This window comes from Dermacentor andersoni, chromosome 1 (assembly GCF_023375885.2).
Source record: "Dermacentor andersoni chromosome 1, qqDerAnde1_hic_scaffold, whole genome shotgun sequence".
Taxonomy (NCBI): domain Eukaryota; kingdom Metazoa; phylum Arthropoda; class Arachnida; order Ixodida; family Ixodidae; genus Dermacentor; species Dermacentor andersoni.
The window spans coordinates 322,672,471-322,744,559 of NC_092814.1; the positions used below are offsets into that span (position 1 = coordinate 322,672,471).

A 72,089-nucleotide genomic window follows, 5' to 3' on the forward strand; every position below is an offset into this window, starting at 1 on the left:
GAAACGGCCTTTCCTTGCGCAGGACTTTTGCAATTCAAGCAACATTGCCTCGTGGATGAGGATGCAAATTGACGGCAGCGCCTCTCGTACTAGAACAAGGAAATCCGGGCAGCCATAACCCATATTACTTTCTTGAGCGAAAACGGTGACCACTGTAACGGGGTGCCAGCTGGTCACATGTGCAGTAGGAACTACACGGTGGTTGTTGTATATGAAATCTTTTATTAAATTGGAACGTCGCTTGTCAGTTATCGCTTACGTTCGGTAAATATTTTTCATTCCAGGGTGGCAAGATGGGGGGATCTGTGGTGTCTGAGCCGCATGACTGCAAATGGCCTCAAGGCGCTCACGCTTATGTTCCTCGAACATGGTTGGGTGGAAAAGACTTTTGGGATGAGGCATTTTCGCAAGAAACCGTCCTGTCGGATTACGTGAAGGCTCTAGCTACAACCCAAAGCATACTGAAGCGAGCAGGAGCAATCCTGTGCTAACAGAGAGCACTGACGTCACTTATACGTGCCTCGGATATCTAAAGTCAATTCTCGCTCGAATAGTTACACGCCCAGGGATAAAGCCAATGTTGTCTTCACATTTACCGGTGCAATTTGGCCTAAAATATTGGTAAAAACACTTTCTAGGAACGTCCTGTTGGCTTTGGCTCATTCTATGTATCCATTACTTGCGCCACGACTGCCAATATCTCCCGGGGAAGCCTTAGCACTTCTCCTCATAGAAAGAAACATCATATAACACACGTTAACACCTACAGTTCTTGGCTGGGCTAGGGCATTACTTAAACTTGCTTTTATGAATCGGTGTCAGTTCAGCACGGGTCACTGGGGCGTTTCTTTTAGTGTTCGAATATTAGCACTTTATCGTCGACGCCTAGTGGCGCACTCTATGGTCTCTTTTTTCCAGATGGGTTTTACGATTTCATTCGAGTTGCCCAAATGCCCGACGTTTTACTGGTTCTTTCATCCTCAGCACACACTGCGCATGCGTGATCACTCAGCAATGTTCTGTCTCAGAAAGACGCTAGTGCTCCGGAGCGTCCTCACCAGGCATGACTGAACAAAGAAGCGTTGGACACACGCCTCCCGCGTTTGCCTTCATCGAAGAAGCGACACCGGGTACAAGCTGTGAAGGCGGCGAGGGAGCCTCAGGCACTTGCGACGATTACCCTGCGTGAGTATTCCCGCTTGTGAAAGTTTAGTTGGATATTGTCAGCCGCAGAAACAACCTGGAATACAGACTTTAACAGTTATACATTTATTTCCACATTGAAGTGGGCGTTGTTGAGGACGACTTAGGTTCAGCGTGGCTGCGGCTGTTTATGACCACGGTGAAGAGAAGTGCCTCCTGTTTTTCGATCACAGTATACATATATATATTGTTACGCCAACTTGGGGTCTGTTCTGTTTGAGCTACGATAGGGGACCAGACATTTCGAAGTCAATTTGCTGTGCTTGCACGTAGAACGCATGACATTATTTTAGGAATTGATTTCTTGCGTGAGTGGGGGGCAACTTTGGATTATTTCTCTTTGCCGCGACGTGGGAACTTTAATCACAGATAACACCAGTGATGCCGCCGACGTTCTCTCCATGTCGAAAGATGTGTTTGCCCCCTCAGACGACAATGTTTGTACCTGTCAATACTTCTCGCCCTCGTACAGGTTGTTGTTGTGGTTTAACCGAGCCCGATTATAACAATGCGATCAAGAAAAATGTGATAGTACCTCGCGCCCTCGTTGCCACCATTGATGGTTGTGCTCGTTTGTGGACAGTGAACGTTTCAACCCAATCCATAACATTGCCGCTAGGACTTAAAATGACAAGTTTTGCCGAACAAGCCATTGTCAGCGTCGGACTGGTCGAAATGTAAACTGCCGAAAAGAAATCCCAACGCGATTCCAACCCTGATAATTTTGCTGGCTTTAAGCGCATGATTAACAAGTCGCTGTCTTCTAGTGAGCAGTGTCTGCTTGAAGGAGCGCTCGCTCGCTACGCAATAGTGTTTGATTTGCTCAAAGCCAACGAGCGTTGCATACACCACCGGCGTCTCGTATGCAACACCGCTTGCCTACAGGGCAAGCGACGCCAATTCGTCAGAAGCCCTATCGCGTTTCAACTTCAGAGAGAAACGTCACTGCCGAGCAGCTCGACGAAATGTTAGACAGGAATGATCCCGGAATCATGTAGCCCTTGGGCTGCTCCTGTGATCCTAGTCAAGAAAAAAAGACAACTCATCGATATTCTGTGCGGACTATCGCCGCCTAAACACCGTCACAAAAAAGACTTGTACCCCCTACCACGAATAGACGACGCCGTCGACTGCGTCCACTCCGCGTCGTACTTCTTTTGTTGATTTACGTTCAGGATATTGGCAAATTCCAATGCACCCCTCAGACAAGAAGACAGCCTTCGTGACACCTGACGGTCTCTGAGTTCAACATTATGCCCTTTGGCTTATGCAAAACTCCAGCGACATTCGAGCGATTTATGAATAGCGTGCTCCGCTTACTCAAAAGAGAAATTTGCATGTTCTATTTAGATGATGTCATTATCTACGGCCCGACATTTCACGAGAACAATCAGCGCCTGTGGGTCGTTCTTGACTGTAACCCGCAATCTGGCCTTATTTTAAATACGAAGAAATGTCATTTTGGTGAGCGTCAAGCCCTCGTACTAGGCTTTCTGGTCGACAAATACGGCATACCACCAGACCCTGAAAAGATAGCAGCGGTTCGCGACTTCCAACAGCCACACACGGTGAAAGATCTGCGAAGCTTTTTGGTCCTTTGCTCATATTTCCGGTGCTTTATGAAGAATTTCGCACAGCTTCCCTCTCTTCTCACGTCAATCCTTCGCAAAGACCCCCCCATACTTGTGGAGTGCTGACTGCGAGTCAGTGTTTCATCAGCTGAAATTTTTGTTGACTTCTGGACCGGTTCTACGGCATTTTGATGCGGATGTGTCAACTTAGCTGCATACTGACGCCAGCGGTGAGAGTGTTGGCGCTGTGCTTGTCCAGCTCTGCGGTGGTCGTGAGTATTTGATTGCCTACGCTAGTCGGCCACTTACAAAAGCGGAGACAAACTACACCATTACTGAACTCGAGTGTCTAGGAGACGTCTTCGCCATTCAGAAGTTCCGTCCGTATCTACATGGCCGCGCATTCAATATAGTGACTGACCATCATTCACTCTGTTGGCTTGTTGGGCTGCGTGACCCGTCAGGCCGGTTGGCCCGCTGGGCTTTGCGCCTTCAAGAGTACAGCTTTACCGTTAACTACAAGAGCGGACGCTGTCGCACGGATGCTGACTGCTTATCTCGTCTCCCTTTGTCGCACACTAAAGCTGAGGATGATGACTTCGATGACTACCTAGTTTCCATCTCTTCCAACTTTCCAGACCTGAGTACCTTCGAGAGCGAGCAACGTTGTGACCCCACCTTGAGACACCTACGGGCAGCTGCACATTAGGCAGCAGGAACAACACCGTTTACTTTTCGTAATGGTTGGCTGCACAAAAAAAACTTACTTGGCTGATGGTGCTCCATTGCTTGTACTTGTCCCCGAAAACCTCCGCCCTGCTGTCCTTCCCTCCATGCATGACGATATCACGTCCGGGGACCTTGGCTTTGAACGCACACTACACCGACTCCGACACATTTTTCTGGCCCAAGCTCTGGAAAACAAGGAAACGGTATGTCGCCATGCGGAAATGTTTGCCAGCTCCACAAGCAAACGACGGCTCCAGCAGGCTATTTGTAACCAAATGGCCACCGACGTTATTGTTTGAAAAAGTTGGCATTGACTTGCTTGGCCCACTCTCAAAGACGTCATCTGGCTGCCGCTGGATTAGAGTATGCATAGATTACCTTACTCGCTACACGGAAACGGCAGCACTTCCATCTGCCAGTGCAACAGATGTCTCTTCATTTTTGTCTCATCACGTCATACTCCGTCACGGCGCTCCCCGGGTTGTCATCAGTGACTGTGGAAGGCAATTCACCGCCGACGTCGTTGAAGAACTTTTACGGCTTTGAGGTTCATCATATCGTCATTCCACTCCTTACCACCCGCAAAGAAATGGCCTCACGGAGCGGTCTAATTGAACCTTTACCAACATGTTATCAATGTATGTCGCTGCTCACCACAAGAACTGGGACGCACGCGTACAATAGTGCCAAGCACGAAGTTACTGGATATGCGCCGTTCGTTTTGCTGTACGGACGCGCTCCCCAGATCTTTCTGGACACTATTCTACCTTTATCGTGCCAAGAAGGTCCTTCCATCGCCGAAACTCTGTGTCGTGCTGAGGAAGCACGTCGACTGGCGCATCGTAGGACGTTGTCCTTACAAGGCAACATCAAGATTCGCTATGATGCGCTGCATATCCCCGTCAGCTTTACTTCTGGTGGTTGTTTGGTTGTGTACACCCGTTCGCAAAAAGGGATTGTACCGCAAGTTTCTCGCCACTTACACCGGACCATTCATTATACTCATCCGCTTGAGTGATGTGAACTATATCGTCGCCAAAGTGACTGCATGTAATCTGCGTTCACGGGCGGCGTAAGATGTTCACGTGGCCAGACTCAAGCAGTACCATCACAGGTCCCATTAACTCGCTCAGCGAGCTTCGTCCCCCCCCGGGCAAAATGTCGCAGCGCTGCGCGACTAAAGCAAAGAAAGATGTTGGGTGTGCGCACGTGATCTCGGGGTACTCTGGGCTTCGCCTGTGGCTTCCTCCTGGACCTCGTTGCACCCTGTAAATACACATCATTCGTAACAATATATATATATATATATATATATATATATATAACGTAGCTTGCGTTTGATCACGGCATCGCACACTTGTAGCAGTAGCCCATTGGCTGGAATGTTGAGCTGCTTAGCTCGCCATCACGGGTAATATTCCAGGCGCAGTGGCATTTCACCAGTCATTGTCAAACGCAATTCCGTGATCTGTCCAAGTGTTCGTCATAGCGAGATTAGGCTTTTGAAACGGAAAGACAAGGATAAAAATAAATAAAACAGTACGTCCGACTTGCATTGGCGTTCGAGTGAGCACACTCCAGGAGCCTCACGAAATATCACACAATAGTACCATTTGCTAAACACGCAAGAGATGCGTGACCAAGTGAGAACACTACTGAAGTTTTTGCTGTTACTTGTTTTTCAGGAAATATACAAGGTGCGCCTGAAGAAGAACGCCGAATGTCTTTGAAGTGAACGCTGTGTTCATTTTTACGGCATGTTCGGGTAAATCGGAAAGCACTACCGGGAGGCCGCGACGGCCACGTCATTTTGGCGCGACTGCGAACGGCCGCGTCGGCAGAGCGTGCGAACGTAATCCTGAAATGGCGAGAACAGTTGCCGACTGAAAATCTTAAAATGCGTGGTCGCACGCTGGCACGGACGTGGCTTGCGGATGTGGCTGGCCGACTTATTCGGCCGACTGGAACGGCCCTTGTACGACACCTAACCTAACCTAACCTAACCTAACCTAACATAACCTTGCGTTACCCAAAGCATAATTTTAAGCTCTCGCCCACCATTTCCGCACGCTACTGAAGGTGCTGCCATCCTGTCACAATGTGTATGAATAGCGCTTTCCAGTTGGCTCGCATGACGTCGTAGAGCTATACGCACGTAGCCTAAAATGGGCGCCTTGGATGGGATGGCCCTACATAATTCTATCGCAATCATGCAACTTAGCATGTTCCTAACTTGGTTCTAGCACCATTCGTTGTTTTCTTGTATTTCACGCTTCATGTCATGACTTCAGAAATTACGAAATTTAAGAGTGCGCCATTCACCTATGCCAGCCAGCAAGTTATACTTTTGATAAAATGATACATTACAGGCTTTACGTTAATCAACAAAGAAGCCCTTCGCTTGTTCCAAATTCTGTTTGGCAAAAACACTATTCAGGTATATTCTGCCGTAACTAGAAGCACTAAGCCAAAGCCAATATGTATGTCTCATTTCAGGTATATTGACGAGTACATCAATGACGCGTTGAAGGCGTTGAACCGCCAGACCGATGCCACTGACGTCAATGGTACGTGCGGCATGGCCTTTAACCATCGACACCACTCGCGGACATGCTTAAAAAAGCCCAGAGGAGGCAGCATTTCCATCGATCATGACGGCGGTGCATTTATTGCATACCGACACCATACTAGCGTCACCATGTCGGTTGCTGTTTGTGCAGTCATCGTGACATTCATGCAGATGAATTGAGTGCTAACAGACAAAACTACGCATATTCCACGTGCCTCAAGTTTCGAACGAATTCATTTTCAACGCAATGAATTCATTCGTAAAGGCAATGAACACTTCTCGATATGTTTTGGATGTCGTGTTGAAATGGGGACAGAGTAACGAGCTTACCAATGCATAGGAAGCCAACCGCGTGCTTTATTCTTCATGCTAAATGCTTGCTAGAGGATTTTGTCATTGAAGAGCCTCTTACCGGGCGCCATTGCAAATTTAAATTATACGCTGGAAATTGCCAATGCGCCGTCAAGGGAGTGTTTCGGTAATGCAATTATTCAAGTGCATTCGTTATGCGAGAGGGTAGATGACATCGAGCTGTCGTGCTACTGTGCAATCAGCAAGCTAGTGTTACTGCTTCCAGACAATCTCTCTCCCTCCCTCGAATGGCGTCCTCAAGCGGCGTTGCTTCCTTGCCTTCTCCGCAAAGGGCCTACGTCATGTTAACGTACCGAGCCCCTGCTCTATTATTCCGATACTTTTTTGTCGTACGGTACATATGTTTGTGGGCATTCCGTCATTGGATGATGAATCAAATTCCCGTGCAGTAGTCGGTGTTGTTGCAAGCAGTTCGCATTGCACAGGTACATTTGTCAGCGGGATCTTGACCGGCTCTCTCGAACGCGGCTCCTTCAAATTGAAAAAAAAATTATGGGGTTTTACGTGCCAAAACCACTTTCTGATTATGACCCACGCCGTAGTGGAGCACTCCGGAAATTTCGACCACCTGGGCTTCTTTAACGTGAACCTAAATCTATGTACACGGGTGTTTTCGCATTTCGCCCCCACTGGAATGCGGCCGCCGTGGCCGGGATTCGATCCCGCGACCTCGTGCTCAGAACCTTCCAGATTAAGGGCACGGGGCCTACTGTTGAAAATTGCAACGGTTTCCTGCCACGGAGCCGCTTATGCGTTTCACACGCGGTAGCCACCACTTAATTTACGAGCCGTGCTTTTGTATTTACAACAGCCAAACCTGGTGAGAGGACCTTTAAAACAGCTGTCTACGTTACGAAAAACCATCCATACCTTATTAGTATTCTGGAAAAGACACGGTCCTTATGCTTACAGGAGTGTGGCGAGATTGCTTCTGTTACTTTATCCAACGATACTGCCCTGCCAACTTGTAATTCTGCAAGTTTTTTCCCATCGCATCAGATTCCCGCAACACGACCCTCACATATTTGCATTGGGTGGCCTATTTTAATCAGTGTGAAAGGTCTCGAAGGCTTGCAGTGGATCACAGCCATTTTTGTTTATAATTTGTTGATAAACATGCACTGCTAACTGCAAATGCATTCTTAGGAACTACAGCTACAGACGTACGTAAATATATGCATGGGATAGCCAGGCTCTTGAAGAATAGTTCACTGTCGGTTTAAGCTTGCATTTATGTCATCATGACATTAGTTTCCTGGCTATTCAAGCTTCAATGCCGTTTTTACGCTTGTTCTGTCACCTTTTACTTCGTCCAGGACCCGATCAGGCTGTCTTCTGCTAACAATGAATAGGTGATATGCAGAACCTGTAGGTGCACTTTTGCATACAACCCGTTGACATGTACGTTAGTGGATATCGGGGTACAATAGTAATGAAAGTGTCAAAATTCTAAAACAAGAATAGCAGTCCTGTGAACCGCAAGATATAGAATATCTACAGCGGCCGAGTTTGATTTATGAAGTTACAATTTACAGAAACGACAAATGTTTCCGGGCATTTTTCAAAAGTCCTCGCTATAACATTGTGGTCAAGTTCAGACCGCTGCATATCATTTTTTTTCAATTTACGGGTATTAGTCAATGTACTTTCCAGAATTATGCAGTTGCAAGCTTGATATTCTTTTTTTTTACAAATTTTGGCGCATTCAATACTTTTTATAAAGACACTCACCATCTCAACAATAGGTTAGTTTATGGCAGTTACAAGATTTCAACATTTCTTCTCGCATTCGATAGCCTGCATCAAATCTGGTGCAGGCGTGACCGAGAAAAATAATATCCCTGCTCCAACGTATTTGGACAGAAGCCTCCGCGCTGAAGTTTCCTTTTGCGCGTTGCTAACTAAGCAGCTTTGCAATAACGAGAACGCGTCCTTTATGGTAAAGGCAAGTTTGGCGTGTGCAAATCCCGCTTATTGAATTTAATATACGTTTTTGCGACCCTAATGAAGCATGGAACACACCTCTTGATTGAAATTGGATACATAGGTTTGACCTTTGTAGTGCACTAAAAGAATACGACCTGTAGTCTTTCGCTTAGCAAATGGTCGTGTTCTAATCTGCTGTATTGTTTGCAGCGTACTTATTTTTAGCAAAATCAACATTCCATTAATTTCAACGTGATTGTATCTTACGTCAATGTAAATGTTTTTGGTGCACTGAGCTCCGAATTCTAGAATTCCGGAAAGAAAAAGCGCACTGCACACGCCAACACAGCAGCCAGCCTTCCCTATCCCTAAAGCCCAACTAAAACGTTTTGCATGCCACCATTTATTTTTCATGCTCTTTGAATGGCCTCTTCGCAGCGACGAGTAAACACCTCTGCTGTTTTTTGGGCGGTGCAGATGCCACAGACAGCGGAAGCACCAACTACGCACCTGTGGTGTCCACCGCTAGTGCTGATCACGCCTGGCCCAGAACGAGCCACGCTGGCATCGAGAAACTATCGTCCACTACGAAAGACACCGTGAGGTGAGCGAACATTTCGAAACATTTCTTGACACAAAGCAACCCAGCCATTGGGCGAACTGCGACGGCGACCGGGTCTCTCACTCCCGATTTTATGCCACATAGAAAATAAAAAATAATTAATGTAAAAGCAAAAGGAAACGACTACTTCAAAGACGCGGGAAGAGGTTTCAAAGACGCGGGAAGAGGTTTCAAAGACGCGGGAAGAGGTTTCAAAGACGCGGGAAGAGGTTTCAAAGACGCGGGAAGAGGTTTCAAAGACGCGGGAAGAGGTTTCAAAGACGCCTGAAGAGGTTTCAAAGACGCCTGAAGAGGTTTCAAAGACGCCTGAAGAGGTTTCAAAGACGCCTGAAGAGGTTTCAAAGACGCCTGAAGAGGTTTCAAAGACGCGTGAAGAGGTTTCAAAGACGCGTGAAGAGGTTTCAAAGACGCGTGAAAACATTTCAAAGACGCGTCAATGCGCTTCAAGGACGCAAGAAGACGCGCCTCATTTCTCCATACCATAGGGTATGCTGATGCGGTGTATAAAGGGACAGTGCCGCCTCAGCCTTGCCCACGAAGAATGTGGCCAGTGTTGGGCAACTAGGCCCTTCGGCGGGTGCAGCCAGCGCTGCTCCGCCATCCAAGAAAACCTCATCAACTTCTAGGTTTGTGGCATTTAAAGATACGGTCACTCCAGGCGAGGCGTTACCAAACCACCGCTTCCACGAAGGGCGCTGAACGCCATTACTAGTCTAACGGCACCACCATTTCCCTTCGAGCCGTATAATCCCCAGTAACCCTGCGTCATATGGAACCAAAGGACTCTGTAAACTAAGTGAGCTGTTTTATATTAGACACGCAGCACAAATGTATTCTGCAATATGTGCGCACTAATATTGCAGAGGAATGTGAGGAGACTTCTACACAATTTAGGTGATGTCAAACAACCTATTTAGAAACTTAGTGCAAACGTGCTGCGAACTGCTGTTGTTGCTTAGAGGCTATGGTGTTCGGCTGCTAAGCACGAGATCGCGGGATTAATTTCCTACCACGGCGGTTGCATTTTGATGATGGTGAAATGAGAAAACATTCGTGTGCTCAGATTTAGGTGCACGTTAAGGAGCCCCTGGTAGACCAAATAATTCCCGAGTTCCCCACTACGGCGTGCCTCATAATCAAATCGTGTCTATGGCACGTAAAACCCCATGATTTATCAATCTTAAAAAGCTCTGCAACTTCAGCAAACGCACGTAATATCTACAAACACACTTTCCTAGGCAATGTCATTTTTAAGAGACCCCGACGATGATCGCACTTCTTCGGTTTGTGTGGCTATAATAGTAAATAAACTTCCTGCCATCAATTACAACTCCGAACGACCTTTGAAACTGTTGCTGTTCGAACACTGCTGCTTGACAGGCTAGAAAAATCACTTCCATTTGCATACCTCCTAAACACCAAATTCGCGAAACAGTTTCAGAGCCTTATGAATGAACTTCCGGAAAACCACATAGTATTTCGAGATGAAAATGCACATAGCCCCCTTTGGGGAGATTCTCGCTGTAGTTTTCTCTTGTGGATGCCTCTTTATTGATAACGAGCCGAAATTGTTCAGCTTGAGATAAAGCACTCTCCTCGAAAGACATCAGCATAGCATCATATACACTCATGCCCTACCTAGAGTGGAATGTCCTAAATAACTCGTGAAAAGTCTGCTCCGTCAACTGATCAGACTACGTACGCAATAATAAAATACATTCACGCTCATACGCATATTTCTCTCGCCAGTTTTGAACACCATGTGGGCAACAATATAAATTTCAATAGCACTGAAAAAGGTTGTCTCCATCTTTAATCAGGGCTAGGATACATCTTTTATGCTAAGTTAGTGGCCTATCGCGTCATGAAACTGCTCGTTTAATCTACTACAAAAGATGATTAATCGTGGTCTGTTACTTTCTAGAACGAAACAAACTACTTGACGTTTATGAACGATGCTTTAAAGACAGCCGATCCACAACTGACCACCTCGTGCGGATTATGCCTTACATCCGTAAAGCTTTTGCTTAAAAACAGTTCTTTCGGTGATTGTTTCTTAATATGAAAAACGATTGACGCCCCACCAGGCCCTACGGAAGTTTGCGACATCTCTCGGAAATGGCATTTCGAGGCAACATGCTTAATGTAGTAGAAAGTTATTTATCGAACCTAACGTACCATAATAGTGCTGGCAATATTCCGTCCAGGTCATTCATCCAGAATACTGGGTTACCAGGGTGTAGGCGACTTATTTGTATCATTGTTGTGAAAAATGAATCTAGCACGTTCATTTATTCCACAACGTATGCTTTAATCCATGTGTGTTGATGACTTGCCGATTGGATTTAACTCGCGTGACCTTGCATTCTACGCAAGACACGATGAAATTGGCTTGACCAAAGCGTCGACATCAGCACAGAATTGATTTAAGCCACATTTCTTGAGAAGCCCCTCCTTCTTTTTTTCAAGAAATAGAGGCGTCGTTCCGGTCTCCCATATTGATCTGCATGAGCAACACTTCCCTGCGAACAAAGAGCAGTAAATTTTAGGGCAGCATTTTAGGCCGAAGTTGACCTTTATTCTACGCCTACGAAAGAGATAGGGTAAATGATAGGCATGGAGGTTACCCAACAATGAGCCCCATTGGCTACCCTGCACTTGCGGAAGGAAAAGGGGGGGGGGGGGCGGCAAGATTAAGAGCAGAGAAAATCTACTGTGGATATCGTCGACGCCGCAACAGTTTTCTGCTCTATATCACAGTTGGTCACTCAGTCCTAAAGAATCTTAAGAAGAAATGAAAAAAAAAACATGAATATTCTTAAAATTCTGTCGCAAACAGCGTGAGGTAGTGACAGGAAGTCACCCAAACTTTTACAAATGTATAAGTCGAACACACCTAGATTGTGGGGTCATAGCGTATCAATCGGCTACGTATAGTGCGTCGATGATGCGGATCCTGTCCATCACCTAGGCATCCGGCTGACCCGCCGTATGTGCTGAGACCGATGCATTGGAAGTAGTGCGTTTACCGAACAAAACTTTGGTTTCTCGGAACTTGTTCTTAATAAAATATAATTTCAACCTTTTGTCACAGATGAAAGTATCTCATACAAATACTTTTAATTTGCAGCAGTTCTGACGACGCCTGACGTTACCAGTTGAACACGCAGCGCAGGCCGACAACCGACCAGACTTACAACCTCGAAGGTACGTAGGCGATGGTCATTCGCCTTTACAACACATATTGGAAAGATGCTCCACGTCGACCGTGGCAGTGGCGCATTTATTGCGCATGAAGGCGCGCTTCACTAATGCCGCCAAGTCGGCTTCCGCAGGAACCGCCTTATCACTCTCCTTAGTAAGAAATTTGTGCAGATGCGTGCAAATTCATACACAACCTATGTTTAAATGAATTTATTCTCACATCAGTGAAGTGCAAAGGCACGCTCCCAGGAAATCGAGGCAGAAGCCCAGCCTGTACATTTTACGCAGTCATCAATTCAGTAGCAATTAAAATCGACGCTTCACCATTGATCTCAATTTTTATTTGTCAAGCAGAATCTGTGTTCGTCGTGCTGGCAGCATAATATTTCTCTTAAGCCCGTTGAACTTTGTTGACAAAGATATTGCTTAGATACCAACCGTGGTTGCTTAGTGGCTTTCCCATTGCGCGACTAAGCACAGCGTGAATGGGTAAAGTGGTTGTTGCAGCGGCTGCATTTCGATCGCGTCCAAATACAAAAAGACCTGTGTACAGTACATTGGGCGCACGTTGACGAGCTCCAGGTGACCAGAGTACTCCTAAGATTTTGGCCCATAATTTCCCAGAATTGCAGTTTAATGATATTTTGACACGAATGCAGAGTAAGGCGTGCACTTAGGGCGGTGTTTCAGATGGCTATACCGGAGGAGCAGAACGATACTACACGGAAGAATCGCTCAAGTGTAGCATGCTACAAGCAACCGACGTATCCCGCTACGGCTGACTGCGAAAATTGCGGCATATGATTTGGATATGATGCGGCATATGATTTGCATATGCCCAAAAATATTTATATTGAAGCTCTAGGTTCTAACAGGCCGAGCAACAACGGCATATACAATATTATAATTTAAATGGAAATGTCGCGAAATGGGATACAAAATTGTGGGCAAGTTACTTAAGCTCTGAGGCCATGAATCTACCCAAACTAACCCAACTATAGACTTCGGAAACTTTAACAACCTCTAACCCTATGCCCATATTAACAAGAACAGTACTCAGCGGCCTCTTATAAGTGTACCACTACCTCGAAATTGTAGCGCTTTGGTATCAAGAAAGTCCACGACATGAAGACACCACTGCTTCCCAAACTAAATACGTTCTTTTTTGTAAGGTGATTAGCACTGTTTGCTTACTTCAAGCATTTTTTGTTCTCCCAGTACCTGTGCGACCTCCTTCACTGATCTGACTTATACTAGTGGCGATTTTAACGGTGCTACTCATACAAGTACAAACGTTCGAAAATGAATTTGCCTTAAATATTCCCGTAAGCAACAACACCATAGATTTAATTCAGAGATGCTAAAACTGAAATCATTAGTACCGGAGGTTGGCAAGCCGCGTTCATTTAAATTTGCTTTATGGTATGCGAAGACGCAATTAGCGTTCTTACTAGACTTTCCCTCCCTTTCACATTGTAAATGAACGTGCATTTAGTTTTGCGGTCTGTCCCTACATTGGCTTAATGCTAAGTGTCCTATCATCGTTGCTCGTCCTGAGGAAGCTTCCGCCGTAATTATTGCTACTAAATCTCGCGCTTCCCTTTTAATTTCACGCAGTTTCTGGGAAGTTAAGAAAGATGTGTCCCTAGCTAGAACATTTGCATACCAAACTATACTGTCCCCACTTTTAACGTACACTTATGCTCTCTGTTGCACAGTTAAGTGTCATTGCCTCGCAAATTATCACTTCTTCATTGCTTTCCAAGCTAATATGAGGACTGCAACACGACTCTTACATATGAGCATTGACTAACCTTTTAAATGCAAAGCATTTTTGGTCAAACTTTGCTACTCTGTCTGTCTGTCTTTCTGTCTGTCTGTGCGTGTGTCTGTCTGTCTGTCTGTCTGTCTGTCTGTCTGTCTGTCTGTCTGTCTGTCTGTCTGTGCGCGTGTCTGTCTGTGCGCGTGTCTGTCTGTGCGCGTGTCTGTCTGTGCGTGTGTCTGTCTGTGCGTGTGTCTGTCTGTGCGTGTGTCTGTCTGTGCGTGTGTCTGTCTGTGCGTGTGTCTGTCTGTGCGTGTGTCTGTCTGTGCGCGTGTCTGTCTGTGCGCGTGTCTGTCTGTGCGCGTGTCTGTCTGTGCGCGTGTCTGTCTGTGCGCGTGTCTGTCTGTGCGCGTGTCTGTCTGTGCGCGTGTCTGTCTGTGCGCGTGTCTGTCTGTGCGCGTGTCTGTCTGTGCGCGTGTCTGTCTGTGTCTGTCTGTGTCTGTCTGTGTCTGTCTGTCTGTGTGTCTGTCTGTGTGTCTGTCTGTGTGTCTGTCTGTGTGTCTGTCTGTGTGTCTGTCTGTGTGTCTGTCTGTGTGTCTGTCTGTGTGTCTGTCTGTCTGTGTGTCTGTCTGTCTGTGTGTCTGTCTGTCTGTGTGTCTGTCTGTCTGTGTGTCTGTCTGTCTGTGTGTCTGTCTGTGTGTGTGTCTGTCTGTGTGTGTGTCTGTCTGTGTGTGTGTCTGTCTGTGTGTGTGTCTGTCTGTGTGTGTGTCTGTCTGTGTGTCTGTGTGTGTGTCTGTGTGTGTGTCTGTGTGTGTGTCTGTCTGTCTGTCTGTCTGTCTGTCTGTCTGTCTGTCTCCTTGAAGGTCTCACGGTCGTTTCGTTAACTAAAAATACGCATAGTATGAAAGAGTGTATGACCAACATAAATAATCGGTCGTGACATGAATATCACGGCATGCATCTAACGTAAGTCATCACACAGCCGCCTACGTCATAGTGCTCTCATGGTCGTTTCGTTAACTTGGTAGACACAAAAATTGGCAATATATGACTAGAACGTATCAACATCAATGATAGGGCATAATTCGGATATCATGACACTAGTGTCATGTAGGTCATGAAACAGCCTCCATCTTGGTGCTCTCATGGTCGTTTCGTTCATTTGGTATCTACAATTGGCATAGTATGTCAAGACTGTATCACGAACAGAAATGACAGGTCATGACAGGAAATTGATGATTTGCCTGTCATGTACGTCATGAAACAGCCGCCTACGTCTTGGTATGTACCAAAATTGGTATAGTATAAGAGTGTATGACGAACATAAAAACTCGGTGCCCTTCCAATCTGTGAAGAAGGATGACCAAAGAGACTGTGTATGTGGGCCCCTTAATGGCGAACTGCACTGCTGGAGCGGGTTGACCCAGCATTGCAGCATCTTTGGGATCGGCCCACGTATGGATAGTCCTTAACGCCTGCTTAACCTCCGCTGCGGGTCTTCGGGATTTTGTTTCCATTCGGACACGATCCTGGGGGAACTAGCGCTTAACAGCTCTCCTGTAATTGATTGGTCATGTCATGAGAGAAATTCATGACATGCGTGCCATGTAGGTCATCAAACATCCGCCTACATCTTGGGGCTCTCACAGTCGCTTCATCAACTTTGTAAGCTATGCGCACACTGCTTCGCATAACATCGACTCCCACACGGCGTGGGATCTGCCAGATTTTAATGTTGTCGTATAGTCTATCGATGGCCTACACAGGGATCTAGGGAATGACAGCCGCTTGAAGCATGAAATACACGTAGCCCCGCAGGGGCGTCTGCGTCAGCAGGCGTTTGGTGCGTTGCGACACCGCGTACCCGAGCAACGAGGCTTGGCCCCTGCCGCCTTCTCCTTTCCTCTCCATCTTTTTCTACACACACACCCACACGCACGCACGCGCACACACGCACACACGCACACAATACACGCAGCTCCCGTTTTTGGCAACCTTCTGGAGACGTTCAGCAAAACTCTGGAGCCGTTATCCAGGAAATCGAGACGTAATCGAGACATGACCGCAATACATAGACTAGTTACTGCGCGAAGAAGTTAAAAATATATTTCTTCCGATTCCAACGGTAGCGAGCAGGAGTCCCAGGTGAAAGGGGTACACATGTCAGTGTCGAGCCACTGGGCGCTATGGGAAGTCGCCCTTCTCAGCCACGACCTCGCCGATCACCTTTGGGGCGTCCGGCACACCGAGGATACCATCCGTTTCAAACGTCTCGGGCCGTCACCTAGATTTGGCTGGTTATAGCTCCACTCCGCAAAATTCGCCGAACATCTTGAATAATGTTTTCAATCACTCACACCTATTTCTTACTCTTGCCTGCTTACAACATCACTCAAGCTGCAATTTCTTGTATGCTGAAGTTTACTTGGTCAGTTCGAATAGCGACGTTGAAAACAGAAATACAGCACCCCACACAATTACCTCATTTTCAGCGCCGAAACATGGTTACTTGTGTTTTCAAAGGCAGAGGCCCGTGAGTTACGCGGCGCGGCTTTTGCGCCGCCTCCAAAAGATGGCGCGACGCTGCGTGCCCAGGCCAGCAGCGTCGGGCGACCCACGCATGGTTATGAGTGTTAAAATGGTAGAGTAAACGTCGTAATTACTTCAACCAGGATTCTATTCTGTAAGCCATTTCATACTTGCATATACTCCAGATTCCAGAAGCATGGGAAATTTCTTTTTCGTAATGAGCTCATAAAAATACATCGCTTGTAGCCTGCATTTCCTTAAGAACTTCATCTAGAGGAGTCCTCAAATGTGATTCGGATACCGGCTTCTGATATGCGAGTACGTCGTTAACAGAGGCATGTATGAATCATAGCAGGTCAACAAATTCTGCAGAGGTTGCACAAGTTTCGAAGAAAAATTTGTCGTACCTCGTCTGAAATACATCCTCTCATTTCTTTCTTTGTCTTCGACTACAACGGACTATGTCAGCTGATCGTAATAGATGAAAAAGAGCAAGAACATTGTGAAGCATCTGATGCGCATATTATTCGATGATGCAGCAAATATATTGGGTCAAGGTTCACGCTGAAGAAACGAACATGCTCATTTTCCCTTCGAACAATATGTTGTTCCGCCCGAGGTATGTAATGGAGCGTAATAATCTTCCGAATAGGCCAACATTGCAGGATCTTGTGTGGTCAGCTACCTTATGGCCACGAAGCCTTGCATGCATTCATTACCGCGTTTCATAAAGAAAATTGCACCGCATATGCAAGCACTGCAATATGATTCCTCTAACACTAAATGCTTCTGGCTCGACGATAAAAAATTCCTTTCTTATGAATTGGCCTTGCAGAGCTGGGAATTACCACTTTCTACGTACTTTGATAACATACAGGTGTCTATGCCAGCGGTATCCCTAGTCACCTGCACCTGGGGCCCACAAGCAGCATCGATCACAAAGCCCAGCACAAGCCGCGCTGGAATGGTGGAGGCATCAGCAAGTTTACAATACAGAGCCAGGTAAGGCGACATTAAGAAAAGTTTCATTGCTAAACAACGCCGAGACTACAGGGAATGCTTACCGGAGTTCAACTGTGCCTGCCCCCTCTAAATGTTCAAGGGGAGCGCTAGCTCTGATGTTTGAAACAGGAACTGCATCAGCAGTTTTGAGCATTTGGCAGGTGGAGCTGGCCTAACATACTTCCTTGTTGCAAGAGAACGACTCGACATGGACAGAGCAGAAAGCATAGGGTTTCCTACAGTATACTTGAGAGTACTCGGACACATCAGTCATTGAGCCATCATCGGAATGATGGGAAGTACATAGATTTGTCTGATTATTCACACGTTGTTGTGGAACCGTTTATTAAGCTTTGTCTGCCTTCATTATCGTAAATATCAGAGCAATCTCTGCACATCGAAGTGAGGAAGACGGTGCAAATACGTACAATGGGTAGTAATAGAAACGACTGAGCTTGTCGAGGTTGCCAAATCGAAATGCGCCAAGCGTCTCAAGGCACTGGCTTGTCCGCAATAATTATATAAAGGCGTTTCACATTGCTTGTCGATACATGCGTCCGCGGTGTAATAGTTTCAATATTGGACCCATGTGCTTAGATGTCCTGTGTTCGAATCCTGCCGTCAGACAATTTTAATGTTATTTATTCATTTATTCATTACGTAGGACAATGTTGAAAATAACCAGTTTACAAAGTCATTATGCCGTTTGAAGCCAGAAGGGGTAAGTTAAGGCAAATCCATGTACCTCCCATAATTCCCATTCTCCCGCAGAAACTTGCTCCAGAGGCGCTAGTTTCTACGGGAGCATGGCGTGTTTCTAAGTGTTTCTACGGGAGCATTAAGCGTGTTTTCGCACAAATGCAACATTAAGTGTTCCATTAATGAGCAAGTCGTTGTTCAAGTATAGAATGTCTGTAATACCATGATACTGACTTTATTTATTGATCTTATACCTTGGCATAGGTGTAATAGCTTGGCCCTTTGTCTTGCCAAATAACTTTTTTGTTCAAACTGATCTCGTAGCTAGCAGTATATTGTATCAGATCAAGGCATCTGTGTAGTTTATGGTTGCAGGGCGCAAACGTTTCAAGAAGGGGACTTGTGCTCATGAGTTGCATCAACTTGCCGAAACGTTGGCCTCGGAAAAAACCTTTGTTACGCCACTGTTAATCACCTCAGGCCTTACTGTTCGTTTCTTTGCTGTTCTAGAAATCCTCAGACCACGTGGGTTCACCAAAGCAACACGCAGTACTACCCGACTACAGGCACATCCACCATCGAGGGTACGTGTGGGAAGGTTTTTAGACGTTGGTCTACCACGCCTCGTCTTGCTGGTGATTGAGGAAGCTGATGTCTGGCATCGCACACGATACATTTAAACAGCATCCCCGCTTGCTCTAAGAGGCACGGTTCTGCTCATGTAAATCCGAGCAGAACATTCTAAATTGAACTGTCGTTCCATGAAATTCGGTTCCCCTGCGACAAGATCGAACAGACTATTCGCTGCGTTGATCAAGCTGCACGCACGTGTGCGATTCTGTTCTAATCGCTAGGATAGTTTGTAGATTATACTTTTGGAATTCCTGATGCCCATTTACCAGACTTATGGTAGCTATATGTGCATTTATAATGTTTAGCGTTCCCAATTAAAGAGGCGGAATGCAACATGCGCTATACGACGCAACCTGGCCATGTGAGATAGATTTGTCGCAACTACGAGACAGGTTGTCCCGGTTTGCTCTTCAAGATATCATGTCCACGTCGAGACGAATGAAATCAGTGGTAATGCTCCTCAAGCCTTGCATTAGTAGCAATGCTTGTTTTTGGAGCTCTTTATAAAAGTGCATAATCGCCGGATGAGTTCAACTCGGCTGCGTATCTAGTTACCTTAGACTTGAAGAAAAAAAAATCCTACAGAATAGTCTTAATAATTGGATAGAATGTAGAAACACCAGACGCAGACGAAGACAACTGTGCATTATTGTATAACAATTTCGACAATTTCTTCTACAGATAAAAAAGGCTTTAAAAAGCTGAGGCTACGCTGGATCCATCCTCGACATGACCACGTGTCCGAAGCTAAGCTCAATTTCTTGAACGAATGAATTGTTGTGCACACGCGTACGCCATAGATGTACGGGAAAACTATGCGGGTTTCGGAGAATGAGAGCTTTGCAGTTTACAAAAGAAATTTTTTTTAACAGCATGTCGGATGAGGAAAAATCTTTCTTGGCCTGGTGGATGAGTTTTCTCTTTCATGAACCTTTCCTTGCATTTCGAGATAAAGACATAGGCAAAAGATGGAGAGTTTATGTTCGGGTTCGCCTAAGCCAAAGCCTTTGATCTTACAAAAAGCTTTCCCATTTAGTGAGTTAAACTAAAGATAAGCAGCCAATACGAGTGCAATAAATTACTATAGAATCATGCGGCTTTCTTGTGTTTAAATTTTTAAATAACAGCAGAACACCAGTATGTAGCCATTGGTCTATACATGCATGTTCAATCGTATTGTATGACAAGCCCAACGATGGTTAATGCCCAGTAGCCTATCGCGAAGTTAATGCATTATCCAAACACCAGATGCAACCAAACCAAAATCAGGCTTTGTAAGATCAACCATGCTCTAGTCTAGGCATCAAAGGCCAACGAATAAAACAATAAATAACTCCCAATGCGCATACTTGTCTTTTTCGTAGCGCCACGTTGGGCCTTCCAGCTTTTGTTGCTTGCATTTAGAGAAGCATTCTAGACGGAAGCACTGCTGTTAGGATTTATTAGCATCAAGACTCTTACGAAAACTTATTGGTCCCCTCGCGTTCCTAGCAGGGAATGTGACACAGTGTGGATCCAACACCTCTGGTTTCAGGGTATGCACGCAACAGAGAAACCGGAAGCACCAGTTTCACACTTCCATTCTACAGCAGCAATGGCGGTGGCAAATACGCAGTGGCCAGTACAAGCCACGCGGGCACGGAGGAAGCATCAGGCATTCTGGGAAATGATGCTAGGTAAGCCAAACGTCTGTAGCAATTCCTTTCAATGGAGCAACTAATTTAGACGTCATGGAACGCGGTATATGGCACAGTTATGCTTGAATTGACGAACTTGTGCGATGGCATGAAGTTCTGATGCATGAAGCTTCAAGTATCAGCTCTTATTTTCACAATATGGTGCTGGCTTAAACAGGAAGCTTTATCTGGGGATCTGCTACCTAGGGCGTAAATGCGAGAGAATGAATCGTCTTACTCCGCAACCACCGCAACAACATTAGTAAACCTTGTGTCGTATTAAAAATATCATAATATTGTAGTTAAAGGAATTTTATTTTTAATTTGTTAAAAACATTGAAACTCAAGTATGGAAATTACAACTTAATTAGGCTTTGAAAAATGTGATGATGATTTAAACTGCCCTACTATCACATCTGGAGTGCCCGAAATTGAAGTATTGCGCAGCACTCAAAAATAAACTATTTTATGCGTAGATACTTTGGAAATGCTCGCATAAATGCCAACTATTTTACGCGCCTATTTTAGGATTGGTGATTTCAGAACTTTTTCAAGTTGGAAACCAAAACCAAAATTTTGATTCAGGCCATTCTTGAAATTTAACTGCGTCCATAAATGCAATATATTTCAACGGAATTCACACGGAAGATAATAAAGAACATTGTTCCTTTGCCTTGACGGGTTCTCATTATTCATTTTCCCACGAAGTTCTAACCTTATCAGGACATAAGCCAGTCTAGAGGCCGGCAAAGTTGACAGGATTTACAATGTAAACCACAAGAGGTCTGCAGGACCATAAAATTTCATTAGCCATGTGAACAACAATAGCAATATATATAGGTATACAAATAGCCCATTACCCACACAATAGCAAAGAATGTTCACCTAAAGCTTAGCGCAGATATTTCAAAAGAGGAAGAGACACTAAAGCATACATGCACAGGGCGCGCGTGAATCTGCTCCCGAGCAACACGCCTCTGCGCCTTGAGGATTCTGCAAGCAAACGCCTCTTTGAAAGGGCACTGATCCTCATGAGCTCCGCCCCCTTGTCGAAACATTGGCTTCCGCTAAAATCTTCAGCTACCTTTGTTTACCATCGCAGGCCGCACTGTTTATGTGCGCATCTTTCTTGCATTTTAGAATTCCTGACACCACCAGCGCTGAGCCATGGAGTACGCAGTACTACGCAGCTCTTGGCACAACTGCAGTCTCCGGTAGGTGTGGGAACACTTTCAGCCGCTGGTATACAACGCCTCATCTTGCACGTGGCTCAGCAATCTGTCTGCAGTCGTTTACGACACATTTCTAGAACATCACCGCTGGCTCATGGGGGCGCGGTTCTGCACCTGTCAATCTGTGCTCTATATTCTGCATAGATACTAATACAAGAAATGTAATTGTTGCCTCGTGAACTTAGGCTCACGGTTGAGATGATGTGATGGGCGAATCGCTGTGGCGATAACGCTACTCGCGTCTGTACGGCACTGTACTCCTGCTGAGGACAGTACTAGTAAGCCAGTAATTAAGACAGTAAGCAGGGATTCCCAGTTTGCTATCGTGTCGACGTCGCTGAAAAACAGCAGCAAGGCTCCTTCAGCTTTGTCATTAGAAGAAGCGTTTCATTTCTAGGGGCTGCTTATTGTTGATTGAACTGTTTAATTGCATGATGAATTAAACTGTGCTGCGCTTCTTGTTCTTACCTAGTACTTCCCAGCAGTGCCGCAATGTAGTCTCAAATATTACTGAAAGTGGACGTAGAGGAGCCCGAGGCAATCTTCTTTCCTCCTCGTCCTATGTTCCTTTATATGCTTTATGTTACTTTATCCGAACCAATGAATGAATGAACGAACTTGCCTGCTCCCAAGTACTCTGAAATCTGTCTTCCGGGTCCTTAACAACAGCGGAGTGCAGCAACGCTAGAAATCCATGAAGAGCGCTTTGTACAGTTGAAGCACGGAACACTTCGGCGGTCTCCATGTTTTCCATCCATTGCTTTTAAACGGTGACTTAGGTTTCATGGTGTCCACAAGAGGTCGCGGTCAACGATGATTTCTAAACATTGATGGCTTCTCTTCTGCATGATAGGCTGGTCATTAGTAGCCACCGGGTATCCGGCCATTTATTTTCGCATTAAGGTGACTAATGCGCATTTTGCTGTTAAGATGCCGAGGCGCTGTCTCTTAACCTCAGCATACGTCAGCGTTGCATACTTTTGTAATCTTTCGTGAACCTGCGGAGCAGCTACTCCTGAAGCCCAGATGCAAACGTCATCTGCAGAAATTGATAGTCTGACCGAGTATGGCAAGGAGTCCGCTAGCCAAATCAGAGCTACGTTGAACAATATTTCGTGTAGTGCCGGTAATTTCATCATCCTCGGTGAATACAAAAAAAAAACCTCATTCGGATCAGTTGCTCCCAATTCAGCGAATAGCTTGACCTCCGATTTGAACGGACACGAGCGCGTCAACGATGGCTTCACGTAAAACGTTACCATAAGCGCCAGTCACGTCTTACGATAGCGCTAAGGAGAGGCGTTTGGGTGTATGCTGTTGAACACGCAAAATGAATGACGTTGTCGACCGAAGAAAGGCCACTTCAAAAGCCGGTCATCGAGTCTGCATAAACATTGCAATGCTCAAAAAACAACTCGAGGCGCGTGGGGAACATCCTTTCAATTAACTTGCCAACAAAGCTGGCGAGAGCAAGAGGCAGATATGATTTGAGTTCAAGGAACCCTTTCCGTCACGCCAAGAAACGTTGGGATGACACAGCAGGACCTCTCGCTCTTCATGTTCAAGAAGGCGTGCAGCAGCGTGCGCTATATTATCTAGTCAGGGGCGAAGAGGAACGCCTGCAAATGGCTAGAGCTGACTCGAATTCTTCCATGTAGAAAGGTTCGTCCGTTATAGAAGCTTGCGTGAAGGGAACTTCGTACAATTAAAGATCCTTTCGTAACACTGTCACCTGCAATTCTCTCACAAAATCCTTCTCCAACATTGACTTCTCGAGAGCCTTGGTGGAGAGCCTGTGCCTTAAGGTGGTTGCGTTGCCGAGCAGAAACGCGTACGCCCTAGGATTAAGCCTTACGCGAGACAGTGCTTTGCGGTTGTCCACCTAGCTACAGAATGAATTCCATTGTTCGTTGTCTAATTGGTCCATGTGGCAATGTATTTTCTTCTGCGTCCGCCTGGGCGTCCTTAGGTATAGAATCGACTTGGTGCGTCTATATCCGTTTTCAGCGTGTCCACGTACTGCACGAAACCTACGCTCGAAATAATATTTAAGGAATACAACGCTGCGCCAAAAGGAAAATAAAGACTTAGGAGGGAGAGTAAGAAGCGACAGGTCGAGCGCTGAGAGTTTTGATAGCGGTCGAGAGTAGTTTCTTACTCTCCCTCCAAAGCTTTTATGTTCCTTTTGGCGCATCAATGTATTCGTTAGATCTCAACCAACTCGCCCAGCAACAAGTTCTGCTGGAAATAAGGCATCGCGGGACCAAAGTGAGATACAGCCAGCTTCTGTACGACGACCCTCTCAAGAATGTCTGGCTGCCTTCGTTCAAGAGGCAGAAGTCATGGCCCGAAGCAAAAGGTACAAGAGTCTTGGCTCCTAAATTCTTAGGAAGAGAGAGAGAGCAAAAATAGTAAAGGCACGCAGGTCAACCAGACGAGCTTCCGGTTTGCTACCCTACACTCAGTGTAATGAAAAAAGGGGGAAGGGAAAGACTAACGAGGAGCAAAAATGCCCCTTCATAGTAGGAGCTGCGTAGCTGTTGAAGCAATCGAAATTTACGGGCACCTGTAAGAAATCGATTTCAGGTTCAAACAATCCACGAATCGCCTCCAAATTGTCTCTCCATTCATTGAAGTGCACAGTAGCAGGAACTTTTGTTGGGCGCGCATTTTTCTTTCGTAAAGTGCTGAAAGCGTGCTTCAGTGACCTATCCTACTCTTTTAGTTCAACCGATAAAGAAGAGGCGCAATAAACCGTACACGTCTGGTGTATAACCAGCACAGGCAATGCAATAAACTCTGCCTCATTCGCTTAAGCGCACTTTTCAATTTTAATGCATAAGCATTCCCTGTTAAGTACCCCCGCAAAATCGGTAATTATCAGGAAAAGTATTTTGTCTCCAAAAACATTTTGCCTGCAAAATAAATGCATAATTGGTGAAGTTAGCACAACCTACTGTTAAAATTGGGTAAATGTACATGATTGGTCGCTTTAGAATAAAGAAGCAATGCAAAACGACAAAAAAAAAAGGAAACCCGTTATTGTCGTCCTCTTGAAAGCTTACTTTTGTGCATTAGAGATGCGCATGCCAAGAAGCCTGCTTTGGGGTGCGGAGTATGAATAATCATACAATGGCTGGTTGGGAAATGCGATAATAGTGTAATTATAGATGATTGACAGCCTAAAAAATTTTTCTCCTCTGAAATTTCTCTACGTCGCGCCTTCAAGAATAACCAGCTTGGAAGGTATCTCACAAATGCCAAGGATGTCTTCACATTTCATCCCACAAAGATAAGCGCATTGACCGAATTCTCGTTTCTGAAACGCAACGCTTAAACAAAGTGAGACTTCAGACCATGTACAGTGAGGCTAACCAGTGCATAGCTGCGGCCAAAGCAAAAGGTTAGTTGTCGCTGGTTTCCTCCAACATCGAATCTCGTAGTGCTCACTCTACAGACATGTATCTATCAAAGTAACCAACCAAGTATTGGCTATTTCCGAAATGTGGCTAGCTGAACCAGTTCCAATCCGATAGTTTCACTGTGTAGCATGATGCGGTATATGCAGGACACACATGATAAAGAATACAAAATGCTACCAACATTCATAGAATTGTCTACTAATGAGCAAGCATTTTTAGACATCAGAAACGCGATCGGTAGGTAGACATGCATAAAGTACGTGAAGCAAGAAAACAAAAGCGAACTAACCGCAGAGACAAAGAACGGCTACCCTTTACGAAACAATAGTCAGAATTTCTGCATCATTTTGTACATTCCATATTTCATGAAAGTGCGTGCAAGAGAATTTTTTTCGTACTCGTGATGCAGGCAGCACGTCATTTTTTTAGATCACAGTTCCATGTTGCGACTGTGAAAAAAGTTTACGACAGTGAGGCCATCCCTGGAAAGAACTCCAAGTGGGCCGCAGGGTCCTGGACCTGGCATCTGTTCTCCATTCGCATCTTATGACATGCCTGAACAAAGAATCGGTGCATCCACGTGTCAGGCATCCAGTAGAAGTGATAGAACACCAATGAAAGCCACGTAGGCTTCACGGCTCTTCCAATATTTCCAGCATCTTCCAATATTACAAGCATCTTCCAATATTTCCAGAAAAAAAGAAAAAATGCACTCAAGCTGTCGATGGTCACCACGTGGTCACAGAATCAACAGACAAAAATACACGCCCGCTGTCCACGCAAGAAGGGTGGAAGAAGAGCTCGTCAACACCAACATCGAGAAAGCCCGACCTCCCTACCCTCGACCCTTCATAGACGGGGGACAAACTGCGTCCGCTTTACGAGATAGTTATGCAAATGAAATTGTTTCCATTATATATATATATAAATATTCCAGAATTGCTTACCGTGGACCAATTTTCCCCAGGAAGTCGTAGCACTTCACTTAGAGAAGAAAAAGTAAGACTGGTCACTTTAGCATACTGTAAAGAGGATGAAGGCGAAAGCCTGCGCGCTCGCAAGAAATTCCTTAAATTACTTTGACATTGTCATTCCAATGCGTTGTTACTTTCTATTATTACTTCCTTTCGCTTAACTCGTTTTTCTCTTGCGCTCTTTTTCGGTCGCATATGCATCGCCACTGTTTCTGCGGGGTTAAAGGCCCGCTATACCGGCCGTGGCATGTCTATGAAGACCACTGGGAGACACACGCTGGTCCCCTGAATGATTTTTAGTGCTTAATTCGACGAAGGTAGCTACAGGGGCTTTTATATATTCTCTTAGCACAGAATGAGAGGGACACGGAAAGGCAAATTAGGCAAACAGACAGCGCTAACTTTCAACGACAGATGCATTTCCAGTTCACGCAGACCTACTGATACTGCTCAAAACGTCATAAGACACGTACGTGTACGTTGCTCGCCAGGCAGGAACAAAACCGGAGAAACCGAACGCACACACTTTTGTGGACATACTGCTTATTTTGAAGGGTGTCCGTTCAACGCGAGGAAATGTGATCGAACTCTTCTCGTTTTTATTGGTAAAGAAATACTGGCGCATGCGCTTGAATTTCGATGCCATAAGGCCGGACGGTCAAATTTTCGACCCATGAAACGCTTTCCCCTTAGAGACATTTCAACACTTAACTCGGAGAGGGGGTTACACGGTTTTGATCATTTGGTGGCAAGACAGCGCGAGTTAGTAGAACGCCTCTTTTACCGTTAAAACATTAGCATTTTAGCGTCGAGATAGTGGCGCCACTCTATCGTCTTTCTTTTTTTTTTTCACTTGAGCTCTCTCTATGGCTGCCTTCTAGTTTCCAAAGCGCCAATCGTTTCGTTTGTTCCCTTTACTCATCGGCACTGACTGCGCATGCGCTATGATTCCGCCTGCTTTTTTCACGAAACAGACGCTAATGCTCCAGAGGCGCCGAAGCAGCCATGGCTGAAGAAAGTAACAGTGGAGACAGGCCTTCTGCGTTTACCTTCCGCGAAGAAGTAACTCCGAACACAATCCAGGAATTCTTCGAGGGCGCTTCGGGCACCCCCGACTGTAGCTCTACGTGAGTCTTGCCGCTCGACGAATATTGTTCGACGAATATTGTTCCCGTAGGTATTTCCCGGAACGCAGGCGTTGATAGCTATAGATTTGTTCTTACTTCAAAGCGGGCCTTTGACAGACAACTTCAGCCTGCGTACGTTGGCGACATTAACGTTTTTAGCGCGTCGATGCACGGGTGATGCCAAAATATCTTCACGGGAAGCATAGCTGCGGCTATTTATCGTTAAGGTCCAAAGTTATGTCACTGCGGGAAGCAAATGCTTCTATGGAAGAACATGTTCGTCGCTCGTGTTTGGTCACCGCGTCGCACACCTGTTCCGGTGGCACAGTGGCTACGGGATTGGCCTGCCGAGTTCGAGCTCACCCCTGGAACAACGGCCTATCATCGCTGAAGGTGAAATGCAAAAACTCTCCGGTCCACGTGCCTCTTATAGAAACCCAGGTGGTGAAGCACCATTTCGTTCGTGTCAGGCTTTTCGAATACTGCTCGCCGCGACCTTACAAAAGCATATTTTTCTAATGGTCCTTTTTGAGCTAAATAAACGTCCTTGAGAAAAATATGTGCAAAATATCGGTAGGCGGGAGCCGCGGAGCCAGCGAAACCGAAGCAAACCAGGTGCGTCCGACGTATCTTTCGATTCGGGGATTCGCGTACGTCCGATATAGCTTTAGAAACCGCGATCACCACATGGCCCGTCAGTGCCCACTACTTCACCTGATTTACCGCGCCGGCAGCTAGTGTCGGAGCATAAACAAGCTAGTACGCGGGCATAGCCAGCACGCGACCTCGTTCCGCAATGCCGGCACTGCAACGACAAATCCATACAAAACGAGCAAAGAAATCACTCCTCCGCAGTACCTAGGCTAAGTCAGATATTCAACGAGCAAAAGCCCCCATATTTTCCCTCTCGCACCCGCTTTTACTCGCGCCTGCGCATAAACGTCGGGCGATTCCTGAATTGCCATCTCGTGATGCGTGATTATCACGGCCGACCAATGCGCCCGCTATACGAGAGTTTGTATAACACCTAACCTAAAAACACTCCCGAACCGTTCACACGTGCCGCTCGTCATCGTGCGGCTGTCACCTTGGTGATGTCTTGCTTCGTTAGCTGAAGCGAATGTTATAAGTATATTTATTTCTAAAGCAGGTTTCAAAGAGTACACCTTCGACAACTTTTTTTACTGCCACGGTAAAGAAGTCGCAAGTTAGAATTATTTGCGGTTTACAACTATAGATGCACGTCCCTTCATTTACGTTTTCTTTCTGAGGCTTATGTCCGCAGTTGCGCCTTGTTCATACCCTGTAACTCAACTTAATTTTTCGGAAAGGCAGCTGCACGGGTCACACGTGAAGCAGACTGGCAAAAACAGATTTTGTCACATATGCTTAACTTCAACTGACTGCGTCCTTTTCTTCTCAAGTCTTCAAACTGAGTCTTCCCTAAGAGGCAACTGTTGGTTCTCTATTACTCTGAGGAAGCCATGTTGCTCGTAATTTTAATTATTTATAACATAGATTCCTCATGGCACGGATCCATGTTTGGTCATTCATTTAAATTGCTGTGAAAATCCTAATACAAGCACGGCGATTTCGAATCCAATCTGACGCGGAAGGAGCATCTCTTTTTATTACAGCGCTGCTTTGAATCATAGCACGCAAGGAGTTCACGCAGCTTCTTCTTTTGAGCCTCTCCCTATTTTATAGAACAATTAGATAAAAAAAATTTCCGGTGTGCCTATTCGGAAATTATCATGCGATTCTCCTCCACGAGTCGACGCCACGACAATTTGAAAACCGAACACCTATACATAACTACAAGGCACTAATCACAAAAGCAGTAAGTGAACAAAATCTCAAGTTCTGCACTAAAGTAAACTAAACTTGGCTTGCATGTTCGTGCAAGTCAAAGAGGCGTTCCCCACTAAACGTATTACACAGGGTAGCCCTTGCGCCAGCCAGCAAGTGAGCATTTGGGTAAAATGAAACATTACGTGTATCCCGTTCATTAACAAAATAGCAGTTAGCTTGTTCCAAATTTTGCTTTTACAAAAGCTTCATCACATATTTCCCGCCTTACCTGGAAGCAAAGAGTCCGATACAAATACATATGTCTAATTCTAGGATTTGTGACGACGCCTTCGAAGACCTGTGGAACGCGTTTAACAGCCACAACGGTGCCAGTGACATCACCGGTATGTACGGCTTGGCCTTCGACCATAGATACCACTCGCGAGGACCCTTAACAAGCCTCAACGGAAATTCAAGTAGTAACTTAGCGCGATAAAAACATGGAAACAACAAAGGTCGACAAGGACAAACGGAAAGAACACTTACATAGGCCACGATATCGTTGCAGTTACTGCACAAGAGGACACACTTTATGAGCGTCACCATGTCGGTTTCTGTATGAGCAGCCCCAATTCGAAATAACAGGATAGCTGATTGGGAAAGTTGGTGCGTGAAAGTCATACAGCGCGATAGCCATACTTGGACGACACAACTCACAAGGACAAAGTTTACAGCTTTGTTGCTCTGCCCCCCGCCCACCCACCCCGCAACGAAGAAACAGATATCACAGCTCTTTAAAGCTGCATGTGCTAGAGCACCTGAGGTGGCCAACATTGGTTCATTAATTATTAACTTACAAACATTTTGACTGTTTACGAAAGTTTTGCAAAAGTCCTACATAAAACATAGTATCATATTTCAGAGCGCCGCATATTATATCGTTTTGACCACTTTAGAGGTAATACTGGATGTATCCAAAACTACGTTATCCTTTTTATTTCCCTATTAGATTTGAAAGCTTCATATTGCTCATATTATAGTAATTGTTCCATATTGAAAAAAATTTATAGAAACATTCACAGCCCAAACAAAACTTTGTTTGGTCCAATCACTACATTTGAACTGATTCTCTTAAGTGCAACAGATCTCGGTAAACTTAGTGCAATGGTTACCGCGACCTTCTATGTTTAGACAGAATCGCCAGAGCTAAACATTACTTTTCTTTGCTACTAAGGAGCTTTACTTTAATGAGAACGCGGCCTTTACGGTTAAGGCAAGTTAGATTTGTACAAAAGCTAGCTTACAAAATTTCGCATATTTTCCATCGCCACCTTAGTAAAGCCTGAAATATTGCTACGGAACAATATGTGCGATCACGAAAAGGCGAGCAGTGTGAAGACGACGAGGATCAGAAGCTAGCGCGGGCTTTTGCCTCTTGGCCAAGCGCAGCGCATTTGCTTGTAAATATACTTGTACATAGCTTTTCGTCTGCGTCTTCCTACGTAACATATCTGGTGGAGGTGGACGTTCCCTGTACCTCGTCACGGAGCTTCGCAGTGGATGGTACGTCGAGCCTTCCTTCATGGCTCCCGGCGACGACAACCCGACTCCGCCGGCTCCGACACCTGCTGCCACTTCGACGACCTACATCACTCTCCCCGCTACCCGTGATCCTGGCGTATTCTCGGGCAAAGATGGGGAAGACATCGATGACTGGATTAGCCTGTATGAACACGTCAGCCGCAATAACCGGTGGGACCCTACTATTATGCTCGCCAACGTAGTCTTTTACCTCGCTGGCACACCTCGAGTTTGGTATCGCACACACGAAGATGAGCTCACCAGGTGGGATTCACTTAAGACACAGCTTCCAGACTTGTTCGGCAACCCCTACGGTCACCAACTTCCCGCGCAGAAGGCGCTTTCCGGCCGTGTGCAGACGTCAACAGAGCCCTATGTCACGTACATTCAGGACGTCTTGGCTCTGTGCCACAAAGTAGACACCCACATGACTGAGTCAGACAAGGTTGCACACATCCTCAAAGGCATTGCCGATGACTCCTTCAACTTGCTCGTTTGTAACAACGTAGCGACGGTGGATGCTGTTATAAAAGAGTGCCGCCGCCTGAAACTCGCTAAAAGCCGACGTGTTGACCAGCAGTTTGCCCGTCTGCCCAACACGCCAGCGATATCTTCCTGTGCCGACACTCCTCGTCCCAACAACACTGCCGATGTTACCAGGATCGTCCGGCGTGAGATAGAGGCCGCCTATCCGGCTGCCTTCGACTCCAGTCCCACCAACACATCTGCAGTCACGGTCTCGCTGATCCAGGCAGTTGTCCGCCAAGAGTTCGAAAACATGGGTCTTCACACCATCTGCTCGGCCCATCGTCCTGATACCCGCCCGGCTTCTTCGATTCCGCCCCGTCCCGCACCTTCTTACCCACCCCGTTTCCGCAACCCATCTGAATGGCGCACTGCTGACAACAAGCCCATTTGTTTCCACTGCCATCGAATCGGGCACATTTCTCGGCACTGTCGAGTCGCTGGAGTTCCCCGACCCGGTATACTTATACCGCCTACTCTCGCCCCCCAGGTGGCCCTTCTCGTCCCTATGCCGCACGCTCCGATAACGCCGCCGCTGATTCTCCTGCACCGAAGCGCTCCTATTCCCGTTCGCCTTCGCCCCAACGATGACAATCTCGCTCTCCCCAGCCCCGTCGCTCATATTCGCAGACTCCTTTCGGACGCCGCTCCCAGCCGGAAAACTAGACGATGCAGCGCCTCGAGGTGACGCTGCATTGCTCCCTACGCCGCCAAATCCTCTACTGACGTTGCCCACTCACCTGAACCTTCTTGACGTGCAAGTCGACGGTGTTTCTGTGTCTGCACTCATAGACACTGGGGCGCATTTGTCCGTAATGAGCGCTGACCTTCGTAACCGGCTCAAGAAAATTATCACGCCCGCCACGACGCCTGTTGTCCGTGTCGCCGATGGCGGAACAGCCCCCGTAATTGGTATGTGTACCGCCCGCGTCTCCTTCGCCGATCGCTCAACAATCGTGCTATTCAGTCATCGCCCACTGTCCCCACGACATCATCCTCGGCTTAGACTTCCTCTCCGCACATTCTGCACTCATCGATTGTTCCGCCAGTACTCTCCGCCTTGACCTGCCTGTTCTGGATCCTGCTGAACCACGCCCCAGTCGCCTCAGTTCTGTCGACTTCGTTCGCTTGCCACCTTCGGCACTGACCTACGTTGACCTAGTGTCATCCCCACCAGTCCCCGACGGTCACTACATCGCGGCTCCTATGCATGACGTCCTCCTTACACACGGGATCACAGTACCTCATACAGTTTTATCTATTACGGCGAATTGCGTCTGCCTGCCAGTGGTCAACTTTCGCTTGACGACACAAGTGCTGCCACGCGGGATGTCTCTGGCCCAGCTTTGCTCATTCGAGGATCACTCAGTAGCATCCATTGCAGTAGACGACACTTCATCCAATACTCCTCTACCATCGCAGTCGGCAAATTGTACCACCGCTGACTTATAGAAAATGATTGCGCCCGACTTGCCGTCCGAGCACGCTCGTGAACTCTAGCGCGTTCTGTTTTCGTACCACCGTATTTTTTACTTTAACGATCGACCTTTGGCCCAAACTACAGCTTTCGAACATCGCATTAATACTGGCGATGCCCCTCTTATTCATCGCCGCCCGTATCGAGTGTCACCAGCTGAGCGTCAAGTTATTCACGCAGAAGTTCGCAAAATGCTTGCCAAGAACATTATTGAAGCATCATATAGTCCATGGGCGTCACCTGTCGTACTGGTAAAAAAGGATGGCTCATGGCGCTTTTGCGTGGACTATCGGCACCTTAACAGGGTTACCAAAAAGGACGTGTATCCCCTACCTTGCATTGATGACGCCCTTGACTGCCTCCACGGTGCTCGCTATTTCTCCTCTATTGACCTTCGCTCCGGCTACTGGCAGATTGCCGTGGACGATCTCGACCGCGAGAAGACTGCTTTTGTAGCACCCGACGGTCTTTATCAATTCAAAGTGGTGCCGTTCGGTCTATGTAACGCCCCTGCCACTTTTGAACGCATGATGGACTCCCTTCTTCACGGTTTAAAGAGGTCCACATGCCTGTGCTACTTGGACGACGTTATCGTATTCTCCCCAACGTTCGCTATGCACCTCGAGCGCCTCTCAGCAGTTCTGGACGTTTTTCGTCGAGCCGGTCTGCAACTCAACGCATCGAAGTGTCAATTCGGCCGTCGCCAGATTACCGTCCTTGGACATCTCGTTGACGCGAACGGAGTGCGACCGGACCCAGGCAAGATCCATGCTGTTACGCACTTCCCTGTTCCGAAGTGTGTCAAGGATGTGCGCAGCTTCATCGGCCTTTGTTCATACTTCCGCCGTTTCGTGAGAAATTTCGCCGCCATAGCACGACCACTAACCGAGCTTTTGAAGAAAGACACCCCTTTCCAGTGGGGCGATAACGAGGCCTCTGCATTCTCACATCTAATCGCCATTCTCACAACGCCTCCCGTTATGGCCCATTTCGATCCTTCTGCGCATACCGAAGTCCGTACTGATGCCAGTGGTGACGCAATTGGCGCAGTACTGGCACAACGCCAGCGTGGCCACGACCGTGTTATCGCTTACGCCAGCGGGCTCCTCTCACCCGCGGAGCGCAACTATTCCATCACTGAGCGTGAGTGTCTGGCCCTAGTTTGGGCTGTTGCGAAATTCCGCCCATACTTATATGGCCGACCCTTTTCCCTTTTCACAGACCATCACGCGCTTTGCTGGTTATGCTCACTGAAAGATCCTACAGGAAGACTTGGTCGCTGGGCCTTACGCCTTCAAGAATATTCGTATACTGTGACCTATAAATCTGGCCGACTACACAAGGACGCTGACTGCCTGTCTCGCTACCCGGTCGACGAGCCTGACGACGCCGACAGTAGTAGCGCCAACGGCATTTTCTCTGTGTCTGCCTTCGCTAACATCGCCGATGAGCAGTACCGAGACCTATCGCTGCGAGCACTTATCGAGCGTCTGCGCTCTACACCTACCGACGCATCCGTTCGCCGATATGTCCTTCAGGGTGGCATTCTGTATCGAAGGAACTTCCTCCCTGACGGCTCTGATCTTCTTCTTGTCGTGCCAAAACAGCTACGACAGACTGCTCTTTGAGATGCATGACGCACCCACTGCAGGACATCTTGGGGTAACCCGCACGTACGACCGCGTCCGCCGCCGCTTCTATTGGCCTGGTCTCGCTCGCTCCGTTCGACGCTATGTTGCTGCCTGTGATCCCTGCCAGCGTCGGAAAACACCTCAGGTGCTACCTGCCGGTCATCTCCAGCCGATCACCGTCCCTGTGGAACCGTTCTTTCGTGTTGGATTAGACCTGCTCGGTCCCTTTCCCACGTCATCCTCTGGGAACAAATGGGTAGCCATCGCGACTGATTACGTCACCCGATACGCTATCACTCGGGCTCTCCCTACCAGTTGCGCCACTGACGTCGCGGACTTTCTCTTGCGTGACATTATCTAGCTTCATGGCGCCCCGCGACAGCTGCTTACTGACCGTGGTCGAAACTTCCTCTCGAAAGTTATCGCTGACATTATGCGTTCCTGCTCCATTCAACACAAGCTGACTACCTCGTACCATCCTCAAACCAATGGCCTGACAGAGCGGTTAAACCGTACTCTTACCGATATGCTGTCGAAGTACGTTTTTAAAGACCACCACGACTGGGACATTGCCCTTCCTTACATAACATTTGCGTACAATTCTTCCCGGCACGACACCGCCTGATTTTCTCTATTTTACCTCCTGTACGGTCGCGAACCTACCTTGCCCCTAGACACGGCACTTCCTCCTGCTGCGATCTCAACAAGCGAGTATGCGCGCGACGCCATCGCCCTCGCCGACCATGCACGCCAGCTTGCACGTTCTCGACTGACGGCCTCACAAACCACTCAGCAGTGTCTGTACAACGCCCGCCATCGTGACGTACAGTTTTCGCCTGGTGCGCTTGGGCTCCTGTGGTCGCCCTCTCGTCACGTCGGACTTTCCGAGAAGCTCCTTTCGCGATACATAGGGCCCTACCTCGTGCTGCGCCAGGTGACGCCTGTGACTTACGAAATTGCTCCTGTGGGTTCAACCTCGTCCTCTCCTCTGGCATCTAGTGATGTCGTGCATGTCAGTAGGCTCAAGGCCTACTACACTGTTTCCGAGTCCGATCTTTAGTCGGTCCGGGACGGCGCTTTTTCAGCCGGGGGTAGTGCTACGGAACAATATGTGCGATCACGAAAAGGCGAGTAGTGTGAAGACGGCGACGACGATTAGAAGCTAGCGCAGGCTGTTGCCTCTTGGCCAAGCGCAGCGTATCTGCTTGTAAATATACTTGTACATAGCTTTTCGTCTGCGTATTCCTACGTAGCGATATGCTTATTGCTGCAATTGTAGAGCCAAGATTTGACTCCGATTACAGACATAACACAATTTCAAGGACGCTTTAGCTTCGCCTTTAAGAGTGGAACACGATACAATTGAAATCCCTGGCTGCTTCTCGCGCTTCTCGGTAACTGCAGTTTATGTAACCGTAATGTTTACTGGGAAACACTGGCGGCAAAAGCTATGCACGGAAGAGAGCTTTCTGGAAGAAACCGCGCTTATTACGTGGGCCGTGGATTCTCGGTGGTGGGTACGCCACTGCCCCTTGTAAAAGAGTGGTAGAAACGCTGGAAAACTGCTTTGTGCTTGAGTTTCCGCGTAAAAGAATGTTTTCTCCTACATTCAAATTAAAATCTGGTGTTATCATGTCTGTTGGTTGCCTGTAAGTCGTACTTTACTATGTTCCTGACGCCTTTTACTTAAATTCGTTTAGTTCAGTAACGCATTCGCGTTACACGGAAGGCCTGCGTGATTCGTTATGTCTGATTCGGAATGATTATTTGCTCACAAGACTGTCAACGCCGGCGCCGGACGCAGATACGGAATTATCTGCTACACGAGGCCCGTAGTGCTCTCGCGGTAAACATGGCTACTCTCCTCTTCGGCATGGAACACTGTCGTGTTCTATTCTGCTGTACTAAATACAACACATATTTTGGGGGAAATTAAACAGTGCATAAATTCCGTCACGCACGTCTCTTTCGTCATATGTATTGAAGGCATATTTCCAGAAAGAGCACCGCATACGGAAGCACTGAAATCAGGTTACCCTATCACTAAACCTCAACTAAGCCTGTTTTTAGTTTAGCACGACATGTTCACGCTCGTTGAATGACCCTTGCACAGTGACGAGCTAACACCTCTGTTATCCTCTCAGGCCATACACATGTCACTGAAAGCGGAATCACCAGTTCCCTACCTATGGTGTCCAGCAGCAGCGTCAATCACGCACAGCCCAGTACGAGCTGCGCTGGAATAGAGGAAGCATTGGCCATTCCGGAAAACATCGCTAGGTGAGCCCACGTTTGGAAAAATTTCTTTGCACAAAGTAAATCACAGACGGTGCGTAATGCTGCCGGTGGTACAACTATGCCTCCACTGTGGCACTTTCGCTTTGGAGGAGAGCTCTGATATGTGAAACGCGAGCAAAATCAACCGTTATTCAAAACACGCGGCATGTTGGAGGTGGTGCTAACATGCCTGTCGTGCTCAGCGTTCTTGCGAGTTTGTCAAATGCGTACGTACTACGCCATATTCTTTTCCAAAGATAGTAAATAGAAAAGCGTCCGTCTAAAGACAAAATTAAATTAAATTATGCGGTTCTTCGTGCCGAAACCTCTTTCTGATTTGAGGCACGCCGTAGTGGAGGACTCCTGAAATTTCGATCATCAGGGGTTTTTCAACGTGCACCTAAATCTAAGGACGCGGGTGTTTTCGAATTTCGCCCCCATCTAAATGCAGCCGCCGTGGCCGGGATTCGATCCCGCGACCTTGTGGTCAGCAGCCTAACGCCAGAGCCACTGCGCAACCACGGCAGGTGTCTAAAGCAATCGAGCAATGCAGTGACAGGCCATATTGTTTAAGTGACGTTCATTTCGGACTTCAGCGTTGACTTTCAATTATTCGACTATATGCCAAATGCTGAAATATTGTGCCGCTTTATGACTTTCGCTTACCAAGATAACCTATGAGCCTGGAGGCATGCTGACTGTATGACGCCAACGCAATGATGATGGTATAAGAAGGAATGATATTGTGAGGTCACCGGATCGATTCCCGGCCACGGCGGCCCCATTTCGATGGGGACGAAATGCAAGAACACCCGTGAAGTCAGAATCAAGTGCACGTAAAAGAACCCCAGGTGGTTAAAATTTCAGGAATCCCCCACTACGGCGTACCTCATAATCGGATCGTGGTTTTGGCAAGTAAATCCTCATAACGTAATTTAAATTTGAAGGAGTGATATTGAGGTAATGGTAAAGTCGTACAATGGCGACGACATGGCGAAAATGACAGCTGCAATCTTAAGTCATGATCATGGTATAACAAGGACGACATGACGATGACGGTAAGACAACCGCATGAAAAAGCGACAATGACGACGACCGCACCGCCGAGGTGGCAAGATGACTATACCGTGTCACAACAAATGCATGATAGCTTCTCTGTGACGACGACGCAATGACAACGATGGCATGACAACGACGGCATAATCCCGACACGATGGCGACAGCATAACTGCGCCCTAATAAGGAAAAAAAATTACGTCGATACATCAACGAGGGTGGTGCGACTGCAAGACAATGGGATTGCGACCCTGAAGGGACGACAGCGGCGGCTACTGTGAATCGCGTCCCCCGCGTCACCCACGCGCTGCCTCTCGCGATCTCCCATTTAGCGAGGCAGTCGCGCCACACTTCGCTCCGTTTACAACGTGCGACGGAGCAGGGACAGTGTCGCACGTTTACAACGTGCGACACTGTCCGCGCCAGCCAATATATCGCTAAATGAAAACACGTATAGAGCTGGCCTTAAATGGGGCATTAGGATGTAAGAGAATCGTCGGGGAACGTTTTTGTACGCTAAATAGAGTTTACCTTTGTATGTGCTGCTCAACTCCAGGAAAATAAGCAGTGCTTTAAGTCGCTATAAAGTTGACGTTGATCGTGAGAAAAATTCTGCCTAAATGTTGATTTATATATTTCTTCAGGTAAAATTTTGCTGTTCTTTATGAAATAAATATTTACTTAATTTTATCAATTTATTTTATGTGGTTTATTTACCTCCTTTTACTGAAGTACATATTGCGACATAGATACCACATAAACCAGTAGAGTTAATGAGCCAAACGAGAACAAGGTGAAAGCTGGAGCCTACGTTTCGACAAGTGGACTTGTCTACTCCCGCCTTCCCCGTGTTTTCCACCAGAGTTAAGAAAGACTTACAAAGCAACATCACGTGAATTGAATCCTGGCACATATTTGGCTTAGTCGCCTTAACAAAATTAGCAGAATAAATGCGACTACACAAACCTAATTCTGAAACAGCTCCAGGGGCGCACCCAGAGTAAAACAACGGTATGGCGCGCTGCCTCTCAAGGGATGATTTACAATTATGTTACCTCGTAAACTCGCCCTGCAGTTCCAATTGTTCATGTACTAATTTATCACATATAGAAGGTAGAAGTATTAGCTAGAAATGTTCATTATTTTAATGAATAAAACAAAGTACGTGCCACTAAAGCAAAAGAAATAAAGAAATGTGCAGGTTATCTATTTTACACTAAAGCAAATAGCCATCAGTGTTGAAATGGGTATTTAGTGATTTCATAAGTTTCCCCCTTGCAACCCTGAATAATTAATGAATAATTTGCTGGGATTTAATTGGCTCTATCAAAGAAAATGTGATTGTTCGATAGTTCTAATTTCTTCATTAAATTATCAGGTCTTGATGCCGGCCAAGCTGGCATGATTCCAAACGACGTACAAGGTAACACCGCTCGACTGGGACCAAACCATAACATTGCATGAGTCGTGTGAACAACCGCTACAAGAATAAACAAAAGTATACAAGTAAAAAGCCATTACCGCAAAGATAGCGGCCAATGTTCATCTAGTGTCTAACGTAGACATTTAAATGAGTAATATGCTGCACAAAATACATGCACCATACGCGCTGTTTCTGCTCTTCTGCCCATTGTAGTTTTCTTCACTAACCGGTAGAAAAGATGTCGCACCAACAATGCCTTAACATAACGCTTGCAGTGTTCATTATCTTACCCAGAAAAGCAAAAGAAAATACTAGCTTCTTCGGTAGCATGTTTCATCCATTGTACGTGAAAACACTGAAGCATTTGATGTATCTGCGCTTGCTACGTATGGGATAATGATTGCGTGTGTGTCGTTCTCACGATACCTGTGGTATCGTGAGGCAATCTTGAGCCCGGAATTTGCTCATTGTATTCGATGTGAAGGACTTCAGTTCATTCCACAGACAGTTGTCAGAATTAAAGCGAATAGTTCGCCTTTGCGCCATTTCCATTTCTTAAGATGGAGCCTCGAATGGCTAATTGCAATGGCTTATACCGACAAGAATGGGGCTCTAGTGCAGTGAGAAAATATCATCGTGTTTAGACCTGCTAATTCCTTATTTAACCACCCTTACCTGGCATTTCTTCTCCTTTCGAGTAGGAAGAAATACCAAAACCACGCTTTACATATTACATCATATATAGCCTATGTGAGACAGGTACGGGTCTTCAAGTTTAGCCACACAGACCATCAAAGGCAGCAGTGTTCAATTTACGCAAACTAGAGCCACAATCGAGCGCGAAGATTAAATGCTTCAAGTTAGCGCTCAGGTTCAGAACGACGCCTTATCATTAACGCAAGATTTTGTTTGTCAACCTCTCAATTGTCAAGATGTGTTTTTCTCCTTTCGTAACAAGAGTGGGCCGTTTTGAGCTCCTTTGTCCGTGTCCTTGCAGGAATGCTCCTGGAACCGGAGGAAGGGAACAGCGAGAGTTGTGCGGTGTCTGTGGCACCGTTTCGAACAGGCCAGACGCCTTACACGGGCGCGCGAAGGAACCCACGGATGACACAGCCCAGATTTGCAAAGCCTGTGATCAATCGTCTGTGAGGATGTCTAAGTCTGTCGAACATTGCCACAACCTCACTGGCAAAAAACACAAATGCGAAGCCTGTGGCAAACAGTTCCACTGGGCTTGGGATCTAGCTAAACATCAGCGTACTCACACAGACGAGAGACCATACAAATGCCAAATATGTGAAAAAATGTTCCGGCAGGCTGGTCATCTAGATAACCATAAGCGCACGCATACAGATGAGAAACCCTACTTTTGCATAACATGCGGAAAAACGTACAAGTCACCGTCCAATCTCCGTAAACATGAGCGCACTCACCCAGAGGAGAACCGCCATGCATGCCAAAAATGTGCTAAATCATTTGAAAACAAATATAACCTCAAGAGACATGTAGACACGCAATGTGGAAACAGCGCTTTCATTTGCGAAATCTGTGATCGATTCTATATGACCAAATCAACTCTCATTCGTCACCGCCGAACAAAGCACGCGGATAAAGCACCATATGACTGTACGCAGTGCGGATGTCGATTTGCAGACCAAGAAATACGCGATAGGCATGTGTGCCAGAAGGAACGCAGGATGTGAACGATGCTGTCTGGTTTTTCGAAATTGCGCGACAAGACCTCGTCGCCAGAAGTATTTGTGATGCTTCGATGTTGAAAGATACTGCAGGTCCTGGCCAGCGCTCACTGTCTCATGAACTATCTTTTTGGTGAATGTTGCTTTATCAAACTGACTTTCAGACAAACCCTAATTGGCTGCAAGATAGTGTTTTGTGTAATTAGATGCTAAAATCTCCACAAAAGATCAGTGACCCCCATTTGGTTTGAGAAACTTCTTGTGGAGGTCTTTTGACAGTGTACCAGCGAAGAAGATTTGATGAACCATATTCGTAATAATATTGCAGCGTAAACAGAATGTAATATCTCTTTAGGGAGCATTTGAGAAAGGAGGTACTGTATTCTTGTCAACTAAAAAGTAATTTCTGCCATTAATCGAGGTCCAGAGGCAAAATTGCCTTCGAGAGAAAGCACTTGCAGATGCTTTTACGACAATGCTTAGCTACATCGTACGCGTATGAAAAGTATCTGCTTGAGAAAGTTTGTTCAATGCATTGACCGTTCTTTGGCGCCTGTATTCATACCGCAAATGTTTTTTCTATACCATAAAATAAGCCGATGATGATAGTCAGACAGTACTAGACTCAGATCATTTGAAAATTCATTATATGACATGGTCTCCTCCTAGGAAAATTTTTAGTTGTTTTATTGTGGCAGGACTTCTGAAGTTTCATGGAAATCTTTTTATCCACTCGGAAGTCGTCTGTTTTGACTCGGACTGCTCTCGTAGCAGCTGTAAAATCTTTTTAGCCTGATGGGACAGACGCTTCTGTGCAAAAATGACAAATGTTTAACATGACAATTAGGTTTTCATATATGTTTCCATGCTTACTTTTATATATTTTTCCTGTGGACGCATTTTTCCGGCTAACAAATGTTACGTTACCGCTCAGCGCATTACGCGCCTGCGTGCATCAGAACATTCTAGATCTTTGTCACCAATCATATTTTTTTCTTTCTGTGCTTTGGTCGCACCTTTCATAACCAAACTGCATGCTCAATACGAATTCAAGTGTGCATTCTTGAAGGCTTGCAAGCACCAACGCTTACGCTACAATCTTGAACGAATGATGCATGAATATCCGACAAACGTTAGGCTCCAATCACTGATTCGGCGATTGATGTCTACGCTCGTCACTATCTTCCTGCCCGAATGTAACTCATTTTGTGCCTTCCCGTTCCCCGATAAGAGTTAGTTGCGTGACTGAAGTTTCTTGCTAGTGCATTGTTCACCGTCACTACAACGTTGCATCTCGTAGAGGGGCTTGCTGTGACCGGACACACTCGGCAAGCCATGAAAACAACATACACATTGTCATAGGCTACTGAGCTTGCCACAACATACAACCGCGCGTGTACGCTCATGTGGCCGCGAATGCCAGGAACATCATGGCCCAATCAGCAGTCCCAATGACAATCCTTGTGTCGCCAGCAACGATCACGCTGCAACAGCCAATGAAGCCACCGTTATCCACAGAACATCGTTTAAGATCCGGAAAGCTGACTGCAAACAGAAGCATAAATCGCCACATATAACAAATGAAAGTGCGACTAGCAGCGTCAGGACGATTTCTCATTAAAAGACACCACTAGGATGCGGTTTAAAATACGAGCCTCCGGCATAACAGCGTGGGAGCTGTTTTGCAGGGGCTTCCTACAAACATTCACGAGCGCCTTGAGCAAGAAGCAGGATAAAACCATGATATAATCTTGTGTGCAGCTTCCGAATGAGCACATCTCGATGATCACGGAAGATATGAACCGTTTGTTAGGCACGCCCACCCTGATATGTCGGATAAGAAAGCGTGTTTCCTCATGCGCGGTTTGAGGCAAGAGATTGACGGCGGACTGATTCGTAAACCGGCCAAGACCGTCGCGAAACTTCTAACAGAAGCCACATCGACAAGGCGCTGAAAATGCGCACTCGGCAACATAGCCGCCTAGGGCTTTCGCTGAAGTGAAAAATACGGGCACTAGGCTCCGACAATCTCCCAAAGCCCATCGGAGCCGTTTTACGCGAATGACTGCGTAGGAAGTTCGGTTCGACGCAGCCTCAATAGCCTTAATTGCGGACATTCTCTGAGGACATATCCAAAAGTCATTATGAGTCCCTGGGTCTTCGCAGCTCAAGCAGTCAGTGATGACTTAGGTCGCTGTAATCCGCCGTCGACGTCCGCCTCCGCACAGGCACAAGAGTGCTGGAACTCTTGAATTCCGTCGCCAGTTGCCGCCACCAAGCCAGCCACCCATCAGCTCACTCAACTCCCTGAGGAAGACACACGTATGGTGTGCACCCGGCCACTCCCCGCTCTGCCGTCACAGCGGAAATACAGGCCACATCTACTGTCGATAACCAGACCTTGACATGGTACAACCATGCTTCACGTGCTATATCTCGTCGTTCATTGCGAGGCGAGCGACCGCGTTAAATTCCCAACTACTTGATTGCAACTCGGGGGAGAGCCCGGCGATTTTCCCGATCGTCCTCTCGCTGCAGTGCCCTCAGTAGAATGGCCCATTACGTGGCCAGTATTTTCGTGAACACATATTCAGTAGACTACACGAACTAGCAATGACACGCTGTAATTTCGACGAACCTCCGAATTACAAATTTAGTGAAAATGTAACACAAAGAGACCCAAAATTGTTGGCTAGCTATTTGTGCTAAGTTAGTATCAATCTTTACTTACTAACAAAACTATACGGTTCTTAAACTTTCAGAAACTTTGAACGGGTTGACAGATTCATAGCACCCTACGATTTCCGCATACTGTGCCACTACCTGAAAATTGTAACTCTTCGGTAACAAGAAAATTTACGCCATGCTGAAACACCGGCCCTCCATGCAGAATGTCCTTTTTTCTAAGGTGATTAGCATTCTCTGGATACTTCACGCAATTTTTGCTCTCCCGGTATCTGTTTCTCTCCCGGTATTCAAATATTTAGTGCGGTGGTTGGGAAGCCGAGTTTAATAAAATTTACTCTGTCGTGTCCGAAGTTGTAGGCTGTGCCGTGTAGGGTTAATAAGGCGACTGAAATTCTTATTCGACTCCCCCCCACTGCTTCATATTCAGAATGAAGGTGTACCCATTCATCTCTGCACTGCTTTATTGCGAATTGCATGAAGGTGGATGGTGATCCAGAGGAGGAGGGTTCTGCCACATCTATTGGCGTTCTCAATTTCCACCATATGAATTTTTTTTTTAATTTCAGGCAATTTCTACGCAGTTAGACAAGATGTGCCCCTAGCTACAATTTTTGCAGCGCTAACTGTAGAGTCCGCACTTTTAACGTAGTTCGGTGCTTTCTGTTGCACAGTTTAGTAGCATTGTCCTGTGAATTAACACTTCTGTAATGCTTTCCAAGCTAAACTGGTGTCTACAACCCGACTCTTGCAGATGGGCACTGCGCAATCTTTTTTAATGTTGTCTGATATTCTATATCCTGCCTACACAGGGACGTAAGGAAGGAAGCCGTTTCCGCTTTCGTAGTGAGCTCCTAAACATACACTGCTTACAGCCTCTACTTAGGAAAATGTTACATAAGTATCTAAATGGGCTTTGGATAAACAGTTTCTGAAAGGGGAGTACATCGTTGACTGACGCAAGTATGTCATAGGAAATGAATAGTTTCCGAACCTGCTTCGCACAAAAAATTATAATCCCTTGGTTGAAATGTGTCCTCTCATTTTTTATTTGTCCTCGTCTGCAACGTGCTATGTCGCCTGCTCGTAGTACTTAAGCTAAAAGCAAGAACGTCATCACGTATTTAATGCGCTTATTACTTGATAATCCAGTAAGTATATTGGGCCAAGAGTTGCACGCGCAAAAACACCGAGCTATTGTTTTTCCCTTCCATCCGTGGTATGAGGTAGAGCGTAATAATCTTCTCTAATCGATAAACGTAGCAATCTCAAGGGCTCAAAGTGCTTGCGTGCATTTAAGACGGAGTTTCAGAAATAGAAAGCTGCGCGTACGGAAGCATTGCAACAGGGTTCCCATACCACTAAAAGCTATTCGCCTAGCACCATATATAAGAATGAATTATTCATTTCGTTTGAATTACCCTTCCACTGCGGCGAATGAACACCTTTGCTGTATTTTCATTACATACAGGTGTCACTGCCAATGCAAGCACTAGTTCCCTGCTTCTGAGGTCCAGCACCAGTATCGATCATGGAAGGCCCAGCACAAGTCGCGCTGGCACGGAGCAAGCAACAGCCATTTTAGAAGACGGCGCCAGGTAAGCCCGCATATGGAAAAGTTTCATCACAAAGCAACTCGGAGCCAGCGGGGATGGCAACCCGTGGAACAACCATGCCTGTACTCAATAATCCCTCCCGGAGGAGGGCTTCTTGTTCTGCCTGACGGAGGCACTGCATCAGCAGTTTGGCGTATTCGGCAGGCGGAGCTGGCGTTAACATACGTGACAGTTCCAAGAGCGCTACTGGACATGGACGGAGTAAAAAAATGTTAGGCAGCATGTTGCACTCCTGTTACACGTGAAGGCATACTTTCTGGCTGGTTACCTGCTTACTCAGTCCCCCTTGTCTAATGTATCAAAATAGTGAGGAGCAAGATGTTCATCTAAAAGAAAGCCCTTAAAACGAAGCATAGCATGTCTAAGTTTACCTGGGCGGCGTAGCGTTGGCACACAGGCAGTAAAAAATGTGGTAGAAATTAGTCGGTACTTCCGCACTACGGCTTGCCTCATAATCAGATCGAGGTTTTCATACGTAAAACGGCAGCATTTAGTTTTTATATTTCAACTAGTTTCACCAGCACTATGCGTTTCAGCAGCGAAAAGACGAATATTATTTCTTAGCCGTAAGTTAAGCAGCTTCTGAGCCTCATATAGGGCCGAAAAATAACATGAAATATGTCAAAATGCCAAGTAATGTATTGCGTAAGGCTTCGATTTCATTTTTCCTGGTAAATAAGCCTTCTTTATCGCTAATGATCTCAAAGTACACATTCTTTTAAACTTAGCCTCCCATGCAGAGGATGCTGGCGCCTTGGTACGCAATGGCTTCTGGCTTCCCTGATCTGTTCTACGGAAATCACCTGAAACGGGATGGGCATCAAAGAATGTTCGCTATCGGACAAGCACCTGCAGTCTCCTCAGCCGGTCCTCCCCATCATGCTATGCTATTGATCGCGCACCTTAGAGGGCATTATTATTGTTTAATTTTATTTTATTATAGTCGTAATATCATGCTATAGACGAAACAGTTGCCACCTTCCGTTTTAGCCCAAGACCTTACACATTTCCATCTCATAGTTATCAGTATATTGCCTCAATGCAATATGTCTGTTTCCCTGAAGGATTCTGAACGTAAACGTTTCCACAGGGGCACTTGTCCTCGTCAGTTGCGACCCCTTCTTTAAACATGGGCTTCGGCTACAATCTTTGGTGTACAACTGTTAATCACCTCAAGTCTTACTGTTCATATGAATATCTGTTTTGTGTTTCAGATTTCCTGAGACTTCCAGTGTTGGCCAATGGAACACGCAGTACCACATGGCTAATGGCACATCCAGCGTCCCCGGTAGGTGCGGGAAAGTTTTCAGCCGTTAGTATACCACGCCTCGCCTTCAAGCTGACTGAGGAATGTAACGTTTCCTATCGAACGCTACGCATTTAAACAGCATGAATGAATGAATGCTGTGGTTTTACGTGTCATAACTACGATTTCATTATGATGCACGCCGTAGTGGGGGACGTGCCATCCATGTTAAACAGCGTCGTCGCTGGCTCAGGTGTGGTTGAGAAAATGTCGTTCGCGTACCTTTTCGTTTTTCGGTTGATCTAGACGTTTCTTTCTCCCGTTAAGTCATATTATTACTAAGAATTCTTTGCCTCATTCAATAGTCGGTGACAACCTAAGAATGGAGTGCAAGCTCCGCCCGCAAGACCCAAGCTTAACCACCTTTAACCTATGAAAGCCAAGACGGCTGGAATCCGCTTCGCACCTTACTGAACTTGCTGCGCTAATGAAAATGTAAAGGTAATCGAAGGAAAAGAGCTCGCCATTTGGAGTTAAATTATTACCTTTGCCAGACATCTAATATGGGAATCGCTGATTAAATTTCCCTTGACATTCATGCTTCAACATACCCCCAATGGTACAGAAACTTATGTGCGGTGAAAACAGCTGCTTTAAATGCGCAACGGTGATTGCAGTCACGGAAGTCAGCGAACCGAATTGGATGGCGCATTCATGAAACTTGTGTTTGAGCTTGACTGCTTAGTATAACCGTTTACGCTTGGTTTGTTGCCGACTATAAGCACTTTGTGTTATATAGGTAAGTCGGTAGGCAGGTACGATATGTACGTTCTTATCTAGCGTTATTTAAATGAACAGAAAATGATTGCGTCCACGATGACAGAATCACAACCATGGTGTCGGACACAGCAATGCGGGTACTGTAGCCATTAGACCACAATCACACAAAAGAGCGAAGGATCTTCATAAAATCTCCCGCATTCAGTGAAGAAATCATTGAGAATGAGCGTCCGATACCAGTGACTCACCGTCATGAACATTTGTAATTGCACCACGCTACTATGTAGCTATTCGTCCCTTAATGCCTAATATATGCACTTGTATCAGATGCAGCACCGATGTCTCATGCCGAGTAGATTATCAAAGGGACATTTCATTATCAAAGCGCGACAAGAAGCGAGGAAACAAACATCACGTATTTCAATATCAAACAAGCGCCGATTTAGGCAGAAATGACCCCGGAATAAACCAATGAACTCCCATAACACATGTTTGTCTTAGTTGTCCAAACTATCTTGTGTTTTCAAGCATTTGTTGCTTAACTTATGAGGATGACTTCAGAGGCCAGCAGAGCAGTCAGGGTTTATTCATGATTTTTGCGCGTTCATATCGCAGGAACGCTCCAGCCTCGTGACTTGTCGCACAGTGGTGAATTGGCCCCTGTGCTTTCAGGGCACACAGACAATACTGAAGACGGAAGCACCGGATTCAGACTGCCGGTCTACAGCAGCAGCGGCGGGGATGACGCAGTGGCCAGCGCGATCAGCGCGGGCATCGAGGAAGCATCAGGCGTATTGGGAAACGAAGCTCGGTGAGCCAAACTTTTCCATGAAGTTCTTTCGATAGAGCAACTCACTGACACGACAGCGAATTCTGTGCATGTCTTGTTATGCTTGCACTTACGAACTTTTGAGAGAGATTGAAGTTCTGAGGATTCAAATTCCAAGTTTCAACTGCTGTTTACACGCTATGGCGCTGTCGTAAACAGGAAGCTTTAGCCCATGATTTACTACGTAGGTGCATGGGAAAGGACGAATCAGTTTCCTCGACAACACACTGCACCAGCATTGGTGAAGATTGCGCAATTTAAAAGAAATACGCAATTAGCGTATTTGGAGCAATTGCGTGTTTTACTGATGTCATATAATTAAGTAAAAAGTCAGAACATCAAGCATCAGGATTACACCTTTTCAACTCGGCAATAAAAGCAATGCCAGGATTCTATCAACTGCACTTAATAATAAATAACAGAAATAACAATAACAAAATATGTGTGCAAGACAGCACCCTAAAATATGCTATTTCATGGCTAGATAGTTTGGCAATCCTTGTTCACGTAGTAACAATCTCACGGAAACTGCAAAAGTATGTCAAAATTGGTCACTGAGCATTCTCCAAGAGAGGCAGCTAATAGGACTTCGGTAGGTATATTTTTTGGCAACTTAAATTCGTACATTTTATGATTCTGTTCTTTTGAAACTTAGCTGTTTCAGAATTTTTCCATAGAATAAAACACAAATCAAAATTATGGTTGATAGTTTTCGAAATTTATATATTTAAATCAAATGAAATTATTTATTGAAATCCTTACAGAAGACAACAAAGAATTCTACTCTTAGACCTACGCGGGTTTTCCGAAAACACCACTTTTGCGGTCGTGGCCTGCTAATCACTTGCCCTAATATTTATTTATTTATTTATTTTATTTATTTATTTATTTATTTATTTATTTATTTAGCTAGCTATAAGATGTTTACTGCATAATCTGGTCTCCATACTGGCCAAGCTGGCCAGATTATAAACGACGTGCATGTTAACACCACAAGAGTTGAACCACGCCATAAGGTTGCATGACTCCTGTTAACAACGGTAACAAGAATAGATATAGGTAAACAAATAAACTGCAGATTACCGCAACAGTCGCGCACAATGTTCATATAGAGCTTAGTGTAGATATTTCAAAATAAGACAAGAGAGAAGACACACTAGGCGCAGGCATCTGTGCTCTACAGGCCGTTTTATTTTTTTCTTCTCGCCTGAATGGTACAAAAGATGTCATACCAATAATTACTTGACTCAACGCTTGCAGACATGATTAACTAACCGAGAAAAATGCTGTCGGCCATGGACAGAGGTACGAGAGAACTGCAGGTTGTTGGTTTTACATCAACGTTGATTGCAATGAACGTTGAAATGCATATTTGCACAACGAGATGAAGAGGCAAAAAGCTCCATGGCTTCGGCTGGAACGATGTAATGTTGGAATGCGAGTGGAATCTGAATGACTTGATACAAAGACTACAGAAATATTTGAACCCGGAAATATGTTCTTCCTATTTGATACGTATGGATTTAGCTATGACACATGATATCCGACGCGGAGTCCTTCCACCTATTCTTGTCAGGAATAACCCGAATAGTGCGCCTTTGCAGCACGACAGAACAAAGCAGACAAAAAAAATGAAAGAACGAAACAATGAAAGAGAGAATTACAGAAATAACAAAAGAACCTTTAAGTGTTGCGCAGGGTTCAAGCATGTGTGGTTGAAGAGGTCGACCTACTGCGTCATACGTTCATTACCACAGCGGCTCGTTATGTCTTGCAAGAAGGTTGATCCCTCCGATCCCATTCCTTAATGCATTACCACGGGTGCGGCAAGCTTTCGCCTTCACATGTTAGAGAAGGGTATCATGCTGCAGTACCTTTTTTTACTCTTCTTAAACGAAAAGGTGTACTAAAAACGCGGACCCATTTTAGGTGATGCAAAACAGTCATTTTCCGCGCGAAATGTCTCACTTTCAGGAGTTTTCCCTGAATACTACTTTTCAGAGTGTTGAAGAAGCACGTGTATTTTAAATGTCTAGACCGGCTTTGTTTCCTGCCAGGCATTTCCTCTCACCTGCACTTGTTTTATGTAGGGTATGTATGATGCATTATTAAAGCACGGTTTTGTATTGCTTGCTACTCGAACGAAGATGGTTCTCATCTTGAAGTTCAGCAACAATCAAAAGCACCAGTGTTCAATTTCTGCCAGTCTATAGACCAGAATGAGTGCTAAGATTAAATGCAGCAAGTTAGCACTTAGTTTCAGCAAGTCGCTTTACCATTAACGCCCGATTTATTTTGTCAACCTGTATGTTGGCTAACTTTGTTTTTCTCCTCCCGTAACGAGAATCGGCCATTTTGCGCTCCTTTGTACGTCTAGTTGCAGGAATGCTACTGTAACCGGAGGAAGAGAACTGCAAGAGTTGGGCGGTGTCTGTCGCAATGTTTCCAGTGGACAGGATGCCTTACACGAGTGCCGCCACGAACACACAGGCGACACAGCCCAATTTTGTAAAACACGTGACCAATATTTTGTGAATCAGACAGTTTGTAGAACACAGCCGTAACCCTACTGCCGAAAACCACAAATGCGAAAGCTGCGGTAAACTGTTCTACCGGGCTCGTCATCTAGTCCGACATTATCGCACGCACACAGAGGAGAGACCATACAAATGCGAAATGTGCGATAAAATGTTTCGGCGTTCTGATTACCTAGATGTCCATAAGCGCACGCACACAGACGAGAGACCCTACAAATGCGAAATATGCGATAAATCATTCTCGGACTCATCGACTCTTCGTAAACACCAGCTCACTCACACTGACGAGAGACCCCATGTCTGCCATATATGTACTACAGCATTCAAAAGAAAAGCAAGTCTCAAGCGTCATCTCAACTTGAATTGTAGATACGGAGCTTTCGTTTGCGATATATGTAATCTACCCTTTTTCGACAACTTAGGTCTCAGTCATCACCGCCAAAGCATGCACGGGGATGAAACACCGCATCAGTGTACGCATTGTGGATTTCGTTTCGCAGAGAAAGCAACCGTCGATGAACATCTGTGTCGGAGTAATAAGTGCTACTTATGTGGAAATTCATTTGAAGACGAAGTTCAACTGATCACACACCTCGCTACGCATAGGGCTGAGCAGCCGTAATATTCCGACTGGTACGCAAGTTAGGTCAATCGCCCGCGGCTTTCGCATAATAACGCGAGAGTGAGACCGTGCAGAGAAACAACGCTGACGTTCCTTCACAGGCGTAAGCAACTAACTAAACACACCATGTGCAGAGACCGGCTTCTTTTGACATTGGAAACGGCTGAGTAAAATGCTGCTTTTTAGAAATTACGAGACAAGATGTCGTCGCTGGAATTTAATCGTTCTTCAACGTCGAAATACACAGCAGGTCCTGGTCAGCGCTCACTGTTTGAAAAACTGTGTTCTTCGCTAGCGTAGCTTAAGGAATCTCATTTCAAGACAAAGCTTGATGGGCTACGAGTGTGTTTTTTGTGTAACTAGAAGCTTTAAATGTGCGCGCATGGTTTTTGACATCTCGTTTAGATAGAGAAGTGCTTTGTGGAACTGTTATTTACAGTGTGCTAGAAAACTACTTTTAATTATCCATCCTATTGGTGTTTCTGTAGTTTGAATAGAAGAAAACACTTATCAGTAGGAACCCTTTCAAAAGTAGGGCTGTTTTTTTGTTTTGTTAACTCAAAAGCAATCTCTGCCATTATTTCAGGTTCTTCAGCCATGTTGCCTTCGACAGAAAATACTTATAGTGACTTTTACGAAATTATCCAGCCGCAGTGTATGCATAGGAACATTTATTTCCTGTAAACTTTTTTCAATGCATTGAATATTTTGGTTCTCTTTGGCTCTTGTATGCTTAACGAAATGTTTGTTCACTACCATAAATTAAGCTGATGACAGTAGTGAGACTTTTAAATTCAGATGGTTTGGAGCTTCCCTATATATGCTCTCCATGAACAAAATTTTTAGTTATTGTTTTATTTTGGTAGAACCTCTGTCAGTTTTAAGCCGCAGTTTTTATTCACTCGGAAGTCGCATGTTTTGACTCAGCCTGCTGTCCATTTAAAGCTGTAATATCTTAGTCTGATGTGACAAACGCCTCCGTGCGAGCAATCACATGTCAAGTAAGATGCAGTTGTTTGCATATTGATGCGCGTACTTGTACATCTCTTTACTATGAACCCGTTTGAATCGCTAACAAATTTTAAGTTACTGCTCAGTGCATGACGTGCCTTCATGTATCAGAACATTCTCGAACTTTCTCGTCGATTATTTTTGATGATCTTTTGTAATGAAATTGTCATGTAATTATAATGAAATTGTGTAATGAAAATGACGGCAATAGAGATGTTTATTCCTAAAGGCGTGTGAGCACCAGCGATGACTGCAATCTTCGACGAATCACGTGAGAATAGCCGACGCTGATTAGGGACAAACCACGTTTTGGATGGTCGGCCCATGTGCCCGGCACCATCCTTCTGCCTGAGAATAACGTGTTTTGTCAGTTCCATTACGCCAAATAAAAAGTATTTCGTGACTCCAAGTTCTTGCTACTGTGTTGATCACCGTTACGACAACGTGATATCTCAGAGGTGCTTCGTTATGACCGTATACACCCTGCAGGCCGTGAATACACCCAGCAAGCTCAATTCACACCAGCAACCAGAAATGTCCCCCCCCCCCCCCACGGGTACCCTATACACTCAACACTAATTTCAAGGACATTCATCTATATGGCAGAATAAGGACAAGGACGAAGACAACGTCCGGTGCCTGTGGCCACCCTAGGTGCTCTGCATGGAAACATATTCACTCTAATACTACAGCATCTAATTACTCGCACAAGGTAGCTTCGAGTTTCCCCTGCGCTTCAAGCAACGTAGTCTACTGTCTAGAATGCGACAATTGTGGCGTACAATACACGAGACTGGAATGTGAGACTGCACAAACAATTCATACAAGGCTCCACGGCCATTGCACAGATACAAAACAAAATTTATATGAAGCAGTAGCCAACCACTTGAATGAACATGGCCGTACATTCAATGAACCCAAAACCTATATATTACGAACTAATTTCCGTTCAACTTCCTGTAGCAAATATGCCGAACCATCCCTCACACAAGTTTAAATGTCTACTCTGGACAGGAATAAATTCGGCACCTCGTAGCTTAGAATGGCCAAAATCTAACTTACACCAGCAATTTTTATATCATGAAATGTATAAAACTTCCCATGTCTCAATCTAACCTCCATTATTAACGTCACCTAATTGTCCACTTCCATTTCTTCCTTGCTTCTCCCATACCAATCGATTTCATATTCTATGCAGCCCGAATTTTCATATGCCAACTATTCGAGCTCTTCTCCCATGTACACCTGCCGCCTCCCGATTTTTCTGTGGTGACTCTTCAATTTGTTCCTCGGTTTGTTTCTTTTTTTCAGTTTCGCTCTTTATTTTCTTCTTTCCTTTTTCAATTTTCTATAGACTCGCTGACACATTCCAAAGTTCCATACACCAGAATGCCTTTCTCGATGCGTCGACCACACAGGGTCGTGCCATTTATGTATAGCTCCGTGACAACGCCTACACCGAAGTAGTGAAGCTAACGTCCTATGAATAGCCAAGCCGCTACCTTCCAAATGCCGCGTCCGTTGCCGCCAGAATCTGTCGCCATCTTAACACCTTCAACATTACCCAACGCACGGCTGCGATATCGTGACAGATCGTATCTGCAGTGTGCTTCCTTACGCAACAAAAACAGACGTTATTGCCGCCATGAAATAATAAATGAAAAGCCTTAGTTAGTGAGCTTTTCAGCGCATGCGCCCGGTGGAAGTAACTAAGGACTGTCTGAGCCATTAGTGTGTTCAAATCGGGTGTTGATGCTCACTATGCTGTATTTCTAATGCAGCATCAAGAAGCACCTAACAAGAAAAATGGCACACCACAGCCAGCACGATATACGCGAATAGCTTCAAACGACCAACGTCTCATCTACCCTCTATTTGTTCTCAGAATTATTTCTCGTTAAATGTGGTGGCAATGCTTTTATACCGCCACCATTTTCATTATGCACTGAATGCGCGAGTAAATCACGCCTCTCAGACTTTTGATTCAAACGACGGCGAGAAAAGTGGCCTTGAATGCGCACATGGCGAGAGCACTAAGGTTTGCGTAAATGGGTTAGCGAAGATTCTATAGAAGCCCCTATGTCAAGAAAATGGCGGCTCGTTGCAACCGTCGCCATCTACGTATCGGGGGTAGGGGGGGACATCTAACAACAAGCAAAACATGAAAAGTAAAAATGACGTGACAAGTGAAAATGGCAGTGACGTCAATATGTGATGCTCCTTGGAGCGAATATTTGAATTCCTTGAGCGTCTGGTATTTCGACCGCTACGCCTGCAGTTATCTTGCTTATGAGGCTGAGGCGAGCTTCGAATTCGCCTCAGCTGAAGCGCCAGCCTATCATTTAACTATGGGAGCGGCGTATGTCTTAATGTGAACATAATTAGGCTTTTATTGGCGGCACTTGCTCCAGTCGGTTGCTTAGGAATGTGAGCAAGTTGGAAAGAAAGAAATGGCAGTGTCATAGAGGTTTCAAAAGCAACTTCACTTTTATTCGTCTAGAATAATGCAACCAATACAATTGACCAGACAAAACATATTTCAATAAGTGAAAAGTACTATGACCAGCAAACAGTCCTAATGCATAGCAACGTATGCGAAATATTTTCAAAGAATTATTCGCTATTCCATGTGACACAAGTCATATTCATATCCAACAGTTATCAGACAAAACATTGTTTAGAAGGCATGCCACCTACTAATTTTTCTGCGCGTCGGACACTCTGTGCCTGTGTTACGGAGAGTGAACGAACATAACGCGAAGCTTGTTCGTGGAGGGTTCCCCATTTATCGTCACGATGAATGGCAGCGCATCGCATGCCGCAGCGGAACTGTCACGATAACAGAAAGCCTCCACTCACACCTTTCGCCAAATAATGCCGTGCGTTAGGTCACGCAAAATTTAAAGTGACGCGCACGGCACACTTTGAACACACACGCAAGCAAATATAAGAAAAACTTGAATGAAACCGTCCCGTTCAAGTGAGCAACGCCATTCAGAACGACGTAATAGCTGCTTTGCGCAGTCATGCCAAATATTGCGCCAGAATCATGGGCTGATAGGTGTCACCAACAAAGAATTTATAAATTGTGAAATAAAAAGAAATTACCAGTTGTGGCTTTAGTACAGCAAAAATATTTGAAACGGAATATTTACTCGCATGACAGTAGTGTGATTAAAAAATGCTGAACTTTTTTCACATCTGTTTTCTAGTTGCAGTTTATGTCCCCCCCTCCCCACCCCCTCACCTTCGCACTTCAATCGTGCACCACTAACTGATATCTCTGGCGATAGGTTTCGGCACGCTTTTCGCTCCAAGCTTCGCGACCTATTTAGATGGATATTGACAGCTCAGCGAAAACTGGCTCGACTGCTGACTCGGATTGTGTCTGCTTCCGGCTCCTTCATCATGTGGCATCATATTCGCAACGTGATAAAGCGCTCCCGCTTGGTACGCTGTATCACATATTTGAATAAATGCTGCGCGACACAAATCTACGAGGTTTGGACTACGCAGCAACGTATCTTATATAACGACTGCGGTGATAGTCGCGGTGAGAATGAGACGCAATTTACGAATGTGGCGGCATCACCGGCCGGGACACAAGGCTGTCCCCACTGTGCGATGGCCGACTGAGCTACGGCTATGCGCGCGGATGAGCGTTCGTCACCGAAGAAGCGCGGGAACTCCGAAGCAATTGCAGTCCCTGATTGCTATGGGCGGCGAGGGCACGACTGGAATTTGGGGATAGCAGAGCAAAGGAAGCGTCTCTCGTCGGACCATAAGAACTATTTGCTTCATTTTAACAGCGCCTAAGAGTCAGCAGAATGGTCGCATCTGATAATCGTACGCTTGTTAGGGCTAATTTAAGTGGTATACCTCCTACATTTTCAAGAGTCCTTAAAGAAGCAACAATTTCTCCCCTGCAAGCTGGGCGCTTCACGTTGACAAGAGCATCAAAAAAAAGTAATGATGTCACATAAACGCTTTTTCTTTTTTGGAACTGAGGGTTAGTTCGTTTACATGATTTGGCGGAAAGATAGCAAGGGTAATCTATCGTCTCATTATTACAAGGTATGCAATCTCATTTTATTCTAAATCCCGAAGTGCCGAAAGCGTTACTTGTTCGCGTTCCTTCTGGGCTCTCAGTGCGCATGCGCGGTGATTCAACGTCGCGCAGTGGCGAATACATACCAGGCCGTTAAACCACCGAAACCCAAGGCATGGCTGAAGAAAGGAGCAATGAATACACGCCTCTTGCGTTCAGCTTCACAGACGAAGTAACCCCGAGGGCAAGCCGTGACGATGCCCAGGGCGCTTCCTCTACTCTGGGCACCTACACAACGTGAGATTTACCGCTTCTAAAATTTTCATTGAATACTGTTACCCGCACACACGGCCCCGAAGGAAGGACATACCAGCTATGCATTTTTTCCACGTTAAACTGGTCTTTGTTGACACTTGAGCTTTTAAATAGGCAACTTTCTTAGATATAGACGCATCGATGTATGGGCGGTGCGAAAGTAGTGTCAAAGTTGAGCGCAAATTCAGCTGTTTAGCTGTCAAGATAAGACTTGTCACAACGGGAAGCGAATGTATTTAACGAAGAAATTTTTTTCCTTTTATGTATGATTAGTGCACTGCACGCACCCAACTGGGTGCTAGTACTCGCTGTCCCGGGTACAATCCCGGATATGACCGCCGTATTTCGATGAGAGCGCACTGTAAAAAGGCTCGTGTTTACAAGCATTTAGTTGATCGTTACAGAAGCCCCGGTGGTGAAAATTTATGCGCAGGCCCCCTAGTGCGGCATGAGTCTTATCAGGTCATGAGTCTTGCACGAAAGAACGCTTTTGAATTTATTAGCTGTAAGCGCACTGCACACTTGCTTTGCCGAAGCGGTAAGCCTTTTCTGGACGACACGACAGAGTGCACAAGAACACTGTAATTTGCCACGTAAAGAAAGTGTTACTAAGTAGGTTATTCCCGAAAAACACTCTTTAAAAATCTTTAGAAAACGTAAGCCCGTTGGTGGAAAAACCACAAGTTGGTTTAAAACGATTGCTTGTACGTTTGCCTGGTTTGCCTGACGGTGAGCAATGCATATTAAAGAGAAACGTTACTGTTGCGCAAGCTGCGCTTTTGCCGCTTGGAGTAGTCTGGCCAATGAAACCACTTCTGGTTTTGTTTTTTTAAGCGTGCTTTTACCATTGAAATTTAGATTAGAAGATTATAAATACTTTTTAAACGACGAAACTTGGGCGACTGTATAGAGCATTGATAAAGGGGAAAGTCATGGTATACTGCGCTACCCTTTACCATTTGGGAACAATTGTAGTAGCACGTCGCGTTTTAGCTACGATCTTGCTCAGCATTGCATCTGTCATCGGAAATTTTTCCTCCTCTTCTCACAATAAACATGATCCTTCAAGAAATTCTCGGATAGACATCTGCGAGCAGCATAGTAGAAGGAAACTGAGCATCGCTTGTTGAGAAATATTTATGAACTCCATGCTCGTTGATCCTCAATTCATTCGAATTCATCATTCAGTTCTGAATTGTTCAAATTAATACTGGGCTACAAGACAAAAATCTGTTTTTTTTTTTTTTCATATAGGGCAAGTCATTTAAGTCCACAATTGCAAATATACAAAATATCATATATTCATCATAGCTCCGGCATCCACGAGTGCAGAATATATTTAGCGTGAACACGCTACAATCACCGCGGCGATGCCAAATCACCAGAGGAGGGCACAAATAGAATTTTTTCTAATGTAACTGCTGGTTTGCATCATATTTGGAGAAACCATCCACACACTCTGATTTTTATGTTTCAACCTGTTTTAATATTGCATAAAAAATGTTCCGTAGAGAAAAATATTTTATTCCAAAGTTGTTCGGATTATGTTACTGTGGCAAGTGGAGCAAGCATTTTGTATAGCAAACTACATATAGAGACAGCATACCCGTTGTAAGTACTCTTACAGTTAAGCTGAGAGTGTTCGTGCAAGTCAAGGTAGGTGCCGTTTGGACTACGGTGGATTATTACCCTTCACCAGATATTGCCCCGCGTTTCGTTCGTGCTATGCCAGTCAGCGCAGTGTGCCTTCAGTGAGAATGAAACATTGCAATTAGCGTGTTTACGAAACAACAGAGCAGCCTCCGGTTCTTCCATCGAGAAAGGTTCTTCCGTTGCTGAAACTTGCATGAAGTCAACGTCGTACAATTAAATTTGCTTTCGTAGCACTCTGTCACCTGCCATTGCCTCATAAAAATTTTCTCCAGCATTCACTTCTCGTCAGCCTTGGTGGAGAGCAAGTGCCTTCAAGGGATTGCGTTGCGGAGGAGAAGCGCGAATGCCATAAAGAGCTCGCCATACGTGAGACTGTGCTTCGCGGAGGTCCAACTAGCTACAGAATTATTTCGGTTGTACCTTGTCTAGCTTGTACATGTGACAATGTATTTTCTTCTGCGTGATAGATGATAGAATGGCTGGTTGGGAGCTGGGATAATAGTGTAATTGTAGATGATTCGCAGCCCAAAATTTTTTTTAACCCTGAAATTTGTCTACGTCACTCCTTCAAGAGCAACAAGCTCCTAAGGCCTTTATCTCACAAATGCCAAGGACGTCTTCCCATTTCGTCACACAAAGGGAAGCGCAATGACGGAATTCTTGTTTCTGAACTGCAACGCTTGTACAAAGTGAGACTTCAGACCGCGTACAGTGAAGCTAACCAGTGCGTAGCTGCGGCCAAAGTAAAAGGTGGGTTGTCGCTGCTTTCCTGGGACATCCAATCATTTAGTGCACACTCTACAGACATTCAACACGACACAGTTCTCTACTAAGTAGAGCTATTGACTATTTCCGAAACGTGGCTTGATGAACAAGTTACAATCCGACAGTTTCAATATGCAGCATGATGTGGTCTAAGCAGGACAGATATAAGCAACACAAAATGCTACCGAAATTCTGAGAGTTGTCTACTAATGCGCAAGCATTTTTAGACATCGCAGAACGATGGGTAGGTAGACACGCATAAGCTACGAAAACCAAGTAAACAAAAGCGAACTAAGGTTGGAGACAAAGAATTGTTACAGGTTACTGGACAATTCTCGGAATCCCCGCAGCGGTCTGTTAATTTCAAATTTCATGAAATTTCGTGCAACTAGCGATGTAGGTAGCACGGCATTCTTTTTTTTAGAATATCAGCGCTGCCTTTAGCGAATGTGAAAGAAATTTTACGACAGTGACGCCATCACTGGAAAGAACTCTAAATGATCCGCAGGGACCGGGACCTGGCATCTGCTCTTCATTCGCAACTTATGACATGCCTGAACAAACAATCGGTGCATCCACGTGTCAGGCGTGCAGTAGAAGCGATGGGACACCAATCGCAAGCCCCGTAGGCTTCGCGGCTACATCAGGCGCGACTTTCGACAATTCATTTTTACAAATCGCTTCCCCATACTGGTCATTTGCGAACCAAATACATCAACTCCACTCAGACTGTACGGTTATGAATCTTTCGTCTCGTCCACATGCGGTGCGAGCAAGAAAGTGCTCATCTACATCTGCACGAACTTAACATATGTCGCTAACGCGATAGAGCCTCATGACAACAACCAATATGTCTGCCTAAATATCCAAAAGAAGAATGCGTCATTTGCACTAATTGGAGCCTAAATATCCCCAGCGGGTCACTTTGACGGCGAACGACCTAAGAAAATATTACTAATGAACAATGGCCCCAGGGTTATCACAGGTGACTTCAACGCGCATCACCAGCTATGGGGAAGCACTAAAATTGACTCCAAAGGCTGGAGCCTTGCCTCTTTGCTGCCGACTGTGATTTGTGCTGTGTGAATGACGGCAGCCCTACATTTCTGCGAGGCACGACCTATAGTAGCTGCTTGGACTAAACTTTGGTCTCACGGCACTTTGCCTCGAGCGTCCAATGGTTCGCGGACATAGAAACACATGTAAGCGACCATATTCCAACATACATAAAGATTAGAGGAGTTGAGCAACGCTCCTCTACTGTCTTGCGTACAGTTGATTGGTCAAAGTTTAAGAAGGATATGGATGACACATGTCGGGAAGGCCTTTCACACACTATCGAAAAAGCAATCGCAGAGGCATTGAAAACATCCATCTCCTCGCTTACAAGGTCGGCAAGACGAGCAGACTTGGACATGGAACTGGAAAGGCTGCGTGCGGCACGCCGACAGGCGGAGAGGTATCGGCGCACGAAGTCCGTCTTGGATCTGAGGGTTTCACGACGCATACAAAAGAAAGTCCGGCGTCGCATAGATAAATTGGAAGATAAGCGATAGAAAACTTTCTGTCAATCGCTTCATCCCCGAAAATCGCTCTCGCACATATGGAGAACGGTTAGGGGTCTTCGCTCATCTCCGCATCAAAGGAAGCCCTTCGCTGCTCTGGCCCTCTACCAACTCCGCTCGGAACTTCAAATGGCCGAAGAGTTCTGTTTACGGGTTGCTGGGTCCGTGGCCATCATTACTGACGCAGCATTGAATGACATCCCTGAGGCACGTGTACCATAAATGAACGTGCTATTTTCACTCGAAGAGCTCGATGCTGCGTTGGCGACCTACAGGCGTTCTTCGTCACCAGGACCTGATAGCATCACGTATGCTGCCCTATGCCACCTAGGACATGACGCACGTGATGAGCTGCTCAACTACTACAATGAGTCTTGGCAGAACGTCACTGTTCCTAAACGATGGAAATCGAGCCGCTTGAACCCCATTATGAATCCTGGAAAGTCTCCGCTTGAGATCTCATCATATCGTCCGATTGAGCTTTCAAGCTGCGTCGGCAAAGTGATGGCAAGAATGATTCTTGCTCGCTTGGAATGGTACCTAGAACAATTCAACATATATCCGGACGCCATGACAGGCTTTCGTCGAGGTCGCACGTCCATCGACAACGTCACTGACATCGTAAGATGGGTCCAAAATCAAAAAAGCCTCAAGCGCCTATCTGCGGCACTTTTTCTAGCTGCCTACGACAACGTCGCCCATGAGGCCATACTGAACTCACTTGGGGCTGTTAGAGTTGGTGGCCGGATATATAAATGGATTCGGGACTATTTGACTGAGAGGCATTTTTTCTTACAGACCGAAGACGGCCCAACTTCAGACCATTACATCTGCCGTGGTGTGCTGCAGGGTGGAGTGTTGAGCCCTATTTTGTTCAACCTCGTCCTGGTAGGACTAGCAGATTACCTACCGCAGACAGTTCACGTCTCAATATACGCCGACGACATTTGCATCTGGACCTCTGCGGTGACTCGCCCTCTGCTAAGAGCCAGGCTTCAGCGGGCGGCAACCATGACGGCGTCTTATCTCCGAGAACAAGGCCTCAGTGTGCCTACTGAAAAGTGCGCATTAGTTGGTTCTACGCGCAAAGGAATGTCATTGTATCCTGTTTCCATCAATAGTCAAGCTGTATCCCATGATAAGACGCATCGCTTTCTGGGCGTCATCATTGACCGCAACCTCTCGTGGAGCCCTCACAGCGTCAATCTGAAGAAGTTAGTCGCCATTGCTCAGGTCTTCAAATTTCTCTGCGGGAAAAACGGGTACACCAGTTCATTCTATGTTGCAGCTGTACAGGGTTTTGTTTCTCGGACTCCTACGTTACAGCCTAGCAGTGTTGTCACATGCATGCAAGACGAACTTTCGCGCCTTGGAGAGCATACAAGGTCAAGCCCTACGCACGTGTTTAAGGCAGCCTTGGTGCACCTCAACAGCAGCAACAATCGCCATCGCGGGAGACCATATAATCCAGACACATGTAGCTGTCGACTCTCTCAGAGCACACATTCGCAATTCTGTCAATGATCCCCGACCATCATTTGGCTTCTCTACCAGCCGAGAGACCTCAAGCGACCTTTTCCCGAGTGATTAGCCCTCATCAAGAGTGCATACCGGCATCTTTTACACCGGCGGCGAAGCCTTCCTCTCCCCTGTGGGGCCTGCGACAGCCTCAAGTGAATTTTGCTATTCCTAGAATTGCAAGAAAGTCCAATTATGCATCGCCGGCTCTGAAGCAACTTACGCTCCTATTACTGCACCAGACGTATCATGACCACATTCATATATATACCGATGGTTCGACTTCATCTACCAGCTCAACTGCCGCATTCGTCGTTCCAGCCAAGAACGTTACAGTTAAATTCAAATTGTCAGACACAACTACATTTACATCGGCAGAACTTGCAGCTCTCCATGCCGCTATGAATTACGTCACCGAAGAGCCAATAAATGGGTCGTATTTTGTGACTCTAAGGCAGCCCTTCAAAGCATCAAGTCTTCATTACGTCACAGAACTTACGAGGAGATGACATCTGATATCAGGGAAGTGCACCACCATGCTCTAGAAAGAGGACACCACATTATATTTCAGTGCATTCCTGCTCACTGTGGCATCGTCGGCAACAACCTAGCTGACAAGGCTGCCCGGTGTGCCCAAGAAGATACCAAGACGCGTCCAACACCTTTGGCGAGGTCGGACGCTGCCAGAGAACTTCGCCTACTTCCACGCAAGAAGTCACAAGATCTCTGGATTTCAAGTGCCTTCAATTGCAGATTACGTAAACTGGACCCCACGTTACGGCTACAACTGCCATCTAGCCTTTCCCGCGGCGAAACAACCTTGTTGTGTCGCTTGTGGCTGGGAGTGGCGTTCACGAACGCATACTCCTACCGTATGGGAATAGCCGAGAGCCCGATGTGCGACTCCTGTGGGTGCGAGGAGACCATTGTGTACCTGCGCTCGCTACGATGTCCAACGGCTCTCTTTGCGGGCAACTTTATGCCGACTAGACTCGAGACCGCTCACCGAGTCAAAGATACTCGGACCGTGGCCACACCCGTCACTGGCTCGAAAAGCGATTCGTGCACTAGTGCAGTACTTGAAGTGCACCGGCTTAGGAGACCGTTTATAGTGTCCTTGTGTATGGTGTCCCTCCCACACCCGTACTTAGTGCTTACTCTCTCCGTTTCTTCCTCTTTCTATTCCCCTTTCCCCCACCCACAGTGTAGGGTAGCAAAGCGGATGCTCTTCTGGTTGGCCTCCCTGCCTTTCCTACCCTTGTTTTCTCTCTCTCTCTCAGGCGCGAAACAACTTCCAATATTTCCACCAAAAAATGAATAAAATGTGCTGTGATTGTGCTGCCATCGTTGGTAATTAATTAGATGGTCTGAATGCACTTAGATGGTCTGGGTTCACGTGTTCACCGATTCGACGGACGAAAAAAGAAAAATACGATGACAAACGCGCCCGCGTTTGGTAAAAGAAGAGCTCGTTAACACCTACATCCAGAACGCACGACCTCCCCACCCTCGACCGCAGCGCCCCCTCACAGACCGGGGACAAGCTGCGTCCGCTTTAAGAGAGAGTGTTCTGGAAGTGAAAATGTTTACAATATATATATTCCCGAATTTCTTAACGTGCACAAATTTTCCCCTGGAAGTCATGGCACTTAATTAAAGAAGAAAAAGTAAAAGATTACGGTTTCTTTAGCATGCGGTAAAGAGGATGAAAGCGAAAACCTGCGCGCTCGCAAGAGATTCATTAAAAAACTTGAACACTGTCATTCGAATGCGTTGTTACTTTCTATTATTACTTGCTTTATGTTAACTCACTTTTTCTCTTTTGCTGTTGCTCTTTTTCGGTCACCTAGGCATCGCCACTGTTTCTGCGTGGTTAAAGGCGCGCTAGAACGGCCGTGGCAAGTCTATGAAGACCATTGGGATACACACGCTCGTTCCCTGGATGATTTTTTTAGCACTTTAATCGACGAAGGTAGCTGCATAGGCTTTTTATACATTCCTTTAGCGCAGAATGACGGACACGGAAAGGCAAATTAGACAGACAGCGCTAACCTTATACGACAGATATATGTCCAGTTGACGCATACATACTCATACTCCTCAAAACCTCATAAGACACGTGTACATTGCTCGCCAGGCATGTACAAAACCGTGGAAACCACACGCAGACACCTTTGTGGCTACATTGCTTAATTAGAAGGGTGTCCGTTCAACGCGAAGAAAGGTGATTGAACTTTTTGTTTTTTATTATTGATAAAGAAATACTGGCGCGTGCGCTTGAATTTTGATGCCATAACGCCGGACGGTCCAATTTTCGACCCATGAACCATTTAAGGTTTTCGCCTTAATAACGGCATTTCATGTGAACGGTTTTTAACTGGGAGGGGGGGTTACACTGCCTTGATCATTTGGTGGGAAGAAAGCGCGGGTTATCAGGACGCTTCTTCTAGCGTTAAAATACAAGCTCTTTAGCGTCGACGTAGTGGCGCACGCTATCGTCTCATTTTTTTTTTTTTTTTTTCAGGTGAGCTCTACGACTGTCTTCTAGTTTCCAAAGAGCCAAACGTTTTATTTGTTCCCTTTCCTCATCGGGACTGACTGCGCATGCGCTATGATTTCGCGTGCTCCTGTCACAACATAGACGCTAGTGCTCAGAAAGCACCGCATCAGGCATGGCTGAAGAAAGTAACACTGGACACACGCCTCCTGTGTTTACCTTCGGCGACGGAGCAACGCCAGCACAAGCCAGGAATTCTTCGAGGGCGCTTCATGGACTTCCGACTGTTGCACTACGTGAGTCTTGCCGCTTGTAAAAATTTAGATGTACATTGCCCCGTAGGCATAACCCGGAACGCAGGCGTTGACAGCTATAGATTTGTTCTTACTTCAAAGCAGGCCTTTGACAGACAAATTCAGCCTGCGCACGTGGGCGACATTCTTAGATTCTTTCGCGCGTCTATGCGCGGGTGATGCCAATATATTGTCACGGTAAGCACAGCTGCGGCTGTTTCTCGGTAAGGTCGAAAGGAATGTCACGGCGGGAAGCAAGTGCTTCTATCGAAGAACATGTTTGTCGCTCGTGTTTGGTCACCGCGCCGCATACCTCTTCCGGTGGCCCAGTGGCCAGGGCATTGCGCTGCCGAGTTCGAGGTCACCGCTGATGTTCCTGGAGCAACGGCCTATCATCGCTGATGGTGAACTGCAAAAACACACACGGGTCTACATGCCAGTTATAGAAACCTAGGCAGTGAAGCATAATTTCGTTCGTGTCAGGCTTTTGGAATGCTGCTCACCGTGACATCTTAAAGGCATATTTTTCCAATGGTGCCCTTTCAGCTAAATAAACGTGCTTCACAAAAACATGCGCAAAAAATTGGTAGGCGGGAATCCGACGTACCTTTAGATTCTGGGGTTCGCGTACGTCCGACGTAGCTTTCGACACAGCGATCACCACATGGCCCATCAGTGCCCATTGCTTCACCTGACTTGCCGCCCTGGCAGCCAGCGTGGGAGCGTAAACAAACTAGCGTATGGGCATGGCCAGTGCGCCACCACAATACGCCATTCCGGCACTATAGAGACAAACGCATACAAAACAAGCAAATAAACTACTCCTCTGTAGTGCGGCGGTCGATTCCTGAAATGCCATCGCGTTCTGGGTGACTGTCTCGGACGACTGATTCGCCCCCTTTACGAGAGTTTCTTTTGCGCATAACCTAAAAACTCTTGCGCACCGTTCACTCGTGCTGCACATCGCGCGGCTGTCAGCTCGGTGATGTCTCTTCCTTTTATAGCTGAAGAGAAACTTATAAGTATATTTAAGTTCTATATCAGGTTTTAAAGAGTAAGTTTCGGCAACTTTTTTTCTGCTATAATAAAGAAGTCGCCAGTAAGAACGATTTTCGGTATACAACTGCAGAAGCCTGTCCCTTCATTTGCGTTTACTTTTTTCTGAGGCTTATGTCTGCGATTGCGGCTTGTTCATGCCCCGTAGCTCAACTTAATTTTTCCGAAAGGACGCTGTGAACGAAACTTGAAAGAACACATTTTTGTCGTAATGCAGTGATATGGGCTTGTTGGTATGATATCGTGGGGCTTATAGCGCGTGAAAAGACAAAAACGAAAGGAAGACGTGACACACACACATGCCACGTCTTCCTTTCAACCTTGCCTTTTCACGCGCCGTAATCCTCACGTTTTTCTCACATATGCCTAATTTCAACTGACTGCGTACTTCTCTTTTCAAGCGCTCAAAATGAGTCTTCCCTAGGAGGCAACTATCGGTCCACTGTTACTCTGTGGAAGCCATGTTGCTCGTAATTTTAATTATTTATGATTGATTCCACATGGTTTGCATTGAAATTGCTTTGAAAATCCTAATACCACCACGCCGATTGCAAATCCTATCAGCCGCGGAAGGAGCATCTCTTTTTATTACAACCCTGCTTTGATTCAAAGCATGCAAGAAGTTCATGCACCTCTTCTTTTGAGCCTCACCCTATTTCATAGAACCAATAAACAAAAATTTTCCGGTTAGCCTATTCGGAAATTATCATTGCGATTCTCCTCCATGAGTTATTGGCTCCACGATAACTTGAAAACCGAACACATATAGCTAGCTACAAAGCACTAATCAGAACCGTTGTAAGTGAACAAAAACATAAGTTCTAAACTAATATAAACTAAACTTGATTTGCATGTTCATGCAAGTCAGAGACGTTTCCACTACGATCGATGATCGCTCCTCACTCCACGTATTACGCAGGGTTCCCCTTGTGCCATCCAGAAGTGAGCATAGGGATAAATTAAACATTACATGTATCACGTTCGTTAACAAAATAGCAGTTGGGTTGTTCCAACTTGTGCTTTCAGAAAACTTTCTGCTGATATTTCCGTCCTTATCTGTAAGCAAAGAGTCCGATACTTATACATATGTCCAATTCTAGGATTTATGACGACTCCTTCGAAGACCTGTGGAACGCGTTGAACAGCCATAAAGATGCCACGGACGTCACTGGTATGTACGGCATGGCCTTAGACTATCAATACCACTTGCGAAGACCCTTGACAACCCTCAAAGGAAAGAACATTTACATGGGACACAACAGCGGTGCATTTACTGCACAAAAGGACACAATTTTCGCGCGTCACCGTGTCGGTTACCGTATCAACAGCCCTAATGCGAATTCACAGGATAGCTGATTGGGAAAATTGGTGCCCTAAAGTCATACAGCGTGAAAGCCATACTTGGACGACACAACTGACAAGGACATAGTTTACAAATCTCTAGCTCTCCCCCCCCCCAAAGAAAAAGATAGCACAGCTCTGTAAAACTGCATGTGCTAGAGCACCTAAGGCGGCCAATATTGGTTCTTGAATTCATAACTTACAGAGCTTTTGAATGTTTGTGAGCGCTTTGCAAGTCCTACCCACAACATAGTATTATATTTCAGAGCACTGAATATATCATTTCCTCCTTTTTAGGTATATTATTAGATGTTGTTTCTAAAACTGTTTTATCGCTCAATTACACCAGAAAGCTTGATATTGCTCACGGTTTAGAAATTCTTCAATATTGAATAATATTTATAAAAACATTCGCAGCCAAAACAAAACTTCGTTTGCTCCAGTCACTAAATTTGAACATTTTCACATCTATGGCGTATGCTAAAGTGACTGTCATTTTTTTCATGCTGTTCTCACAGTAAACTTGATCCTTCAATAAATTCTCAGATAAGCAGCTGCGACTGGCATAGCAGAAGCAAACTTATCATCTTTGCAAAGAAATATTTATGAACTCCATCTTCGTTGATCCGCAATTCATTCACATTCATCCTCTCATTCTGAACTGTTCAAATTGAAACTTGGCTATGAGACAAAAATCTGTTTTGTATTAAGAGCAAGGAATTTAAGCCCATAACTTCAAATACTACCAAAAACGCGATATATTTCTCACAGCTGCGGGATACACCAGTCATGAATGTAATTTGCACGAAAATACTACATTCTCCACGGCGGTGCCGAATCGCAACATGGGGGGAGAAAGGGAAATTTTTCTATCATGAGCGCTGCTTTGCATCAGCATTGCAGAAACCATCCGCACATTGCCTGCCTTCTTTATGCCCCAACCTGTTTTATTATTATTGCATAAAAAATTTCCCATTGAGCAAAATATTTTATTCCGGAATTGTTAGCATTCTGTCACTGTGGCAAGTAGAGCACGCATGTTATATAGGAAACTACACAGGGAGACATCGCACCCATTGTAAGTAATTTAACCATTAAGCTGACAGTGTTCGTGCAAGTCAAGATAGGGCCCGTTTCCACTATGGTGGATGAGTACCCTGCCCCAGATGTTGCCCATGTGCCGTTTGTGCTATGCCAGCCAGTGCAGTGTGCCTTTAGTGAGTGCGAAAAATTTCAAGTAGCCCGTGTACTAAACAGCACTTTGCCTTTCTTGAACTTTGTTTTATACAAATGTAATTTCAACTTTTTCGCCACAGCTGTGTCTAACACCAATGCCTTTATCAATTGCAGCAATTCTGACGACGCCTGGCGTTACCAATGGCACACTCAGCAGAGGCCAATAACCGACGGGACTTACAACGTCGACGGTGCGTAGGCAGTGGTCACTCGCCTTTACAACATACATGGAAGATAGCTCCAACATGTTGCGAGGCAGAAGTGTACTTATTGCGTATAAAGAGGCACGTTACCAGCAGCGCCAACATTGTTTCCGAATGAGCCACTTCATCAATGTCCTTAGAAGGAAATGTGTGTCCCCTTTCCCTCAGCCCCTGTGTGGGTTAGAGAACCGTCTGCTCGTCTGGTTGACCTCCCTGCCTTTCCTGTCCTTCCTCTCTCTCTCTGTCTGCGATGATGGGAATACATGCAAATTGATATGACATCGTGCAGTTCAAGATTTTGAACGAATTTGTACTTATATGACTGAATTGCGAATGCACACGCCTGGGTGGTCACGTCAGAAAGCGAGACTCTACTTTCCATGCCATGATCAATGCACTCGCAACTGGAACCAGTGCGTGCCAGTTGGTCTATAATTTTGTTCAGCAAGCGTAATCTCAAAGGGCCCGTCGCGCTACCACTAGGTACTTTTTTCTTCGAACCGATGAAAGTTAGAAGAGAAAATGTTTTGATACAGTCGCAGCGTGTGATTTGAAATTAGGGAGGCGTTTAAGATGTCTATACCGGAGGGTTGTAACGGTGCTGTAACGTTTTCGGCGCAGCGTGAGAATTGTTCACGTGTAGCATGTTACGAGCAGCGGACATATCGCACTGCATACAAGTTACAGTTCACAATTTGGGGCAATAACCCAAATCAAGTTATACTGAAACTCTCATTTTATACCCAGAAATAAAGCAACAAATGCAATGTAAACATTACAAATTTAATGAAAATGTAATTTAATGAGACAAAATTATTAGCTAGTTCTTTCACTCTGTTAGCATAAATCTTTACCACCCACCGTGGTTGCTCAGTGGCTATGGTGTTAGGCTGCTCAGCACGAGGTCGCGGGATCGAATCCCGGCCACGGCGGCCGCATTTCGATGGGGGCGAAATGCGAAAACATCCGTGTACTTAGATTTAGGTGCACGTTAAAGAACCCCAGGTGGTCGACATTTCCGGAGTCCTCCACTACGGCGAGCCTCATAATCAGAAAGTGGTTTTGGCACGTAAAACCCCATAATTTTTATAAATCTTTACCAAGTATGCCCACCATATGCTTCTGAAGATTTAATGAGCTTTAATCGCATTGATACATTAAGAATCACAGTACACAACGATTTCCAATAAGTGTGGCACCACCTCAAAATTATACCGCTGAGTTAACAAGAAAGTCTACACCTAGCTGATACTACAGCCTTCCAATCTGAATGCTCTATTCTGTAAGCTGATTGGCATTCTATGGAGCATTTTTCGTTCTGCCGGTATCCGTGCAACCTCTTTTATAACACTAACTGATGCACGTTGAGAGTATAACGGCGTGACTAGCAAAAGTGAGTATGCTGGACTACAAAAATGAACTCCTTGAATTACGCCTAATCAATCGCACTGTAGTTCTTTGGAAGTCAAAGATAATGCAACTCAAATCTTTAGTGATCCGATTCGCAATTGGCGTTTAATGCTTTTGTGACGTACGAAGGAGTAGACACTATGGCATTGCGTGTAATAATGCGATTATCATTCTTAGCCTGCTTTCTCCAAATCAGATTGTATATAAAGGTGCATTCAGCAATAAGGTGTGCCCTTCATTGTTTCGTATCCTCGCATCCTGACAAGGCTTATGCCGTGTTCTCGCCTTTTAATCTCTGCCGTTCTCCTTTTGTTTCAATGTCATGCAATTTCTGCGTATTTAGGGAAGATGCGCTACTAGCTACAATACTTGCAACGCTATCAGCACATCCGATACTTTTAAGGCAATTTGACGCTTTCCGTTGCACCATTTAATGGCATCGACCCGTGAATTAAGACTTCCATATTTCTTTCCAAGCAAATCTGCTGTCTGCAACACGAATCTTAGATAATCGCATTGACCAATCATTTAGAAAGTTGTCCTATAGTCTGTTGATGGTATACACAGGCACATTGGCGAGGACAACCGTTTTCGATTTCTTAATGAGTTGCTAAATATGCATTGCTTACCGCCTCTGCTTAGGAACTTCAGCCGCAGGAGTGGCCAAATGGGGTTCGAATAACCAGTTTCATAAAGGCGAGTACGTCTTTGGCTAATACATGTACGTGTCAAAGGAGGTCAAGAATCTCTGACGAGGCTTCAAGCGCAAAATTATAATCCTTCAGCAGAAATGTGCCCTATCAATTTTTCTTTGTCCTCCTCTCTTACGTGCTAGGTGTAGCGCTCGTAATAGTTTAGCTAAAGGAAAGAACTCCACGACGTATCTAACGCGCCTATAACTAGATAATCCAGCAAATTTAGCGGGTCAAGGGTTGCACGCACAAGAAATCCACATGTCCTAGTTTCCTTCGAACACTGTCCTATTGAGTCCGCGATATGAGATAGAGTGTAATAATCTGTCAGAAGAAGTAGGATCGTGCTCGGCACCCTCATCGCCGAGTACGAAGTTCTTGCGTCGAATCAAGACATAGTTACAGATAGGAAAAGCATCGACTCCGGTAGCAGTGCAGTAGGGTTCCCCCACGATTAAAACTTCTTGCCTGGCACCATCCATAATAATGAAGTGTTCATTTCCTATGAACTGCTCTTGCAAAGCAGGAAATAAAGACCTTTGCTAAACTTTTGTACCATACAGGTCTCACTGACAATGGTAGCACAAGTTACCTGCACCTGAGGTCCAGCAACAGCTTTGATCACGCATGGCCCAGCACACGCCGCACAGGCATGGAGCAAGCTTGAGACATTGTAGAAGGCGGCGCCTGGTGAGCCCACGTTTAGAAAAGATTAATTCCAAAGAAACTCAGAGACAACAGCGATGGCTACCCGGGGAATAATCATGCTTGTACTCACCAATTTCTCCCGGGAAGGACTAGCTCTGATGCCTGAACCAGGCGCTGCAGCAGCAGTTCTGAGCGTTCGCCAGGCGGTGCAAAGCCATGATACCGCTACGGAACAGTATTTGCGATGACGAAGAGGCGAGCAGTGGGACGACGACGACGACGATGAGAGGCAAGCGCGGGCTGTTGGCTCTTGGCTAAGTGCGCCGTCTGTCCTTGTAAATATACCTGTGTATAGCTTTTCGTCTGCATCTTCCTGCGTGACATATCTAGTGGAGGTGGACGTTCCCTGTACCTCACCACGGAGCTTTGCAGTGGGTGGTCCGTCGAGCCTTCCTTCATGGCTCCCGGCGACGACAACTTGACTCCGCCGGCTCCGACACCTGCTGCCACCTCGACAACCTACATCGCTCTCCCCGCTCCCCGAGATCCTGGGGTATTCTCGGACAAAGATGGGGAAGACGTCGAGGACTGGATCAGCCTGTACGAACACGTCAGCCACAATCACCGGTGGGACCCTACTATCATAATCGCCAACGTAGTCTTTTACCTCGGCAGTACACCTCGAGTTTTGTTTCGAACGCACGAAGCTCACCAGTTGGTAATCGCATGAGCAAAAGCTCCGAGACTTGTTCGGCAACCCCTACGGTCACCAACTTGCGCCGCAGACGGCGTTTTCCGGCCAAAGTGCAGACG

The 72,089-nt window shown here is 45.8% G+C and overlaps 1 protein-coding gene and 3 long non-coding RNA genes across 5 annotated transcripts; all 4 read left to right on the plus strand.

The window, feature by feature from the left end:
- Positions 1–8,852: 8,852 nt before the first annotated feature.
- LOC140215347 (uncharacterized) lies at positions 8,853–17,483 on the plus strand. The gene is made up of 3 exons (XR_011892300.1): positions 8,853–8,974; positions 12,123–12,199; positions 17,365–17,483. It is a non-coding gene; the product is annotated as an uncharacterized lncRNA (long non-coding RNA).
- Positions 17,484–18,697: 1,214 nt separating this feature from the next.
- On the plus strand, positions 18,698–36,426 carry LOC140214146 (uncharacterized). 2 transcript variants are annotated; one of them, XR_011891094.1, is made up of 4 exons: positions 18,698–18,772; positions 20,356–20,497; positions 21,638–21,711; positions 36,402–36,426. It is a non-coding gene; the product is annotated as an uncharacterized lncRNA (long non-coding RNA). The 2 variants fall into 2 exon arrangements; XR_011891093.1 differs by lacking the exon at positions 36,402–36,426 and having other exon boundaries at positions 21,638–21,999.
- A 2,565-nt stretch (positions 36,427–38,991) lies between these two features.
- LOC129381265 (uncharacterized) lies at positions 38,992–51,910 on the plus strand. Its single transcript, XM_072289043.1, has 6 exons — positions 38,992–39,013; positions 40,011–40,154; positions 44,867–44,993; positions 46,226–46,299; positions 47,653–47,848; positions 51,612–51,910. Exons 1-6 carry the CDS (start codon positions 38,992–38,994, stop codon positions 51,649–51,651), a joined length of 603 nt encoding a protein of 200 aa, XP_072145144.1. The 3' UTR covers positions 51,652–51,910.
- A 12,112-nt stretch (positions 51,911–64,022) lies between these two features.
- On the plus strand, positions 64,023–68,621 carry LOC129381253 (uncharacterized). The gene is made up of 3 exons (XR_008609469.2): positions 64,023–64,693; positions 66,847–66,917; positions 68,438–68,621. It is a non-coding gene; the product is annotated as an uncharacterized lncRNA (long non-coding RNA).
- The last annotated feature ends 3,468 nt before the right edge of the window (positions 68,622–72,089 follow it).

Excerpts from the sequence above, each read along its gene's own strand:
- LOC129381265 (XM_072289043.1), top strand. The coding sequence starts at position 38,992 with ATGATTCCAAACGACGTACAAG. Across the intron at positions 39,014-40,010 it reads GATTCCAAACGACGTACAAG|GAATGCTCCTGGAACCGGAG; the intron begins GTAACACCGCTC and ends GTGTCCTTGCAG. Across the intron at positions 46,300-47,652 it reads TGGCACATCCAGCGTCCCCG|GAACGCTCCAGCCTCGTGAC; the intron begins GTAGGTGCGGGA and ends TTCATATCGCAG.